This window comes from Pocillopora verrucosa, chromosome 11 (genome assembly GCF_036669915.1).
Source record: "Pocillopora verrucosa isolate sample1 chromosome 11, ASM3666991v2, whole genome shotgun sequence".
NCBI lineage: Eukaryota > Metazoa > Cnidaria > Anthozoa > Scleractinia > Pocilloporidae > Pocillopora > Pocillopora verrucosa.
In genome coordinates, this window is record NC_089322.1 from 10651259 (window position 1) to 10721974 (window position 70716).

Below are 70716 nucleotides of genomic sequence, written 5' to 3' on the forward strand. Positions count from 1 at the left end.
CATAGCAAACAAATAGCAGTTTAAGTAATGTTGAAAAATACTAAGAAAGTGAATGCGCATATAAGTCATTTTTCAGATAGACATGTTTTCAGATATAAAGATAGATGGACATGATTCGACTGAAAACAAATGAATGCAGATATCTCACTACGAATTACAAAAAAAACAACAAAATCAATCGACAAAAAATATTCTGAATGAAAAAGCAACTGACGAACTTACAATTTGTGGCGTAGGCTGGTCTTGCAGTAAAAGTTTTAAATAAAAGTAACACGGTACTAACAGAAACTAACAAAACAAAACGGTATCCAGTCACCTCGCCACCAAGCAGACTCGCCACCAGCGAACTCGCCACCAAGAAACGATCTCGCCACCAACGTACTCGCCACCAAGCGAAGTCTTCTCGCCACCAACCACCAATAAAGAGATTAGTCGAGGACAGTAGGATGTTCGGCTGATAAGTCTGTACTCAAACTTTATAAACGTATGTTGTCGAAAGCACGTTCAAAACCGATAAGTTTGTTCGCTTGTCTGTACTCAAACTTTATAAACGTATGTTGTCGAAAGCACGTTCGAAACCGATAAGTTTGTTCGCTTGTCTGTACTCAAACTTTATAAACGTATGTTGTCGATAGCACGTTCAAAACTGAAGGTGTTGTGCAACAACATTTCTCCTCGCTTACGTGCAAAAGACAAACATAGTAGGATGTTCGGCTGATAAGTCTGTACTCAAACTTTATAAACGTATGTTGTCGAAAGCACGTTCGAAACCGATAAGTTTGTTCGCTTGTCTGTACTCAAACTTTATAAACGTATGTTGTCGAAAGCACGTTCGAAACCGATAAGTTTGTTCGCTTGTCTGTACTCAAACTTTATAAACGTATGTTGTCGATAGCACGTTCAAAACTGAAGGTGTTGTGCAACAACATTTCTCCTCGCTTACGTGCAAAAGACAAACACGATACGCTTCGATGTCAATGAGTTAGGAACGGAACACATCTAACACGTCGCTGAAGGTCATAATTTAAATACAGACAAGCGCACAAACGTATCGGCCGATTTGAATTGTGCTCGTTCGAACATCCTACTCTCCTCGACTACTTTATTGTAGTTTATCTCTTTATTGGTGGTTGGTGGCGAGAAGACTTCGCTTGGTGGCGAGTACGTTGGTGGCGAGATCGTTCCTTGGTGGCGAGTTCGCTGGTGGCGAGTCTGCTTGGTGGCGAGGTGACCGGTAACCAACAAAACGACTGACTCAGTTGAAATCAAACAACGATATATTGATGATATATTGATGTGAGTGGTCAAAGAAGTAATCAGTTTAATAAACCATTCCAGTCGTAACAAACTTGTTGAAAATTGGCGAATATTTACAGACAAAAATTCACACCTAAAGATTCGAGTTGTTACTCACTAAAAAAAGACGGGTCTATAACTGGTCTAGCCAGTCAATTCTGTGTCAAGGTAGGCTTCTTATTATAGAAAATGTGTGCTGCATTTTACCATGTTCTTACATAGGAAGTGCAAATTACACACTCTAGCACTCTTAAAATGAAATGGTTGTTCTCATGACAAGTCCAGCGAGTCAGTGAGCTTGAGACACCTGTGCTGTTTTCAAATCGATAGAACTGTCTTTAGTCCACTATTTACGCAGTTCTTATCTCCTATACAGTTACATAGAATAACTTGATTTTTCAGAGGTACTAAACGTTTTACAATAAGTTTTTGTTCCTGTCGATTTACGACTTTCACAGAAATAGTCTCAAAAGTAAAAATCGAATGGCAAAGACAAATCCTTCCAAAAATCAAAAAGTCAAATTTCTTTTTCAGTTGACTATCTTTCTTATTCTAATAAAAGTGAGTGTTTCTCCGGTTGCACATGAACCGAAAATTTTTCCATTATAAGCTGAGGCATAATTATGTCGGTAGTCATTGCTTGTCAAACGTAAGAGGTACGCCCTGCCAAAACGACATCCCCTTTGGCAATAACTCTCTTCTCCCAATCGTAAAGTGTCGGCCATAGGTAACAATAAATCCGTTTATCTCCTTGGGTGCTGGTCCACCGTTGAGACGCATTTGGTCTAGCTAACGACGGAAAAGCTTGGCTTTCACTATGATTTTGTGGGTTAAAGGTCGAAGAATTGTAATCGATTTTGAGCGGAGGGACTTGGGTAACAGCCCGCCACGAAAATCGTGTGCAGTACTCAATGTACCCTTTTAGTTCCTTTTTGAGCCTTTTATCAAAGCTTGGAAGGATTTCCTCTTTCTTTTTATTTTCTTTCCATTTTACCTTCAGTTCTCTCCTTACGGCCTGTGCGGATTGAAATAATACGTATTACATGTGTCATTGTTAAGTTGCATTATTCAATAATTATAGATAAAGAAGCAAACGGTTTGGTAAACTCCATGAATGGAAGGATACGACCGAAATGTATAACATGCTGTATCTATAAGCAATATAGTCTAATACTTCGAACCCAGCTTGAAAAATTAACCAAAAAAAGCAAAGATCAAAAACACACGCAAAAAAGTAAAAACAAAGACAACAACATTTCAAACGTAGTTTGTTAATGAAAGTTATCTCGCCTTCACAAGCTTTTCCAAATTAAGGTTCTCCCTTCCAGCTGCCTCTTTAACGAGGACCATGACTTCACTGGTGTAATCTTGTGGAATGTCTTTCGGTCTTTTCGCAGGTACGACATCGGGAAGCTTAGGAATAGAAAGAGATATACTTAATCTCATGACAGCAAAAGTATACGACTCAGTTTCACAGTTGTCGGTTTGAATTTCAACTGAACTGTGTGTACAATTGGGCATCTATAATTTTTTTTTCAATTACTTTCTAAATTTCTGAAGACCTTCCTTCGAATTATCGGCCTGGTCATCTTAACAAACTCCATGCCACGGGCGTCTTCCGCGCCTTTTTTATTTTGAAATAAATAACAACAACACAAACAAAAAACAAACAAAAACCAAAGCAACGAAGCCAAAACAAAAGTAAACGTATTCGCACGCCCTTTCATTACTGTAGTATGAAACTGATAATTATGGATTGTAAAAGTACGTATAAAATATTTATCTTCCTTTCATAGAAAACAACTCAAATAAGGAAGAGCTAGTTAAAATGATAAATAAACATTACAGCACTAAAGATCACAAACCTTATATTTACCATCCCCTAGACCAACACAAGGTGCATCAGTAACTAAAGTGTCCAAAAGCGATGAGTAATAGGATAAAAAGCCAATTCTCGCCTCCTCTGCACATTCGTAAGATAACTGAAAGAAAGAAACTTATACATGAATTGTATGGAGACAGAGAAAGAGATCTTGTAGATCTGGAAAATTTCAGTTTGTAGGCGCGTTATAAAAGTGCGGATGTATTGCATATAAATCAAAAAATAATAGAGACCAATAATATATGAATAAATAAGAATAATAAATAAGAAATGGTAAAAATATAAAGGAATAAATGAAAAAAATATCTGTTTGACTGTTCATCCCTAAGACCCTCACTATAATGTACACAATATTACTATTCGTACGTTGACCCGCGCACAAGATAACAGGTAACGAATTTATCTTCACGGGCTATGCGCAATATAAATTTTCTGCCATGGCATCTGATCCCGCACGGTATGAATAAAATAAATTATATTTCAACACCACGACATTTTACAGAACAAACAAATCACCTCAAATATATAACATGCAAGCCTGTACGCCTTTAATTGATCTTCTTCGGACAGCTGTTGAGATCGGCTTTTCTTTATTTTTTTTTCAATCAAATCCACTGCGTCAACGCGTCTTCCATCCCTAAAGTCGTTCCTGTATTCTGCCTCAAGCTCAGACTGCCTGTTTGAGCTCAACGTGTTTTCAGTTCTTCTTTGGTCCATGTTGACTTTTTTCTCTGCCACAGTAGCAAGCCTTATTGAAAATAAGAGTTACCGGTTAAATTGAGTCAATCGATTGTCGTACCTTCGATTATATATCAGCTAGTAACATTTCCTTGAAAAAAAATTCAAAAGAAGTATCTGTATCAAACATAGCAAGAGGGAGACAAATCACAAATATAATGCGATGTGCAACAGAAGAAGTAGGGAGAGAGTACGAAGTAGCATTTTGGTATTAAGGTAATGGCGGCATTCAATCAGTTTCTTTCAAGAAAAGCTACTCTAGGAATGATATTCAAGGAAACCCACTAACAAAGAGACAAGGACATGTTCACTCCCTGATTAGAAATAAATTGTCCTTTAATTCAATTTGAACTAGCTTTCGTTTTAGTGGATAATTGTGCTTGTTTGGGGAATGTCCAGGAAGATATTCATGAACAGGTAGAAACAAGTTTGGTTTAAGGGTGTGGGTAAGGATTAAAGCAGGTGTTACTCTCCACAATTGTGTTACCTTTGTCTCAGTCTTTGAACTTCCGCTGATAATTCCCTATTTTCATTACTATGACTTTGATGGAGGCTATCGATAATGAAGAGAAGTCAAAATCATTCGTAAATGATAATCTACCTCATTTAGGTGTTGCTTAATATGCTAACAGCTTTCAAGAATTTCCGTCAGTGTCGACCATTAATTATATTCAGTTTGTCACGCCTGAGGAACAGAAGAGTCCTGTCAATGCGAGCGTGACGGAAAGATTATAACCATTCCTCCTTTCCTAACCGGTAAATGATCACAACAGTTAAGAACTACCAGAATACTTTATACCTGTGACGGATTAATTGATTAATTTATGTATTTATTCATTTATTTCCTTGCGGAGTAGGCATTAGACAGGGCAGATATTTCTGTGACGATAATAACGACTGTAACATTTCATTGTGCATACACAAATGCGTCTACATTGTGAGCAATGAGATCATTACATAAGCAAACAATTTTAGCCGGTTTTATTTAAAGAATTTTATAATATCTTGCAATCTACATGGCCTCAAATGAACAGAACTTCTCAAATTGTTTACCTTTGCAATTGTTGCCTGAGATCTTTATTTTCATGCTCTAACCTCTCGAGTCGCAAAGGGAGTTGTCGTGATGCTTCAATTAGTTTTTCTGTAGACCATTCCTCATCATTTGAAGGTGATGCCGATGGATGCGTTTTGGATTCATATCCACTTGGTTGAACGGAGTTAGGTAACGTTTTTCTACGCTTAAAGGTCGCCATTACTGAATCAAGTAGCAATCGCCCCAACGTGTATCGACTGTATCTCCCGGATGTCTGTTTTCTTAGAAAGAAGCCGGAAGTGGCTAATTTATTTTGACAAAACTAAAATATTTCATGCGCCAGTGAGGGATAAGTTCACTTCGCTAAGTTAAGTCTCCGTCTTGCGCAACTAACGCGTAGATACGGTAGTTAAAAACGGATCTGGAATTGAATCTTTTTCAAAATCGATTTGTTACATTAACACTCCGTAATGTAGCTTTACTTTGGCGTAAATATGCACAATCGGGGGCAAGGAAAAACACGCAGACAAACACACGCAGACCGCTATTTTCTGCCTCAATCTTAGTTTTTGTATCATCAAAAAGACATGAAATATCCGCAATTTTAGACCTATTCGGCGAGTAGGTCTAAAATTGTCGATAAGAATTGATGTTTCTTTTCACGAAGCCCATGTAGGGTCACGCAATTCCAGTACGAAAGTGCTTTACTAAAGCTTGAATAGTAGTAAAATGCAAATGATCGAATTCTGATCTAGTCTACAAAGTCAAAGAGAATCAACTCTGTTAGAATATTATCGTGACTTGTTAAAAAAGGAACCCTTTTTGAGTGAGTAACAGTATACTTGGTGTATAACTTCCAATTTTTATTCTTGGAACTAACGTAACCTGCGTTATTTATAACTCACACGAAACATAAACAATTCTGGGAAATTTCCCTCCGTCACCCTAATCTCTTGACCACTGAAGACATTTGCATTTAACAGTTGCTGCACGTTTTCATCCTCTCGTTGCTCAGCTTATTCTGTTAGGAGATATGGCATCGGCATCAGGCAACGGTAAGAGTGGATTTGTACTATACTCAATTGTAAACACGAACAACGGGCAGCAAGTTGAGAATCGGCGAAGCGACGTCTCCAGATACACAGAGCCGAGTTCATTTTGAACCGACCGTTTTATAATGAAATGAAAGAACAAGCGATATCGATTTATATCTCACTCTGAAACTGATTTTTCTGAGGACAGGTTACAGGGGAAACAGTTATTCCCGGTTTTCCGATTTCTTTGTATCGAACGTTTAAAATCCGCGTAACGCTATTTTACATTCCGTGCGGCTGGTAATAAATCAATTATTCATTTTTGATCTGTATGATCACCCTACACTTAAATGATTGAGATTCTCAACTTAATCAAAGAAAGAAAAGATGTTCCAGTATTCCAATCAATCCAATTCACTTACGGGTGATTGGACCTCAGGAAATACAACAAGTAAACTCTTACGTGATCTAAGAGGGTGTACGATTCTGTTAGTTTCATGTATGCAAGCCTTCAAACAACCTTTCGATTTAAGAAGCTCGTGCACTAACTTTAAGATCGATTCGCTTACTACACTTTATAGCAACTCAGCTTTAAATTTGTCATATAAATGTTCCAGGAACAGCGAATGTCTCCTGACCGAGGGAAATTTTAATGAAGTGTGTCGCGTCACGGTAACTCCCCCAAATGTGCCGGTTTCTGAAACGTGCGGTTTCCTTTTCAAATCTAGGTACTCGTCATGAGAATTCTTACCTTGCAACCGTAGGGATAGACTTTGGTACAACCTACAGTGGGTTTGCCTTCTCATTCAACAAAGGCGAAGGTGGAGAAGCGATTTTTATGAACAGAGACTGGGTCAATGAACAGGGCCATCGAACCAGCAAGACACCAACATGTCTGCTTCTTAAACCAGACTTGTCATTTGACTCGTTTGGTTACTCAGCGATGGAGAGATACTCCGGTTTAAAAAGTGCATACGAAGAAAAAGAATACTTCTTTTTTCAACATTTTAAGATGGAGCTGCACAACGAAGAGGTAAGTAAAGGCCAGCTCCTTTACGCGTTTTAATATAACAGGGTCTTACAAATGCTATCCAAGTGTCGCATATCTTGCATTTTTCCCTTTGTTTATTTAGTTTGTGGTTTGAGTAAGTATCATTTGATCGCGTAGTATCACGTATCATGTGTATCATGCGTATCATGTATATCTTCAAATTGAAACATTTTTGAGAAAGATCGTAGATGCAATATATATTTATATATATAAATTCGCCGATGAGTAAGCATTCACGGAACAGGCTTATAGGAATGAAAGTGTAGTCTCTCTGTTCTTTTCTCCTATCGCAACATATGTATATATATATATGTGTGTGTGTGTGTGTGTATATATGTGTGTGTGTATATATATATATATGTGTGTATATATATAGTATATAGTATATATATATATATATAGTATATATATATATATATATATATATATATTTATATATATAATTGCAGACAGTACTGTTTCGGCCTACTGGGCCTCACCAGTGCAGTGCTGATGTTACAAAGGAGGTGTAGGCATTAATTTACCCCGAATGATTCCACAATTGTGGTATCATCCAAGCCATGCCAGAGGATTCGAACTAGATTAATTAGGCAGAATGCATATAGATTTATATATACATACATACATATATATATATATATATATATATATATATATATATATACTTATTTATAGGAAGTCTGTGTTTTGATTTTTCCGTAGTACAGTGCTCGATACATACAAGTAGAGTGCGATATGTATTGAGATCGGCAAAAACAAAGAGACTACACTTTCATCCTTACAAGCCTGTTTCGTAATTAACTCACTCTTCAGGGGATTTCAGTGGCAAGAATATTCGTGAACATCGTTAATATACTATAAAATTTGCATAAGTTGATGTGGCGGTAAATTTAGATGTTTAGTTCAGCTGTTACGCAGCAAAGCTTTGTTTCTGTGACGACATGACGACACAAGTTCGTTACGTTTGTTGCTTGCGCTATTGTAGGGTCAGCTTGATGAAAGGATACGCCATGAAATAAAGTGGCCAATGTTATTGTCTTTAAGAGTCCAGATATGTTTGCTGAGTTCGGTAGAGTTTCTGCGTTTTGCGTGTCGGAATGATGCAGTGTGGTTTCTGTATATTGAAGTCGTTTTCTGTAGGTCCGATGTACGTTTCAGTAGTGCTATTGTCCTTACGTATGACGGTGGCCTGGTAGATAACTGATGATTGGAGGCAGTTAACCTCCACTTCTTTTACTATTCATTGGGTGTTCATCTGCAGAGCTGATTGAGGTGATAAAAATGAACTTGCTGCTTGTTAAGTGACTAAGATAAAGCAATTTTGATTTAGATGATACAGAAATACCTCTTCATTTTGAGTCACTATTAAATTATATTCAATTTCTTTTACGACAAACAGAACATTGACCTGCAAGCTACTATCCCTGATGCCAGATATAAACGCGTGAAGGCAAAGACAGTGTTTGCTTACGCCATACGGTTTCTGCGAGATGAGGCGATTAATTTCATTCGCCAGGAAACTAAAGATCAGAGTTTCAAGGTTGAGGATGTTTTGTGGGTTCTGACCGTGCCAGCCATATGGAGTCCAAAAGCAAAACAGTTCATGAGAGAAGCAGCGTATGAGGTAACATTTTGACTCATGGGAATGGTTTTAACTACATCAGTGCCGTTAATGCTGCTGTGGAAGTTTGTAAATATGTATAACTGATCTTCTAACTAAGACTGACTTCTGTTTGCTCGTTTCGTTTTGCTTTCTTTTTTGTTTTTGTTTTTTTTATCGTTTTCTTTTTCTTACTTGATTTGATTGATTGTTGGAATGTTTACAAAAGAAGAGAAATTTAAAAACCAAAACACAAAGAGACAAAACTAAACGAAACGAAATGCATTATCATTTCCCTCACGTTAAGTTGCCATCTTCCATTTCTAAATATGAAGGCATTATGTTTTCTCAGGCTGGTCTCGTCTGTCGTGATCATCCGGAGCAGTTAGTTATTGCTTTAGAACCTGAAGCGGCGGCGATATTCTGCACTGAGAGAAAAATGGACGCGATACTATCAGAGAAACTTGATGTATCGATGGATGGACTATTGTCCCAACTGAATGCACAGTATATGGTTGTTGACATCGGAGGTAATGTTACCGAGAATCATGAGCTAAATATTCTACTAAAAAGTTGATGAAATCATTAAATCTGGTTAAATCATTTTTGTTGTTCTTTATGCTGCAACATTGAATTTTCTTCAGGATCTTAAACTAAACATTTCCTTAGCTCCTGCTTTGCCCATTTTCTTAGCTAAAACCTGTTTTAAATTAAACTAAGAACACTAATAGACTAAAGAAAGAGAAAACGATAAACAAACAAAGAACAACAGGAACAATGTCAGAAACAATAGTTGACGCAGTAATCACAGAAACTGCAATGGCGATAAAACGTTAATAAATTTTTTAAATAATGGAGTGAACATATTCATTCATTTCTTAGCATTGTCAATCATTATACAGTCACTTTTTCCTCGACTGTATTTTATCATATGATTCGCGATTGATATCTTTTTATTTTCTCTTTTTTTGTAACAACTGCACTCCCAGGAGGTACTCTCGACGTCACCGTTCATGAAAAGCAAGATGACGGTACAATTAAGGAAATCCATAAAGTGACAGGTGGGCCCTATGGCGGAAACAAGGTGAATCACCAGTTCGAGGGTCTTCTGGATGAGCTATTTGGTGCCGAAAAACTGTTTGAGTACCGTAAACTATTTCCTATCGACTGGCTTCACTTGAAAAACGATTTCGAAGAAAAAAAACGCGGACTGCGTTCCCAACAAAAGAAAGAGACCCGAATTCGTCTGCCGTATAGCTTTGTTTCGACCATTAATGAATTTCTGCCTCATTCTCTAGCCCGTTATGACGAGGGTGAAATTCAATTGCAGAGGAACGAATACCTCTGCCTCGGCCCGAGTGTGATGACGAAACAGTTTGAACCTGTTTTGGAAGCGATGAAAGATCATTTGGATGTCTTGCTGAGCCAACCTAAGCTTTCAAAAGTGAGGGTAATGCTACTTGTTGGAGGATTTGCAGAATCTCCCATTCTTCAGCAGAAAATAGTGGAAAAGTTTAACAGCAGATGCCGTGTAATTGTACCACGTGACGCGGCCAAAGCAGTGGTTCAGGGTGCCGTGATGTTTGGTCAGCTTCCCGATAGAATTTCCCAAAGGGTTATGTCTACAACATACGGCTGTGCCTGCTGCCGAGATTTCATCCGAGGTGTACATCCAAACGAAAAGAAATTAATGGCAGATGGCGTAGAAAAATGCCGTGACTTATTCGCTTGTTTCGTTAAGGAAGATGAAGTGGTGACCCTTGGTCAAAGAATCCGGCAAGTCTTTCATCCAGTATATGCTAACCAAACAGAGGTACCCTTTGAATTTTACACCTCAAACAACGTCGACGCACAGTTTGTTACCGAACCAGGCTTGACTAAGATTGGAAACCTGGTTGTTCATTCTCCTGTTACCAGTAGTGGTCGTGACAGAGAAATCGAGGTCAGCTTATACTTCGGTGGTACCGAAATAACGGCTACAGCTTTAGATGTTTCAAGTGGGAAAGTAAAACAAACTACTCTTGACTTTTTCCCTAAGTCTGAAAAGATTGAAAAGTAACATGTCCTGTTATGGCTTATATCTTTGAAGGACTACTTGTTAAAAGTTAATCAGCGACACACATTCTGTCTGAGCGTATAATATTTAAAATTGAAGTAGCCACTGTAATTATTAACCAAATATAAATATGACAAAAGCAATACTCAAAAAAGTATGAAAAAAGAAAAAAAAAATCAAATTACATGCATAAAAAGGAATCAGAACAATAAAAAAATGTAGTCATAACGACTGAAACAAACAACAAACAAAAAGCAAGGTGGTTAAAAGGCCTTTAGCTGGCCCCAAAACTGTAACATATATAGGAGTAGAAGTACTGTTTGTCTTATTATTGAAATTCCCACTTTTATAAACCTTCATTTAGACTTGAAATACACATAATTAACTTGTTTGGGCTTCAATAGTTCATGGTGTTTTTACAAATACTCATACCCAAACTAAATAATTGATATAAGGGCTTGGTCACAATATATGTGAGTTTTAAAGGATGAGAATCTGGAAAAGCAAGGATCCCTCTTTAACTAGAACTGAAATTGATGGGCACCCTCCCCTTTAAATTCATGTTTTTACTTTGACCTCCCTCCCCCCCCCCCTCCTCTTAACTGTTTAGGGAAACATGAATGAAGATTACCTTTTTCGTATTTTGATGCGTGAAGTTTTAATTAATTGGCGTCCACGTTACGCATAAGGCGAGAATATAAGTGCCTTAGCTTTATAGGTGAAATAATCAAAATAGGAGAGTTATGCAGAACATATCCTACCTTTATCCTCCTCTGGATATTTTGCTTAAATAACATAGTCACTACCGATATCAGTCTCATTTACTCTCGTGTCCACTAAGCTTGTGGAAAGATGATAACCTCTGCATTTTTTAAATGAAGAAAGGAAAGCCTGCCGTCTCACAGCGGATAGTTCTTTTGTGCATGAGCAAATTGCTTATTTTCAAAGCTCTGTCTGAAGATTAAAATTTAATGGCAGACCCAGGACTGTTGTTCGCTACCATTTCTCACTCATTACTTTCTTGTAAATGAAGGCGATTTCTGGTAAAAATTTTAGTTTGGAAATAACTTCGCAATCATATACTGGATTTTCCGCGAATCTCTCCTCAATTAATGTTACTTCCTGTCTCCCATTTGAAATTAATGAAGATTGCACTTCCTTGACATATATCACATGACAATCAGTTAAACTTCCGGTAATTCCCAGAAGACGGGGTTTTAGGTTACTGTGCGGTGGGCAAACAAGATCGATACCACGCATTATGGAGCGACATCGGCCGTTCTACTGGTATAATAATGTATCGTCAGACACAGCCACCACACCGGAGTTAGTCCAACTTCACGAAGATTCAAGGTAAGTAAGTGAATGTCGGTGGTCTGTATGCGATCTCCATCTGAAGGTAGTGTATGAGAGTACGATTAGACATTTTGGTTTGCAATAAGGACCTCTGGAGCGAGAATTTCTTTTTTTCAGAAGTAGAGGTACCTATTTCAAGCTACCTCTTTTTGACACATGAATAAAGTTTTTCATTCATTCATTCATTCATTCATTCATTCATTCATTCATTGATAAATCCATTTATCACGTCTATTTTAAAGTTGATGTTGAGACACTGAAGTATTACTTTCAACGACAACAAAGCGAACAGATTCCGAGGCCTCGATATCGTCCTTTGTGATGACATGCAATTCTGTGATGTCACGCACTTTTGTTGAATCGATAATGAGTAAATGAATAACTTATGCATGTTAAAAGAATAATGGAATATTAGAGTGAGCTATGTACAGTCAACTTAACGAGGGAGTGAATGAACAAAAAACATAATACATCATGGGAATGTAATACATCGGTGGGAATGTAATTGACATGTGCTGTGTGTTTTTGAAAACCATGCTAAGACTTGAGACAAAATTCCTATGGTTTCCTTCACAAGTTTTTTTATTGTTGTTGTAAAAGACATGTGACAATATTGCTAGGAAAGGGTAAAAGGATTCACACTCTTTCTATTGTATGGCAACTTAAACATGAACCTGAAATTTCCATGTAAGGACAGCATCAAAATTGCTACATTTTCACCATAATTTTCATACACTGATTTGCTGTTTGATACTGGTAATCATTGATAGGAATAGAGAGTATGGAAAAGAATAAATCTGAGGTAGAAATAGGAGACAGTGAGACTACTGCAATTTTCAATTTCTTTTGTACACTTTATTGTTTTTGAAGATTTCTTTTGGGGCTAACTTCAGATTGTCCTTTTTTTCCAACACATATGTGGAAGAATTGTATTAATTGTGATGTTAAGGGCCTATCAATCAACCAATTAATTGATTGATTAGAATGAAATTAACAGTTAGAGAACATATACATATTCCAACACTTGTTTTACATCCAGCGGGTAATAATATATGAGTATAAATCATTACTCGGTCGGAATAATAATTTATAATGTGACATTTCTCATCTTTCAACTTAAAGAGAACTGAATAATTCAAGAATTCAGGCAAAAGGGGATGTTAATAACAAACAGTTTTCTGTGGAATCCATCTTATATTATACTTTTGAGATCATAGGCATCTTCACTTCACAAACTCCCCTCCAATTTATCCAGTTTTAAGTAGAGATTTGCTATTAAAATTGTCTTAAAACATTCAAACTTCAATAGACACTATGAGGAAAACCAGTCTGAGAGTAAAGTGTGCAGGCAGAAGTTACCACAGTGGTTTGATTGAGGTTTTAGTCCTACTTTCACTTGTGAACTTGTTGGCCATGAAGAAAAAGACCCCCAGAGAAAACTCAAACTTGCAGCTGTATCTCAAAATATTTTGTCTAAATGCTTCATAATCACAAATTGGCATTCTTTTAGAATCCAGACTGTTTACATACTTTTAGTGACAATCTGTTTCCAATGGTGTACTGGTACAAATGTGTTAAATCATATTCCCACCATTGAAAAGAGGGATGACTGAACCCCTGCTATGGGTTCAAATTAATTTATAAATTAAAAATTGTTGGCTGACATCTACAGAACTTGTAGATCTTGGCAAGCAATGGTCAATATTTAAATTTAAGCCTTGTGAGGTTATGGCACCTCAAGCTCAATTGGGCAAGGCCAAAAAATATCATGTAATTAATGATGTGGGAATATGGTACTTTTTGCAGATTTTCTCTTTTTTTTTTCATCAAAGTGATGGAGTGAGCTTAGCTAGGCCAAATGCTTTCGCAAAAATGGCAGACCCTGTGAAAACCATGACAGACATTTTTTTACAAATGACACCAAACTCAACTAAAATCTTAAATAAGTGACGAATACACAGCAACCCCAAAGGATAGCTGCTGCCCAAAAAATGCATGCTCACAAAAGCTCTCTCCACCCTATGATACTCCCTTTATATTGCACATATTTGAGGTTTGCACCTTATGTATGTCACAGCATTTCATTGCTTTACCTTTTTCAGAACACAAAATTTAGAGAAAGAGATACAACAGTTAAAGGAGAGGTAGGTGTCTTCATGGTTGGTTCTCATTTGCTCTGAAAACCTTTTGGCCCATTTTTTTTTTTATTTGTTTGGTTAGCACTTAGCATTAACTAAAGCTGAAATTTACGCCTTGGCTTTCCATTTATTTAATTTATTTGTTCACCTGTGATTAGTGGCAAAAATCTAAATCTGCTTGCTCTTTCATTTTTTTATTTCTTTCTATCTATAACTCTCAAAGTTTACCTTGCCCCTCATCCTCAATGTTGCCTATTGTTGAAAACAAAAGGTCACTAATTACCTAAATTGATAAAAGAAAGAGGGGACTCTCAAGTAAGTACCAAGTGACATAAATAGAGTAACAAGTAAGTTTCAAGGAACATGTTGGAGATGAACTACAAGAATTTTTTTTATTATGTTGACCATAGGGTTGCCAACTATTACTTAGGGGAGGGCATGCCAACTAATTTTGTCACTTATTGTTTGAGGTGTTCTTGAAACGTTAAGACACCAGTAAAACTCAGACAATATTTAAGTTCCCTTTCGGCCTAAATTTAGCTAATTGTATGTAGATTTTGTGCAATTGTATATTGTTGGATCAATATGGTGGAGTAATAACAGACATTCCCATTCTCATTATTATGAAGTGATAAATAGCAAAAAAGGGAATGATATAATTTTTCTAAAACTTTATCAAACTCTCACTGAACAAGTTACGTTTTCTGAGCATTTAGTACGTCTTTATTTCCGAGTGGCTCATAGTATTCTAACTGTGTTCTAGGTTCAAGCAGTGTATAGGTGTGTTATATGAGAAGAAAAAACCAGCTGATGAAAAACCCTTTGAACTTGTATTACAGCACTTTTTTTTGTTGTTTTCTTTTCTAGACAAGGCGTGTTGGAAAAACGACTAGCTTTGAAAGAAGAAGATTGCCAAAGGTGAGCGAGACTTTGCAAATAAAGCAGATGCTGATAGTTCTCGGAGATTTCCCTGTCTCAGTCATTTAGCAGTTCTTTTTGATCTTTCCTTGCTTGCTGAAAGATTATTCTTCCTTATCAACATTGCATTCATTCATCCCTCTTTTTTGTTCCTTTACGCATTGTTCTAATTCGTCTATCTCATTGCTGTCCGTTTTGCCCCAATTTTTTAAAGTAATTTTACCTACTTCAGAATTAAAGGAAGAATCAATTAGAACATTTTACAATACTGAGGTACTATTTATGGGGCGCACTTACGGTGATAATTAATGACAGAAATACAGATTTTCACTATTGTCCCCGATGCCATACATCTGTTACAGAACAAGCCATTTTTTCTCTTGAATCTTGTGGATCTATAAAATATTATTAGTAGTAATACTCTAATCTCTATGACGAGTGATTTACATTTTAATTATTTGTTGTTTTTTTTATAGACTGAAATCTGAAAAGGAAAAGATGGAAAGTAAATTCAAAAAAGATAAAAAAACGATAACGAATGTGTTAAATGATAATCTCCAAAGGTAAGGCCTGGATTTACACTAAACGCAGTGTGCAAGTAAGGAAATTGTGCCACGATGACGATGACGGTGTTCTCTGAAGAAAATGCCTGAGGTCTAGGAAAACACGAATTAGCAAGGCACGACTGGATTAGCAAAACCAACTCGATCGGAATTAGTTTCAACACTCAATTAAAAATTGCTCCGGTGACTGTGATGGGTGATTGTTATTGCAATTTATGCTACTTCTTCTTGTTTACCAATCACTGTTGTTCTCAATGGACATAGATGAGCTTGTCAACTGTTGACTTGAAAGTTCTGCACCATGCCTTGTTATGATGACATTGCTTTAGTACTTTTGATTCCCAACGTGCTTTAGAGAAGAAAACAAAAATAAGATCAATAGTTACTTATAAGCTTTCGAGACGCTGCGGATTTTACATGACGGATGATGCCTATATGAGTTATTTATTGTACGGAAAATAACGTACCGAAGCCTATTTTTTATATTGATTATTTATAATAGTCACAATACAGAAAAGCAGCAGATGGAAAAAAGATTTACAAGAGAGCTTACGGCAAGAGAGAACACATGTATGCGTCTAGTTTACACATCTCCTCACCTTAATGTCATTTCTCCCTTAAGAAAGAAAGAAACTCTGTAGCTTTTCCCAGTAACTAACAAGGTACAGAGGCTTTTGAACTTCGAAGACTTTCAAGAGCCTGCTCAGACACACGCTCTACAGTTTCCTATACACGTAAATTTGCATCTGTGACAGGCAAACAGAAACATCAAATGTATATTAAAATCATACATGCATGACATTAACGCTTCTAGCCACAGAACCACTTCTTTTAGTTAAATCAAAGTCGTTATGAGATTGTGTACTTTTTTCTGTGAGGTTGAAACAAGAAGAGGAGTCCACAAAGAAATGGAAAGACAAGGCTGAATATTGCTCGGAGAGGTAAAATTGATGTAGTGCTTGATTCTAAATTCATTTAAGTACCTCCAATCCTACTTACCTCACAGAAATGTACATAGTTGATTATACAAAGTTTTGATTATATTACAACTCGTTATTTCAGTAAGTTACTGCAAGAGAGTTTAATGGACTGTTATTATTACCTACCAACTGACCGACGGGATGACTGATTGTGTAATTGCTTGACTGACTAAAGGGCTAACTAACTTACAACGTAGCCGCACAGTAATGGTGAGTTTGTACCGAAGCATATCAGGTCTCATTGTACTACATTGGCAAATGGAGAAATATGAATTTCCAAATCTTGCATCCGTAAATTTTGCATCCTTAACAGGCAAACGGAAGCATCGAGTATATATTAGAATCAAACATGCATGGCACTAAGGCTTCCGGCCACAGAACTAGCTTTTTTTTAGTTAAATCAAGGTCGTTATGAGATTGTGTACTTTTTTCTGTGAGGCTGAAACAAGAAGAGGAGTCCACAAAGAAATGGAAAGACAAGGCTGAATATTGCTCGGAGAGGTAAAATTGATGTAGTGCTTGGTTCTAAATTCATTTAAGTACCTCCAATCCTACTTACCTCACAGAAATGTACATAGTTGATTTTATAAAGTTTTGATTTTATTATAACTCGTTAATTCAGTAAGTTACTGCAAGAAAGTTTAATGAACTGTTATTATTACCTACCAACTGACCGACGGGATGACTGATTGCGTGATTGCTTGACTGACTTAAGGGCTGACTAACTTACTACGTAGCTGCACAGTAATGGTGAGTTTGTAGCGAAGCGTATCAGATCTCATTGTACTGCATTGGGTGACGGAGAAATATGAATTTTTAAATCTTCATATGTAATTTTGCATCTGTGACTGACAAACGGAAGCATCAAGTGTACAGCTATTTCAATTTACGTTGTCGGATCAAAGCTTCAAGGGTACGGGACAAGACCGAAAGGCGGTATGGGTAGATTAGAATTAATTTTAGGCTTTCGGGGTTGTCGGCGCGAGATGGACATGGACATCGGAGATCTTCGCTGTATGGACGAGGCATTGTTAATTTTGCTGATAATTATTCATTAAGATCCCATATTCCCCTTCAGTCTTGTCTTGTAGGCTTGAGGCTTTGATCCGACAACGTAAATTGAAATAGCTGTGTATTATAATATAACATGCATGGCACTAAGGCTTCCGGCCACAGAACCAACCTTTTTTTTTCGCTAAATCAAGGTCGTTATGAGATTGTGTACTTTTTTTCTGTGAGGTTGAAACAAGAAGAGGAGTCCACAAAGAAATGGAAAGACAAGGCTGAATATTGCTCGGCGAGGTAAAATTGATGTAGTGCTTGATTCTAAATTCATTTAAGTACCTCCAATCCTACTTACCTCACCTACTTACCTCACAGAAATGTACATAGTTGATTATACAAAGTTTTGATTATATTACAACACGTTATTTCAGTAAGTTACTGCAAGAGAGTTTAATGAACTGTTATTATTACCTACCAACTGACCGAAGGGATGACTGATTGCGTGATTGCTTGACTGACTAAAGGGCTGACTAACTTACTACTTAGCCGCACAGTAATGGTGAGTTTGTAGCAAAGCGTATCAGATATCATTGTACTGCATTGGGTGACGGAGAAATATGAATTTTCAAATCAGCGACAAACGATTAGTTTTCGGCCACTCGCGCTATTCAAGTACCGTTCACTAGAAATTTGGTCCTGAAGTTTCTTCTTTAAAACAAGGATTGCGTCAAATTTAACAAAGAAAGCCAATGATACTCTTACGTTCATATCCCCCGTGAGAAACCCACAATGTTCAGGGCGCTACCTTATTCAAGATACTGTAGGTGCCTTTTTAGGTTTTTCTGAAATTGTTACATATTTCTTCTTAAATAAAGCACTGTGACCAAGCTGAACATGTTCAAAAGGCATCCTTTGCACTTAGCCTCAAAACTTTCTTAGTGCTTGACCAACATTTTCTTAATTAATTTTAAAAGAATACTTAAGGAAATATTATTTAAACGAATGAATGTTTATAAAGAGGAATATGAAACACTTTATCCTTCTCGTTGCGGCTCAGTCTCGAGAAACGTTTTCTATTCAAAGGGCACGCTATTCTTGATAGTGTCAACACCATACAAGCAAACATGGAAAAACATTTCTTCTCGTCTGGAGTTTTTTATTAGTATAATGGGAGTTTTCGATACCGTTGATTACGAAACACTACCCAGGGGTGCATCCACCTTTTTTATTTGTTTTAGGCATTTTCACTGGTCTGAAAGCGTGCTAACCTAGTGCTTTAACGTTACAAGATTTGTTCTTGGTGCTTCTTTGTTATTTAAGATCTCGAAAGTATGTTTGTCGTAGCGAAAGTCCACTTCTTGTCTCAAACTTTACAAGAGTCATATAGTTATTATAGAAGTCAAGTTGAATGTAAGGAGATATTAATGTCCCAATATTTTCACTTGTGAACGTTTATCTAATTTACATAATTTATGGACTAACTTAACATATCACAAATCATAAAAAAGAGTTAAATTAACAGAAAGTGATAAACAATAGTATGTCCGAAGGAGATGGTAATAATCCTTAATTAGTGCCTAAGTAACATTTCTTATGTATGTATAATTACACGTACATGTATACATGTATATGGCGGTAAGTAATAATTCGTTCTTTGTACTTCTTGTCCCTGTTCTTTATCTCTGTCACTATTATATATTAGGAATGTCATAATCTATGACTGGCCCACCGAGATTTATTCGCCTATTTGCGGTCAGTCAGTTGTAACAACGTGCAATATGTAATATTTAAAACAAATAATAACATTTATGTATTGTAACGTATAACTCTTTTAGCTTTGAGCAAACTCGTGACAGCTTTAACATGTACCTCAAGAAGCAGGTTGCAGAAGAACAGGAATTAATTAACAGGTTAGTATCCTGAGTTGTTTATGTTGCTGTTGCTTCAAGTGAGTTTGATGTTTATTTGTTACTTCAATTTTTTGGTAGAACAACGTATTTGGCGTTGCCACGAAGCAATAAGTCATTTCACTGAAACAATCAGCATTAGCAGGGTCCTTTCTTATTGTTATTTTCTATGGGATGGTAAGAGTCTTTCCCAAATGCACGTACATTCTCACTGTGTTGACATTTTGATTACACTTTTTGATCATGTTTATCTGTTCAAAGATTCATTTGATTTGACAATGTATCCATGTTAATATTCACTTAAAGTTTGTCGAAAAGAGACGAGGAGTTACGGGTTCTCCGGGAACAATTAAGAGACAAGACAGTGAGGTACTTCACCTACAATGGTATTGTTTTCAGCAAATAGAGAAACATAAATATACCGCAGTTTGCTAATTATTATTATTTTTTTGTTGTAAATAATTTTTGAACTTGTGGTTACTTTATACTTCTCCAAATTAAAGAGCACTCCACTATCATCAAATCCTTGTCATTCTGTTTGAAGTCTTACTTTTACGGGATAGGAAATTTGCGGTCCAAATTTTAGAACCAATCGCAGGTCACAATTTCACTTGCCCTTACTGCTTATAGATTGGCCATAAGTTTTGAAAAGCGACTGAAGCAAGATCAACGACGAGTCGAAAATACTGTGGAATCAAATACACCCAGTGATATAGAAAAAGACTTCGGCGACTTTTTCGATGGAGAGAGGCTTGACGCTTGTGACGACATCGAGTTCGTGTTGGGCCCATCCGGAGAAATCGAAGATAATGTTTATTATCCAAGATTGGCTTGCTTGATATTTGAGGTAATCATAGTACATGTAGCAGTAAATAATTTAAGATCAAACTTAACTTAATAACAACAATTTTAACTGATCCGCTGAGATTATAACCAGTAGTGACATGAGGTAAACATCATGAACTAGTGTTAAAATGACTAAAAGAGCGGTCGTCATCGCCCATTCTTGTTGTCGTTCCGTTTAAGGCTGTCATCTCTAGTGAATTGACACTTATTTAGCAATTTTAGAGAAATTTCGCCGGCTCTCAGACTCGTGTACGCTGCTTCAAATAGCTAGATCAGGATGTCTTTATTATTATCAACTTGACTCTTGTCTATAAGAATGTTAGAGACAATTGATGCATACCCAACGCTCCTGCATGTTGGATTAGGCTGTGAACTAGTCCGGCAAGTTCCGTGGTTCACAAAAAAATAGGCACTCCATGGATTACGACCATCTGTGATGAAGATAACAACAGCATTCCACCAATTTGCGAAGGCATGCCCTTCTAATATCCATAATACATTGCGCACTCACAAAGTAAAGCCAAGAATTTCAAGACGTCCAATTAAAATGTTCTGATTGTAGGTTGTGCCATGATTTTGCTTATTTTTGGAAACATCATGATTTCTTTTGTAGACTGCTTACGAACAGGTGAAAGAGGCAAGGGATGCCGCTTGTGATTTGTTCCAAAACGTTACCAGCCAACTAATTGGGGAAGCTCCAAGAATGTGCCAGGAATTATGCCACGCAAGAAAGGTTAGGATGTACATAAATAAAAGGCCTTCATTATCTCCTGTATACTCTTGTATCATTCACGAGGCGTTTTGAAAGGGTGTGCATGTATGTGTACACTATTATCATTGAATTGCATTACGATTTAGACACACTTAATAGCCCTTCCTCTTCACTGTCTTAGCCGTATTAATGTTGTTATTTTTTATGATTATCTTCCTGATAATGATTATTGATTTTAAGATTTTTTTAAGGTTTTGTTTTACACTTCTTTTCCTCCCAGTTGATAACTTAACCTCTTGATGTGCACAAATGATGGAAAAGCTCCTTTAAAGAAAATTAATTTCTACTATGCTTAATCAATACAAGGAATTAGAAGGTCGATGATCAAAAAAAAATTAATTAAAAAATAAATGAATAACAAAGAAGAAGTTGTCCTATGCATTGACCCTCTGTTCCCTAAATATGGACTTAGGCCGTATTTTAATTCAATTGCTTCCTCATGTTTCTCAATTAAAGGAGAATGGTGCTTCTGCTCAGTTACCAGAAACATTTGATCTTTTAACGGGGAGGATGGATGAAGGAATATCAACGGATGTACTTGATGGAATGATGCTTTCCTTGAAAGAAACGTCACACTTGGGTAACCTCGACTGCTTCCAAAAGGTATGTGATAAATAAAGAATGAAACATGGGCACGCGTAGATATGGAATTTCTCCTCGAGTGTCAAACTCTATAGCTCACGAGTGAACGCAGCGAACAGGTGAGATATCGATATCTACAAGCAACCATCTTTTATTTTTTTTGTTATATAAACACAAAAGGCCTTTACTAACAAGAAGAGTCGACTTAATTAATGAATGAGAAAAGTTGTAAGGTGCATCGGTGATAAGGCTTGAGATGAAAGAATGCGTTGAAAAAGTACAAAACAAACATTGGGCGTAACTTCCACCTCACAAAATTCTCAGTTATTGACTTTTTCCTTACCGATAGAAGAAATTTTTTCAGATACACGGCCAAAATCGGAAGATGCGTAAGAGTAGCCTCTTGAGTGCTCTCCAAACTTCCCAAGTGCTTTATATCTCGATGAACGCACAGCTGACGTATGAACCAATTGTTTTATAACATTTTCAACACGATGGTTTGCTGATTTGATTTGTTTGCTAATGTCATGAGCGTGTACAGTAAGAGTATGATGCACACTCGTGCAATTGAATTTGATGAGACAAATTTACTAGCTATGTTATAAAATTCATTTGATTAATATCCACATTCATTATTTTAGTTTAGTTTTGAAAGTCTTCATAGTGATTATTTTTACACCCTATTTGATGTTTGGACTTCTCAAAACACCCTTAGGATGTCAGGAAGATTGTGTGGGAACGTTGGACAAATTGCATGTCCGAAAGGGAGGGATCATTCTTACCCAGGCCTTCAGAGGATGTGTTGACACGACTCGGTGACTACATAAAGGCATGTATCAGGCTAACATGGAGAATGGTTACACAAGTTCCACCAATGCTGCTTGAGTATGGGGCTGTGCAATTTGACAAAGATTTGCATAAATTGGCGAGATTCCAGCATCGTGAAGAATACAGTCGTGGCGCAGATCATCTTTCTGGGCAAGTTATTGCCTGTTACTTGTGGCCTGCGCTTTTGGAAGCGGGTGATCGAATTATTTTTCCAGGAGAGGTTATGTGTGAGCCTGAATCGGATGGTTATGTGGTGATTTCCCCATCTTTGATACCCTGATCCAGATAAATAACATCCTCCAAAGAATCTTTCAGAAGGAGGTCACAAGTTACGACATAAACATTATGGATATTACATATCTGCAAAATTAAAACATTTCAAAAGGAGGCATATAATTTAATCGTTTGTCTATCATTCCAAGACTGTATGATATCTTTACACCTCGCCGGTTGAAGAGTACAGCAGCCTTCTACCCCCCCAAAATTAGCAATATAGATTTGAGACCAGCATCTTCGTCTTTTTCTTGTTCACAAGTAAGGTCTAGCCATCGAAATGGCTTAACTTCGGCAGCTTGGAGAAATCTTTCAAGTAGACTGATGAAATGTAAACAGGGAGTCATTTTAAAACCTTTCGGTTTCGGTTTTCTCGGGAAAATTCCCTTTTTGTTTAATATCTTCGTGGCTCTTAAATTTTATTGCCTGCAAAGCAAATTTCAATTTAGAAATTTTCTGGCAAAAAATGCCAACCTAATTCCTTCATCGGGATTATGCAAGAAATGTGTTACACAATAAACTTTCGCATTTGGGTTTCCGTCGCATACTCTCTCTTTCTCGTTATCCGATACTTATGAAATTAAAAAGGAATGTGTTTTCTGTGTAAACAGATTATTTTAATTCCAGGCCGTTGATCGTCACTTGATTCTGGGAATTTCCCTTCCTGTTTGGGTTTCTCAGAAAGCACCCTCCAAGTCGTTCTTTGACACATTGAATGGCGAGATATCATATCCCTAAACTTCTGTTGAGGAAAAGACAAGGCAAACCTAAGGGAATGGCTTCAGAAGGTAATGATGTTAATACTGCTAGAATTTTCAAACAGTCAGTTTTTTAAATCACTGAATCATACATTTGTTTATCAGTTCACGCGAAAGCTACTATGTCCACCACAATCCTTAACAATTATTGTTATCAGATCATGAAAGCTCTTGCACTCAGGAGTGGTAACAAAATGGTGCACTCAGTCAGACTTATTACATTTTCCATCACAAAAGTTACTCTAATTTTGTTCAGGATATGCTTCTAAATCAAAATTATGCCGTAATAAACGCGTGAAGTGATGAAATTTTCGAGAGGTCATACGTTACGTTAATAGAGGTCTGTACTTTCCCTTGCGTCTACAAGGCTTTTATTAGTCACAAGATATAATGAATACTAAATATCCAGAGCATTAAAATATTAAAGTCATTGAATGTAGACTCGTTCATCGATCATTCCAACACTAAATGTTGAAATTATTCCCTAGAAAAAACCAACAATAAGAAGAAGAAAGATTGAGGGGCAGCGTCATTGTCTGTTTGTTGTTGATATGTTAATTAGATTTATGCATTAAGGTGGCGTGACTTGCGATGATTGCAAATGTAAACGGGAAGTCATTTAGTAACCTTTTGGTTTCCGCTTATTCCGAGAAATTTCCCTTGTTATTGAATGTCTTGTAAAGCAATCGGTCGAAAGCTCAATCGGTCGAAAGCTCAATATATTTCTCGACTATGATTGTGTTTTCCGAGAAACTCAACAGGAAGAGAAATTTATTTCGTGAGCAAGAGAATGGGGCACTTTATTTCGTAATTTGATTTTCGTGAGATACTTCTCGAACTTTGCCTGATAGTCGTGAAATTAGAGAGGAATTCAATAAGATTTTATTTTCTGTGTAATCAGGATATTCTAATCTCATGACCCTTGATCGTGGGTTAATTCGGGGAATTTCCCTTTCTGGTAATTTAGTGTTAACAACTGGGTTGAAAACGTAAATTTGGATGTTTCGAGCGTTAGCCCTTCGTCAGAGCGATTGAATGTTTAGATGTCTCGGAAAACACGGTCTAAGTCAGTCTTCGACGCTTTGAATGGCGAGACATGCTATCATAGAACTCCTGTTTAAAAAAAAGACAAGCAAAATACAAAAGTATGGCTTCAGAAGGTAATTCATACCGCTAGAATTTTCATAAAATTAATTCCAGAGAGATCAAATCTTTGAATCATACATTCGTTTATCAGCTCATGCAAAAGCTACGCTGTCCACCACGATCCTTAATAATGATTGTTTTCAGGTGATCACAGCTCTTACACTCAGGAATGGTCACAAAAATGAGCATTCAGTCACACCTTTTTAGTTTACCTTCACAGGAGTTGGTAATTTTGCTTAGAATATGCTCCCAAATCAAAACCGTGAGATCCAACAAGCTTCAGAAAACATTTTACATGTTTTCGTTGTTGACATCTGCAAGGTAATCAATAAGATTCTGAAAAAAAAAAAATGGTTTCTTTTGGCATGAAAACCCATCTGTAGTGACGTTTCTTGTGAAAGCATTGCCAACCAAGTCTGTGTCCGCATAAATTTTGGTTTAGCAAGATAGCTGATTTATTTTCCAAAACTTACATCTAATACATTAAGGGGGTAAGGTTCTAAAGGATCAGCGATGTAGATAGTGTAATGTTTGTAGATATATCGTCTTGTCCCACGCTCGTGGCAAGACGACAAACATCTTTCTTTATTGCTTTACCGAGCTCAAAACTTACCATCTCTCTTATCAACTTTTGGCTATGCTATGCAGTAGATGACTATGGCGGATGTGCAGTAAAGTGATCAGTGATCCTAATGGATCTCTTGCGCCTCGATATTTTCTCTACGTTATGAAAGAAAGGACAAGTTTTGCATCGTGAGCGAGCGCATTTGAAAGTTCCAGGTTGGTCATTGGTTTGAAATGAACTTCTGACCAAAAAGTTGCCTATGTTTTTGTCACGTTTGAATAAATTAGTAGACATTACCAAAAGATAGTACCAGTCTCTCAATCGTTTTGGAATAATGTAAAGTTTTTAAATTTGATGATAGATTTAACTGCGTGGTTGTGTGGGTGAAATGTGAGAGTGAATGTGGAATGTGGTCCGTATTTTCCTTCTCAGCCGTTTGTAGTGCTGACTGTCGATCAATTGTTGGGCACGGTGCTGGCCCGCGGAACGACAGAAACAGGATAGCCACGTTTCGATAAACTTTAAATCACTCCAAAACGATTCAGAGACTGTTACCATCTTTTCGCAACCTCCACTAATTTCATTCAAACGTGACAGAGCGCTTCAGGTCTGGAGACAAAATAGGACGAACTCGAGAAACATGCCACGTCTTATATCGTTTGGTCCCTTGATGTTTAGTAGAACGTTATATTGACACTCTGTTCCCTTCCCTTATGACTATGATTTTATGATTTTAGGTTAATTTGGTAGTGCATCAACTAAATGAATTACTCATTTGGTTTGTTTCATTTTGCATTCTATTACGTTTTTAAAGACTAAAACAAGTACTTATTGAAAAGGAAAAGAAAAGAAAAAATGTCCAAACTCGCGACTTCTCAAGAAAATACATTTGCCATCAAAAAAGCGGAACCTTTCTAGTTTTGCGAGGGCCGTGCAAGATTTACAGCTTGTCTCCTTTTCACTTCTTCTCTTTGTACCTAATGCAATTGCTGGCAAATTCGGCATTGAAACATTATTCAAGTGTTATTATTTTTTTCACAGTTCGTCAGGGGGTGGTATTCTACAAAGTCTGCGATCTGATTGGGTCCGAGAGCGGGCAGCATTCTCCCATCCGACCCGCCTCCTTTTCGAATTGAGTCGCTTTGCAAAACATGTCGTGTTTGCTTGGAAGCCTTTTAAATTAACTTTACCATTACGCGAAAAAAAAAAATGTCTCAGTCGAGTCTCTCTCTTTAATTTGAATAACCTATCTACCTACTCGCTCAAAAACTGTTCAGTTTATGGAATTACAGCTCTTAATCAATCTGGTCTCTTAGCCAAGCACTTAAGGATGGAAAAAAAAATGAAATGTTATTCACCAGCCTTAGTCGGTCCGTATTGAGAGAAAGCCTACACTCTATCTTGCGTATTATGGATATTATGTATAAAGAAATAATTTTTACTGTAATTTATCAAGTCTCAGATAAGAATCTAAAGTAAGACTAAGAATGAATTCAGCTTTGTCCTTAGACAAGCTCAAACTTCGCATATACCAAAATTCTGATGTATAATCAATTTCGCAGTTGTTTTCTAAGAAAATTGTTGGTTTTGAATTCGAAGAGACCGTCGATCATATGGCCTCAAAGAGGAAAAAGACCTGTGGAGAAATAAGAAATCGGCTATCACGTTGCTTCCTTATCTGAGAATATTTAGATCCATCAAACATCCAAGTTGATTTACCTGCCAGGTACCTAAAAGCTATAGCTGATCAAACTCACGCAGGTCTATGGTATTATTGCATTTACAGTTAAAGAAAATCCGTCCGATGATTTTAAGAATCCATACATTGCCGTGGTGGCGATAGACTTTGGCACTTCATACACTGGCTTTGCCTTTTCATTTAACAAAGGTAATGAACAAGACGCGATTTTCATGAACCGGGACTGGACGAATGAACAGGGAGGCAGAACGAGCAAGACTCCGACCTGCCTGCTCCTTAATCCAGATCTCAGTTTCAACTCGTTTGGCTATGATGCAATGGAAAACTATGCACAGCTACAAAATGAACACGAGGAGCAGAAGTACTTCTTCTTTCAGCATTTTAAAATGGCGCTCCACAACGATGAGGTATAGTAGCTGCTTTACAATTACCTAGAAATCTGTATCGAAGCTTAATCCCAATCGTCTTAGATGAAATGAAGTTCCTTTCCTTTTGGCACCTGACTATCGAATTTTAATACCCTCAATGGAGTTTTATGTAATCAGAAAACCTTTCTACACTGGAAAATCTGGTACTCAGGTGACAATAATCGGGGTCCCATGCGACAATATTTAGCGAACTCTAGAACTGCTGCAAGATATTCTGAGTACTCTCGCGTAAAATGTTTTTCCTACTGATTGTACGGTTATATTATTAGAAACTTAACAAGGACACATCCATTAAAGCTGCAAATGGAAAAGAAGTTAAGGCCCAGACTGTGTTTGCACTTTCAATCGAGTTTCTGAAAGACGAAGCAATCAAAATTCTTGCCTTGGACACCGGTGATGACCAATTTAAGGCAGACGATATTCAATGGGTACTAACTGTTCCTGCAATATGGACTCCAGCAGCTAAACAGTTCATGAGAGAAGCAGCCAATCAGGTGAGGTTGCATAAAAATACATCGTGGTCACTTTGATTCCAGCATATCAGTGCATAGCATGGATTTTTTTTTCACTCAGGCTAAATCACCCATTTTCACTTCCGTGCCTCTTTGTTCAGAAAAAGAGAGCTGCAATTTAAAGGTCTAATTACACAACTGAGGTAAAGTAGAGACGCGGAGACATTTTCCTTATCAACCCAGAACTTGGCATTGTTTAGGCTATTTCTGAATGCGCCCGAGGCACCAAAAGCAACCGATCAAAACATTTACAGGCATTAGTAAATTATTTGGCTTCATTCAAACTTTTTCTGCTCTTTTTTTCTATTTAAACATTAGTTTTGTGTGTCTGGCGTCAACCCATATCCTCGTGCTTTTTAAACCTTTTGTTGCTTACTTTTCTCCCTTTCGATACATGTGTTTGCTTAGGAGGGAAGGGGGGTCTCCATTTTTGCGAATTAAATGAAAAATTTACAAGCCACATTTTTTACTTACTTTTTTTCTCGTAGGCCGGAGTTGGAAAGCAGACTAATCCTGGCCAGTTAATTATCGCCTTAGAGCCCGAAACTGCCGCAATTTTCTGCATGGAACGAAAGAATATAGAAAGAGAATGTAACAGTGATTTCAAAGATGAAGAGCTTTCAAAACCAAAAACACGGTACATGGTCGTTGATATAGGAGGTAAAGATGTTACTCAAAGATCCCTTTGTTCTATGCTTTAAGTGAATTACCACGCAAAAAGGGTAGCATATACATTTTTAAAGGAATAAAGTGAGCACATTAAGCTCGACTGAATTGGGAATAGACAAATAGACATATTCCACTCGGAAACAATAGCCTCCTTGTTGCAGACGCAGAGAGGTTTAGGAAAGATGTACAGAAAAATAGGCAATAACCAAAGATGAATTTTGCCGCTTGATTTAGCGGAACTTTCCGATATGGGGGGAGTAAGAAGAATTAAAACTGATTGGAATTTTTTCTATAAATATTTCTAGGTGGGACATTAGATGTGGCCATACATGAGGTTATAGAGAAAGGCAGCATCAAAGAGATTGACAAAATAACGGGTGGTCCCTATGGCGGGATCAGAGTGAACCAAGAGTTCGAAAGGCTCTTGGGAGATTTGTTCGGAGAAGCAAGGCTGAATGCGTACAAAGAGAAGTTTCCTTCCGATTGGCTGGCTCTGATGAACGACTTTGAAGGGAAAAAGCAAGGATTTCGTATGTTGGGAGGAAAAATGACAAATATCCGTTACCCGGCAAGCTTTGCTTCTCTGGTTGAGCAAAACACGGTTAAGGAACGTTACGATGAGAATGATGTTAAGTTGAGGAAGAATGAATATCTTTGCATAAGCCCAAAGATCATGGAAGTAAAGTTGTTCGCACCTGTCCTATCTGACATCAGGGATCATTTGAAAAGACTGCAGGAAAGGACTAAGGCTTTAAATATTAAAACCATGCTTCTGGTCGGCGGATTCGCAGACTCTCCGATTCTTCAGAATGAGATTAAGAAGGAGTTTTCAAAGGATTACCAAGTTTTGGTCCCCCGAAATGCCGCTATAGCTGTAGTTCAAGGTGCTGTATTATTTGGCAAGAATCCAGCTAAAATAACGGAAAGGGTCATGAGCACAACTTATGGTGCCGATTGTTCCCGTGATTTTGACAAAAACATTCACCCTTCCTCTAAGTTGTTCTTCGCCGATGGTCGCCCGAAGTGCAAAAACTTATTTACCTGCTTTGTGAAGGAGGATGAGGTCGCACGGTCGGGTCATACTGTCAAGAAGATGTATACCCCCCTTCATGCAGGCGACACTCAACTTACATTTGGATTTTATGTTGCAAAAAATCCCGAATGTAAGTTTGTCACCGATGAAGGAGTAACTAAGATTGGAAGTATCACTGTCAAGTCTCCAGATACATCTAAAGGGCGAAGCAGAAATATTGAAGTCAGTATGCACTTTGGAGGAACAGAAATCGTTGCCACAGCAATAGACATTTCGAGTGGAAGCACGGCTCAAACTACTCTGGATTTTTTTCATGACTAACCGCTATCATATTATATCATATCATATTATTCTGTAAGAAGCTGGTGTCGATCTGAAAATTTATAGCAAGTGCAATGCAAAGCGTCGTAGAACAATTTGCGTAGTTCGGAATAAGAACTAATTGTAATTGCGAATTTTAAAGTTATAAGCGCTGCTTGTAGGAACGAGGATGAAAAAAGACGTGCCTGAGAAATTTGGCTTTTTTAGATATCAAATTTTCCATCGAGGGCAACGGTCTATTCACTAGCGTGAAATACAAACCTACAGGTTCTCATAGTTCCTTATGACATTCATCTTTGCATCCATCGCATGTCAAGAATTCCACTCAAAATTCCACTTTTTGTTAACAATAAACTGTAACTATTTTTTAGTTTGTAAATAGAATAAGAGAGATGGTAATTTGTGAGCCCGGTAAAGAAATAGAGTAAGATGTTTAAAAAATTTTGAGTCCCCATCAGGAAACGTACCCCAGACCTACGGATTCTGCGCTCTGATGCTCTACCACTGAACCACAGAGACACTGCGGTGAGCGAGGTCTATTACGAAGTTCAAAAGCCACGCGTTCTGCATACTGCTTAGATCAGCAATGTCGAAAGCATCTATTTACAAACATGACGGATATATATTCGGTCGTAAATTAAAAAAATCACTTGATCAATTATACATCTTTCAAATATTTTACTTAAAGCTGAAAGGAATAATATGCGGCGAAAGTTGTTACTTAAGGAGCGAAAGCCTTGTTTTAAGATTAGGATAACTTTGGCAATTGTTAAACTTTCTAGAAATATGCCTTGCTTCGATTTAATTGTTAAATTGATAACATATGTGAATGGGCTACATATTATAGGTGCAACAGAAGACCAAGCGATTTATTAGTATCCATACTTTCTAATAATAATAATACTAAGACCTCCACTTCATTGAGTTTAGTAAAGCAAAACGATTCCTTTTTCCTGTTCATATAACACGAGATTAGATGATTTGTTTTGAGCAGTTAAGCTGCAAGTTCAACTAGAACACCGCAGAGGTACTTGTTAAACGCATTTAACATTGAGAATGATTGTTCAAAGTTTTTGTTGTTTACTTGCCTCTGTTTTTGGGAATCTTTAGGTATCTCATGGTGATAAAGTGTACAATATGTATTGTGTGAGTTGAAACTATTATGTTACAATAAAATTTTTATGTATTATGATAATAGGAGTTACAAGTTTCAGTCATTTTTTATACAACAGATTACGAACGTTAATTGATTCTCTTAAATCTCCAATTACCCAGGGTTTATTTAAATTGTTTAAAATTTTTATTATATTCAAAGGTACATGGGTTTTGTTAACCTCACTAAAAATGTGAAGGAATTTCGACAAAATTTCATTTGTATCACTGCGATTGTAGACGGGCTGCCACTTTGCGTTCCTTATCGCAGTTTGGAAAGCAATCTTGTCTACTTTTTATGATATCTTTATTCTCCACATATCAGGAAAGGGACTACAATTTGGATCAATTTCTGCCGCAATACTTCCATTTGAACTCAAAGACACAAAATTCGAATGCTATGGATCTAAGTATGCCTGCCCATTTGTAGCAACATTCGATCCTTTTATTTTTTTATTTGATTTAGACTTTTTTCTTTTAAATTTAAACTTTGTGTACAAAATTGATTTAAATTTAAAACAAATTCCTATTTAAACGCATTTGAAACTATTTCATACTACTCTAAATTTTTTATTGAATCTTGTTTTCCATTTAAATTTAAACTTTTGAACTGTTTTCAATCTTATTGCAATATTTCTTTAAAATGCTTAACTTTTATTTAATCCTTTTCATTCATTTACATTGAAACTTTTAAAAATTCATGTAAAGTTACGAATTTGTATTTGATTTAAGGAGGCTCGAAAGGGTTTTTCGTTGTTGCAGTGTTTGTGAAACGATGGAAGATTAGAAAGAAGGATATTTAATGGGGTGAGCAAACTATATGTCTCCTTGCAACTCTATTGCTGGGCTATACTTTGATGGTACTTGTGACGTCATATCAGCTACCATGGCAACGCACAAGGTCCACAAAAACGTCCACTAAATTTTCGTTTTTGTAAACTATCTGAAAAATTAATTCGGTGACCTACCATTATTTTTATTTCTTTGTTGGAAAGTTCCCTAAATTCTTTAACTTTTCAGACAGTATGGAAAATATTTATCTAGTAGAATTAAATTGCGATTTATGGCTTAAAGAAAATTCTACTGGATAATTTTTTCCCGAAAGTTTTATATTTGAAGAGCCATCGTGAATGGTGCGTGCATGCAAAAAATCAAGATAGGTCACCGAACAAAATTTCGAGCTAAAAACAAATGTATTTCGCAGATTTTATTTCCGATTCGCGCAATTTCACGCAACATTTAACTTCCGGTGTGCTGATTTTGATTCATTCAGCTGACGCGTACATCTTAGTTATGGCGTGTGTAGATTGCGCGCGCGCGTGCATCTAAAAACCCTTTCCAGCCTCCTTAAATTGCGAAATTATATTTAAACTTCCTGGGGTGAGCTCGACCATGGTCACGTGACTAGTTTACATTTCATCATCAGCGGCCATTACATTTGGCGGGATATCTGAACGACTTCGATAAGCTTCGATTCCTTGGACTTTCTTGATTTTGCCGTCGGTTTGCTGGAGAGGAAATAAGCTCGATCAATGTGAACAAACAACTCTAATTGGGTGACGGGCTAGAGAAATTTTTGAAATATATGTTGGAGAGATCAAAGGAAATAAATGGAGGCATTCACCACAAAAGTGAAGGTGACGACCGTGAGAACTTGCTTTATGAACTGCTGTTGCGCGTCGATTTACTTGGCAAGACTGTCCAGTTCTTGCATGAAATTGGAAATATATCGTCTCTTGACTATCAGGATATGATAAAATGGAAGGATCTGGAAAATGTTTATTCTGATGTAGAAAAGGAGTTCGTATGTCTCTGTAATGATTGTTATTGTGCATTCACTCAATCTGTATTGACTTGTGAGCTACCTTCACCTACTGCTGACACAAAACGTTCTGGAAGGCCTGCTTATCATATTTCAAAAGAGGTCTTAGTAGAATTGCTTGGCTTTAATTTTTCTTGATGCAAAATATCGGATATGTTTGGTGTGTCCAAGTGGACTGTCATGCGCCGCGTTCTAGAATATAGACTTTCTGATTTGCAGGAATTTTCCAACATCTCAGATGACAGAATTGACAATATAATTAAAGACTTCATTTCACGCCATGGTTCTACCGCTGGTGAGCCGTTCATGTCGGGCTACTTTCATTCTCTTCGTCTGCATGTGCAGAGAAACCGAATTAGAGCGGCAATAAACAGAGTGGACCCTCGGAATATCGCTCTAAGGTGGGGTGCACTGGTGTCGAGAAGGAAGTATTACGTACCCTGGCCAAATTCTCTTTGGCATGTAGATGGACATCATGCTCTCATAAGACGGAGGTTCGTGATCCATGGCTGTTGTGATGGTAAATCTAGAAAAACAGTGTTTTTAAAGTGCAGTACAAATAATTTAGCAGATAAAGATAGTCTTGGGCCTTTTCAAGGATACTATCAAGGACAATCGAGGCTTGTGGCCATCGCGTATTCGCGTCGATCATGGTGTGGGGAACGTCCTGATTTGTGAAGAAATGGTTACCCACTGGGGGAAGGGACGGCATAGTTTTATTGCTGGCTCGTCCACAAGTAATCAGCGGATAGAAAGACTCTGAAGAGATGTCTTTAGATGTGTTTGTCATTTCTTTTATTTCACGTTCTATGCCGTAGAACAGTCAGGAATTCTGGATTTCGAGAACCCCATCCACATATTTTCATTACGTTTAGTCTTTTCTTCAAGAATCAATACTGCTCTGACTGAGTTTGCAAACATGTTCAATAATCATAGGCTTTCTACCGTGCATGGATGGACCCCAAATCAGATATGGCTGAATCCTCAATGAAAACAATCCATTAAGTTCCAGTGGTGGTGATGATGAATCCGAGTTTGATGAATTTTATGGTGAAGACCCTGATGCCCCACACCCTCATTCAAATGATGATGATGGAGTTGTAGTTGCACCTGTTGAAGTGGCTCACAGCATGGAAATCACTGATTTTGTATTTTCTCAGGTTAATGTAAACAGACCATCAAGTCAAGCTGGACTTGACATTTACAGGGAAGTTCTAACTCTAGTTGTCCAAAAACTTAATGAATTTCCATGATTTGTAGGGTGCGGCTTATCTACGGATGCGGCTTATACATGGACGTTTACGGTAGATTGAAAGTAATATTAAAAGAAAGATGAACGTGTCATTTCAGTGATTCATCAAGTGTAAATGTTGGATTAATTTTAAAACTAATAAAAAGTATGAACTGCCAATTGGTGGGTTCGTCCTAAGTAGTTTTTATACCAAAAGGCAGTAATCAATCCTTTGAATTGGCATCCTTCCTCTCCCTCTTGACTCAAAAAAACTCATTGATGGCTTAAAAGAAGAGATGGTCGCATGTGGCTGCATAATAGTATTTGGAAATACCCACGCAATTAAATAATTTCAGTAATACATTGTAATTTTGCTGGCATGACTCGACCATTTTTCTTTTTATTAGAGCAATACGAACGCAAACATGAACTTTAACTGCACAGTTGTTGAAATAACTTTGTTTACATACTTTTGTAATACACGAGGAATCAAAACCATGCCACACTTTTTGAAGGCTACCATCTCGGCCGGAATACTACGCCAGGCGTCCAGGACCCAAAAACCTACAATGGGAAGCGATGCTGCTCTAGCGATTCCAGCAGGAGTGAAGCTCTTCTGGCCTTCAATCATCCAGTTGTTCCATCCATAGAGAACCGTGTAGCGGTTGAAGAATGCTGGTTAAACCGCCCGGGATTACAGCAATGTCGGTTTTTGTTTAGCGTACCGCTCGCTTTACTGAGTCGACAAGATGAGCTTGGAAGGAGTCCCAAACAAGGAGACTTTTCTTTCTCAGAAGACTGCCGGGTCGTGACTGCCACACTTTTTCTACCCACAGCTTCATTCCAGCTTCGTCCATCTCCCCCTTCGAATGACAGTGTACGAGGACTCCGGGTGGAAAGTTCTCTTTTGGAAACTTCTTCCGTTTAAAGATCATCATAGGATTAAGCTTAGCTCCGTCTGCCAGGCACGCAAGTACGACAGTGAACCACGATTTCTCGTGACCAGTTGTGTTGACCAACACAGTTTTCTCGCCTTTCGCATTCACGGTTCTGGCTGATGGCATCTCAAACCAGACAGGCGTTTCGTCCATGTTCCCAATGTGGGCAACTTCGTAACTTTGCTTCCTTCTACTCTTGATGACGAAGTGTGGAAATTTGTGATCTTCTGATCAAGATCTTCTGGAAACTTTTTGGCAATCTTCGTCTTCTGTCGAAGAGCAAGATTCTTCCGTTGAAGGAACTTCGTACACCAGCGGTTGGAGGCCAGGAACCCGGTTATCTGAATTCCAGCGGTAATTAAAATAATTACACGAGATCTTGCAGATGTATGGCACTTGATGATGTATGGATTTTCTCATGAAGCAGCAGTCAATTATTTTAAATGCAAATTGCCAATTAATCCAATGTATTCATATCACAGACTTGCTCTCTAACCTCAAAGGACTCTCGGATTCCATGATCATAAAAGGTTTTATTGTGATGCAAAATGTCTCATGTTCACAGATGTGCCAAATTCATCAAACATTCATCAGCTGTTCCTTGGTACACAACTTCCACATGTGTAACAATAATTACATAATTATCTACACTTAAAGTACTTTGTTAGTTATAAACATAAGTTACTTCCCTAATCTACACTACTGGTCGCGTTTGTTAGAAAACCTTGGAACAGTCAAGCTCAGTTGCCTCAAACACTGTCAGAGACTCTCTATTCACATTATTTTTAGTAGAAATTTTATGCCTTAGACAAACAAATTCAACACCTAATTAATCTTTCTTTTTTCATGATTGTTGTTGCTGTTTTTTTTTAGTTTTTCGCTCTGCTTTCTTGGCTGGTTACTGTAATTTGTTTTGCTGCTTTTATTCTTACAAAACATTTTTGTAAGAGTTCCAATACTTGTGGATCATCCGCACACTTCGCAAATGTTTGGCATGCAGGCAAGACAGAGGTAGTCACTGTTCCCTTTGAGAAAAAAAAAAAAGACCTTTTAAATTACTTCTTCAATTTACTCTATTTGAAACTTTGATCTGAAAATATTTTTAAAACAAGACTTGTTAGTAGTGAGAAATACAAACAGAGTTTCCTTTCACAATTTAATTTCTTAAATGTCCCAATCACTGAATCTCCCAAAAAAATATTACTTCTTTTTATTTTTGGTGCGAAATACAAGTCCTTCTTTGTATACAAATGAAAAGTGCAAGTCGCACTTCAATAATAACAGCTCTAAAGTTTACTTGTTGTTCTTCTCTGTCTGTCAGCTATCAACAAAATTGTTTTACACTTCGGACAGTGCATAACCATTTGTGGACCAGAGTTCCAAGGCACCTCTGTAATCGCATATAATTGCTTCTGTCTCCTGTGCAAATGTTTCTCCTTTATGAGAGGCACTCTCCCCTGTTGGCACCACTGCTTTAAGTTCAGTGGAAACGACAGACTGAGGAATCGAGATAGCGGTTTTGGAACGTGTTTCTGAGCGCTTGTTACGGTCAAGCTTTGTTGATTTAGGTACTGATACACTGTGATCATCTATGCATCTCTTATACTTCCTAATGTGGTATCCTTCTTTCATAGAAATGAGGGTAAAAGACGATTTGTAATCGCATTCAAAATTGCGATTGGCTTGTGTTATTTCTCACCTTTGCCATGAACACAACTCAAGTGAGTTTTGAGTTTTTGGTTTCTTCGACAAATTTCGGCCACAAATCGTGCATTTTTGTACGATCGATTCTTTTCGATTATTTGTACATAGAGTGAGCTCACACCATTATTTATATCACCATCAGAATATGGATCCAATGGATCCATCGTCCAGAGGAAGAGAACCGGTCGGAGAAGTCAAAGTAAAGTTGCGCTTCTCTTGCAAGCCAGCGGATTCACTTTACTAGCCAATGGCAAGTCCTAAAAGATCAACGTGATCACTCCCGTGACCGGAAACAAAGACGACTCCATTTGGCGCTCATCTTCGAATGTACTTTTCATCGGTTGATCGCTCGTGATTTAAGTTATTTCTTTTCTCAACTGTTTTGCCTAATATAACATTTCTAAAGAATGGTTTTATTGTGGTTCAATGGGAAAACGAGAACAGCGTGAGTGTTGTAAATGAAAAGAAAGTCGTTGGCGCCGTGGAGAAGGGACAACAGTTGAGATATTGACTGGTACAAACAAGGGTCGAGTGGCCGATTTTGAAAGTTTGTGGTGAGTAAAAATTGCGATATTCGTTACGTGATCAAATCTTATCAAAGAGTAGATATAACGGCTTGAATTAAGCTTACATAACGCTCGGCGGAACTGAAACTAGAATAATTCTGAGAATTGAATCGGTCACTTGCATGCCGCAGTTTCTTAAGCTTATGCTTTCCAATGAAATCTATCAGTAAGGTTTCAAGATAACTTTAGTCACATTCAAGATTCATAATACAAACTGTGACTAAACAAACCTTATTACATAAAGAAGGTAAAAACAAAATGGTAAACTTGGTAAAAACAAAATACTGTATTCAGCCCTTTTTCATGGGAGAGATGCACAAAAATGATACAAAATCATTCAATATAACAGAGATTTCCCGATCCCAGTGCACTTTGTTAAATTGAGATTCCAATGAATGTCCTTTTCCTTCCAGCTATCTAAGGCCTTGTCTGAGCTTTTAATACATATTTATATATATGTATATATTTTTTTTCAAATTCAGATGTCATGGAATCCAGATACAAAATGATCAAGTTTCTTGTAGACAACCGCATACGAGGCTAACAGCTGTGAGCCCAGGAAAAAAAGACAAACAGCAGCTGAGTATGCAGTTTATGATAGCTTCATTCTAATTTATTGTTACAGTTACAACAAGATTTTAATTAAAAAATCAATTATATTCAAAGCTCATAATTTCATCAGATCAGTAATCTTTAGATAGCATCTACATCTCAGTTTGATCAGTTAAAACAGATCATGAGATTTGTTAAATCATATTAAATAATGATTGCATGAAAAACTAAAGGTCTCTTAAGGATCTCAAAACTAAACTAGATAGTATGCATCGTTTCGGGTTTTGTATAGGTTCTCCAATGAAGTTAATTCGCATCAAAAGTATTAGACATAATCTTCTCCTATCACAGAAATTAGACAGAAATAAAAAGCTGACGGCTCGAAATGGGAAAAAAAACTGATGCTTTGGTTGTTTTTTGTCCACTAATTGAGATACCTCAAAGATCGAGCTATCGAAATTATCTGCGAGAGAACTGAAGACGAAAACTATAATGAAAAGGATATTCGGTGGGTCATAACAGTGCCTGTTGTTTGGAGACCTGCTGCTAAGCAGTTCATGAGAGAAGCTGCATGTAAGGTAAATGCAGATAAGGTTCAAGTGTTTGTTTTTCCTCCTTAAGATGACTTTAGAGGTGAAAATGAAACAAGAAAAGGAAAATACAGGATGAGCTAGAATATAGGTCACTCTGATGTTGTCAGCTACTAAACATGAATGCGTTATCACAAATATAAGAAGTTTTGTTTTTTCTCCTTGGAAGTGATCGCAAAAAGCGAGAAATTTAAGTTTAACATTAATTAGTGTTGTCTTAACAAAACTTTTTTGTCTTTAATGACTGTCTTATTTGCTTCTACTTTGGAAGGCGGAGATGGTATTGAATACGGCCCCTGAACAGCTTCTTATTGCCTTGGAACCAGAACCAGCCTTTATACACTGCAGAGAAATGAAGATGAGAGAATTCGCCAATGAGAAAGGGGATGCCGCTGTAACTGACGTCTTTGCTGAACCTGGGGCAAAATACCTTGCCATTGATATCGGAGGCAAGATTGAACTTTTTTGGAAAATGGACCGTTTTGACGATGTCACACCACAAAATATCAAAACCTTTTCCTATTTTTAATTTGGAAACAGTAGTGCCTTCTCTAAATCATTTAAAAGCCTCCATTTATTTGTAAAGACGCGGGGTCTTTTTAACAATATGTGGTAAATTTCAATGGTAATTGAACTGAGTAGAGTGGGGGACATCGTAGTAACTCATTTGATACTAACCAAAAAGAAAATGGGCTAATAGCTTGTGTTGAACCTTCTTTCGCCAACGGAGTCAAATGAAAACGATGCTAAAATTTTTAAGTATATTTGAAAAATTTGTCGGCTAAAAGCGGATCAGTTTATGGTCAATAATCTGAATTCGCAGGTAGGCGACAATGTTAAAGGCACTAGGTCTTTATTATCATAAAAAGAGTGAAGTAAACAGCCATGGACAACTGATTTAGCTTTAGTGGGCTTCATCAGCCTCAAGCATTATCAGCACAAATATAATGTGATCTATCGAGCTCGTAATTCGTTTTATGTTGGACTCGTGCAATATGAATGCAGGGACTTTACTGGTGTTACAGTTGTTACTCTTTAGTAAAGGCGGGACTTTCGACGTCACAGCTCATGATATCTGAACAAATGGGAACATTAACGAAATCCATCAGGTGACCGGAGAACTTTATGGTGGGACTAAAGTTGACGAGGAATTCGTGTCCCTACTTGAGAGGTTTTTCGGAATTTATCAAGTGAAAAACTTCCGTGAAAACCACCCAGCAGAATGGCTTGAGATGCTGAATGAATTTGAGATGAAGAAACGAGGGCGACAACCAGAATTCGCCTTCCTCGAACCTTTGCAGCACTGGTTTCAGAGTAAGGTGGGCCTGATCTGGCAAGACGATTTGCAAGTTCCTGTAGAACTGACGATGCCCAATTAGGAAGAAATTAATACTTCTTTAGATAACCTGCGGTCATGAAAAATTGTATTAACTGGTTCTGAATGGAATAGTGAAACACCTGAACAACCTTCTTAAGCATCGTGTGCTCCGTGGGCTGCGATTTTTCTTCCCTGTTGGAGGTTTCGTCGAGTAGGCAATACTTCAGGATGCAATGACGTAAACAGCTGAACGGGTTGGAGTTTCGGATTATCCGAACCAAACGCACTGAGATGTGTTTCGACGTCCGAAGTCTTTCAGCACGAGGGGTCGTGGTCAAAGTACTTAATTACAAGCTATCCTAAAGTTCATCAATCTAAAGCGTACTTTTGCAAGCAAAGAGATAAGTGTCGTGGCTGAGAGCAATTGACTTCTCATGTGAAACATGACATGTAAAAAGAGTGTCATCTTTGATATTTTTTTCTCTGTTCACAGATGCAGAATTTTAGTTGCAAGTAACGCTAGCACTGCAACTGTTCAAGGTACTGTGATGTTTGGTCAAAGACCTGACATCCAGAATCATGTCTACGACTTATGGCTTCAAGACTGACCGCCCGTTTGATCCCAGTCTTCACCCAATTGACAAACAGCACTTCGTTGACAGCGTAGCGTACTGTAAAGATTGCTTTATGGTTCTTGTTAAAGAGAATGACATTGTGAGAACAGGTGAAAAGAAAATCTTCCCTGATTACAGCCCATTGGAAGCAAGTCAAACAGCAGTTGGGTTTAGATTTTTCATCTAGACCAATCCTGACGCCAATTAGTCAAAAGACGCTTCAGTTGGCAACTCTATAAGAGAGGCTATCGTCGAATCACCTGACGTAATGAAAGGAACCAACCTAATGACTGACTTGGCCATAGAGTTTGGCGGAACTGAGATTACAGCTACTGCGATAGACAGAAGCAGTGGGAACACTACCTCGGTATATCTCGACTTCCAGTGCAATAAGAATTAAAAACCACCAAAAATCGCCTGAGAAGATGTAGTCCCCGAGTGAATAAAGCAAAAACCTGACAACGTTTAAGAGACACCAGATTTGTTATCAATGGATCAAGTAGATCTGATTTACTCTTGAAAAAAGTTGTAAACCTTAAGAGGGAGTCTACCTTCCGCCCAGTTCTTTCTCCAAGTGTAAACCGTGCCGTTAGGTATTCTTTTACCTTCTCTGAAAATCTAACGCTGCCCCTTGGTTTGCTTACGGCCCATCCTGTTCGTAGAGACAAGTGGGGCGAGGTATCAACGGGAGAAGTGAGTGGTGTACCGGAATCTAACGAGCAGCTCGAACACTCGATACCAGCGGTATCTATCGACGAGAACTTAGGGGCCCAGTCCCTTTTGATTGCATCATTCTGGCTTAACCTGCTAACTGTATGCTTTCCAACGTCCAGGTGCAGCTCTAGCTGCGAAAAGGTTTCGAACACTTCAACACCTCCAAACACAGAGCATTCAAACAATGGCGTTGTACTCTCTGTTTCCTTGCTGCCCTTTGAACGACGCTTGACTACACGCATTTCAGGAAGATCATAAAACCCTTGAGATTCTATGTTTTGAAGGGACGTTTGACTTTTGTGCTTGATATAAATTACGTCATATGGAATGTACTTCCCTTTACCGATGACATAACATTTCCAAACTCTCAGACCATAATCTCCATATTCGAAGTTGTGGAAGCTACTATAATGCTCAATCTTATTTATACAGAGAGTGTTCTTTGATTCGCCAATGAAGTCCTCTATTCGTGCTTACTGCAACGAAGGGCATGATGTTCTAACTGCCGTGGACATGAGAGATGCATTGACGCAACACCCAGTGAAGGGAACAACAGCTGCAGTGAGCATAGTCGACGAATCAAAGAACACTCTCTGTATAAATGAGATTGAGCATTTTAGTAGCTTCCACAACTTCGAATATGAAGATACCGGTCTGAGAGTTTGGAAATGTATGGCATCGGTAAAGGGAAGTACATTCCATATGCGGTAAATGTCAGAATTCAGTATTTTGGAATTTGATTAACATTTGAGCCAAAGCTCGCACGATATCTAAATTCTGACATTTGGCGCACCTCAATATATGTGTAGATATTATCTTAATTTAAACCTTGCCCCACATTTCAGGACAATACCTGCTTGGTAAGCTAGAATTTACATAAAAATCTTACTTACAGAAACCTGTTCGAACGAGTTCTGCAAAGATAGTGTAAATTTCCCTTGACATGTCGAGATGAACTGCATTTCTAGTATTTAGCTGCTTTTACTGGTACTGGCAAGTGCGACGTGGTCGCCAGTTTTTACCCATGTTTCCTCTATGCTTTTCGCAGATCCAAAGTTCCTCAAGTTGATCAGGGGAAAGGTCGTGTGGCAACCCTGACCTGTTAATGATAAGCTCATTGTACCGTTCCGGGTAGCGTGTATGGTGTCCATCGTGAATAACTCCCCGTCGCAACTAAACCTGACATTTTGAGGCATCTGTGAACTTCATTACATAATTGAAACACCAGATTGCTATAAATTTTATAATTCTTAGGCCGGGTAGAGTGTCAAGATATCCACTGAATTGCAAATTCTTGATTTCGTAGAAAGGAGTGAGACTACAAACTCGAGCAAAACTGCATTTAAGTTCAGTTTTGACGCGTTCTCGTAACAAACTGAAATAAATATTAAATAATGGTATGTTGCATTTGTTATTTGTACTTCCTCTTAGACCCTTCGAGCACCTAGTGCTTGCAGGCATTAGCTACACCAGTCAGTTAAAAATTGCAATTGGTATTACCACTGCATGCGATTTTTCGCTCTTGTCAAGTACATTTGAATCTTGATCTGCAATCTTCGCTCAATTTGATACTCGCTTATTTTTATGAAATAGAACGATTTCCATTCTCACTTTCGTTTAGTCGATAGTTTGCAAGACTAGAATTATAGTTTCGCGTTTTTGACCCATAGGAAATACTAACAGACCTTACTGGTATCTATCTGCGGTTGAATCGTTCAGAAAGTAATTCGTTTGTCAGCTCTTCATAGAATTTCACAAGGGCTGATATTCTTGTTATGATCTACAGATATACTTGAATCACAGTAATTTTGTCATTATTATCAAGTATTAAATACTTCAGTATTTTTGAGTGTAGATGAACTTTTATCAGTTTTCTCAGAAAAAGCAAAATAGATGGCACTTGTCTTTATGAACACCAAAGGAACCAGTGATTAGTACAAAATTTTACACCACTTTTCTTTTTGGCGTGTTTGACTAAAAACACCACACGCGCCTTGAGTCACACGAGGTGTTTCCGTAGATAACAAATCGCAAAGCTTCTCCACACAGGTTCCATAAATATTTCCGTTTCGAGCTTCTTTAACTTCCTTCTCCGATATACTTCCGATGGTAAAACAGGCGTTTTAATCAAAGTCAGAAATGTTGGCGATCCCTTCGCTGCAAGCTCTTCTCCTAATCGGCATTGTTCAACCATTCTTTACTGACAATTGTTTTCAAACTGATCCATGCGATAAAGATCCTTCGCAAAATCACGAGAAATACGTTTATTTTCCTCTGAAGGCCCAGTCAGGTGATACTACTGCGCACTAGCCCGTTTCAGCTTTATAAATGTGCTCATCAGTAAGTCGTGTTTTCAATTATTCCATCGGAAGCAACTTGCTTCAGGAATTGCGACTCAATTTCATCAACATACCACGTAATGTGTCCACGGTAGGTTTCAATCGTCACGTCCGCCCCAAGTTACTACTCAAGTCTCTTCTTCCCAAGACATCATGAAAATTCCAACTTGGAACTCCTGTATATCCGTTGCCATCCAAAGCAGCTAACTTCCAAAGTCGTACATCAAATACTACCATTAGGTTCTATGTAACCGAAGTCACGCGTAATTGTGTTCATCGTTTATTTAAAAAAAAACCTACACGCTACGGTACTAAACATGAGTAGGAAAATACATATTTGGGATAGAAAAATAACAAATAAACTCGCAATAAAGAAAAATATTTACCTTAACAAAGTATAGCTTTAAGGTGGCACAGAGCTGTTAAGAGCAATTTGATATACTTGCTGACTTGTACTTAACTACATTGATGGTTAAGGGGTATCGATGTCCGACAGAGACCAAATAATGTTGCGATCATCCTTTCCACTCCACAGTGTAGTCCCTCTTACATTGTAACCTTTGTTTTTGTCTTAGTTCCCAATGGGTCAAGAGCGAACGTGGTGGCCCAGCTAATGGACCTGCAGCTGTCACCCTATCGAAATACAGTTCCAATTTGTGGAAAGGTTGTAAAATCATGTAAAGGGGCTTCCTAATACACATCTGTATTTTGCACTAATTCACCATGACGGAAAATAGGAGTTTGATCTTGAAATAAGTGGATAATTTTCCGACTAATTTTAAAAATCAAGGGCTAGCGACAACAAGTTAAAACTTGTTGTCGCTAGCCCTTGATTTTCATCCTGAAGAGAACTTAAACAATAAATAACGGCGTCTTAAGAGCTAAACAGTCGCTTTGGTAACCTATTATGACAAAGATACCTATACACACTAAAACTATAGCCTAGGGGCGCTCGCCAATAGTCTAAATTGACCAGCCAAACCGACATATTTATTAGGATAATGCTGTTAAAAAAAATCACTAAACCACTCCAGCCATGATGAACTTGTTGAAAATTGGCGAATATTTACAGAAAAATAACAAAAAAATAAAATTCATACACAGCTTATATTCCTGGAGTTTTCAAATCGGTAGAAGTGTGTTTAGTCCACTACTTACGTTGTTCTTATTTTCGATACAGTCACATAGAATAACTTGAATTTTATTCAATAAGTTTTGTTCCTATTGATCTACAAGTTTTACAGAAATAGTCTCTAAAGTAAAATCGAAATGGCAAAGAGAAATCCTTCCAAAAATCAACAAATCAAATTTCCCTGTTAAATTTACTATCTTTCTTATTCTAAAAAGAGTGAATGTTACTCCAGTTGAACTTGTAATGAGACATTTCTTCCATTCTAAGCTAAGGCACAATTATGCCGGTAGACATAGCTTGTCACACATAGGAGCCAACGAAGCTACGCCCTGTCAAAACGACATCCCCTTTGGCAATAACTCTCTTTTCCCAATCGTAAAGTGTCGGCCATAAGTAACAATAAATCTGTTTTTCTTCTTGGGTGCTGGCCCACCGTTGAGAAGCATTTATCTTAGCTGACGTGCGAAAAGCTTGGCTTTCATTATGATACAATGGGTTAAAAGCCGAAGAATTGTAATCGATTTTGAGCGGAGGGACTTGGGTAACAACCCGCCACGAAAATCGTGTGCAGTACTCAATGTACCCTTTTAGTTCCTTTTTGAGGCTTTTATCATAGCTTGGAAGGATTTCCTCTTTCTTTTTATGTTCCTTCCATTTTTCCTTCAATTCTCTCTTTACAGCCTGTACGGATTGAAATAATACGTATTACACGTGTCATTGTTAAGTTGCATTATTCAAATAATCACAGATAAAAAAGTAAACGGTTTGGTAACCTCCATGAATGGAAGGATGCGACCGAAATGTATATCATGCTGTATCTATAAGCAATATAGTCTAATACTTCGAACCCAGCTTGAAAACTTAACCAAAAAAGCAATGATCAAAAACACACACAAAATAAATAAAAACAAAGACAACATTTCAAACGTAGATTGCCAATAAAGGTTATCTCGCCTTAACAAGCCCTTCCAAATTAAGGTTCTCCCCTCCAGCTGCCACTTTAACGAGGATCATGACCTCACTTATGCAATCTTGTGGAATATCTTTCAATCTTTTCGCAGGTAGGACATCGGGAAGCTTAGGAATAAAAACAAATATACTTAATCTCATGTCATTACAAATGCAACTCTCAGTTTCAAAGTTGTCAGTTTGACTTTTCAAACTGTGTGTACAATTAGACATCCTTATTTTTTTTTTAAAGTCATTTCTAAATGTTTGAAGACGTCTGTCTTACGAATCATGATCCGCCTGTTCATCATAACAAACTCCATGCCACGGACGTCTTCTGAGCCGTCCTTTTTTTTTAAATAAAGAACAACGACACAAACAAACAAATAAACAAACAAACCAAACTAAACCAACGAAGCCAAAACAAAAGTAAACTTATTCGCACGCCTTCTCATTACTTTAGTATGAATTGGTAATTATGGATTGGAAACGTATGAACAAAAAACAACTCAAATAAAGAAGAGCTAGTAAAAATGATGAACATTACAGCACTAAAAATCACGAACCTTATATTTACCATCCCCTAAACCAACACAAGGTGCATCAGTAACCAAAGTGTCCAAAAGCGATGAGTAATAGGATAAAAAGCCAGTTCTCGCCTTTACTGCACATTCGTAAGATAACTGAAAGAAAGAAACTTGTACATGAATTGTAAGGAGACAGATAAAGAGATCTTGTAGATCTGGAAAATTTCAGTTGGTAAGCGCGTTATAAGAATGCACATGTATTGCATATAAATTAAAAAATAGAGAATAAATAGAAAACCAAGGAGGAGAAGAAAAAGTAATGAAGAAATATAAAGAAATAGAAGAAAAAAATATCTGATGAGTATTCATCCCTTAGGTTGAAACGTACGCAATATTACTGTTCTTACATTGGTCCGCGTACAAGATAACAGGCAGCGAATTTATCTTCAAAGGCTATGTGCAATATAAATTTTTTGTCATGGAATCTGATATCGTACAGTATGAATAAAATAAATTATATTTCAACTCCACGACATTTTACAGAACAAACAAATCACCTCAAATATATAACATGCAAGCCTGTACGCCTTTAATTGATCTTCTTCGGACAGCTGTTGAGATCGGCTTTTCTTCATTTTTTTTTCAATCGATTCCACTGCGTCAACGCGTCTTCCATCCCTAAAGTCGTTCCTGTATTCTGCCTCAAGCTCAGACTGCCTGTTTAAGCTCAACGTGTTTTCAGTTCTTCTTTCGTCAATGTTGACTTTTCTCTCCGCCAAAGCAGCATGCCTTGTGAAAATAAGAGTTGCCGGTTAAATTGAGTCAATCAACTGTCGTACCTTCGAAATAACATTTTGTTATTAAGGTCATATCAGTTTCTTTCAAGAAAAGCTACTCTAGGAATAAGATTCAGGGAACCCCCTAAAAAAGAAACAAGGAAATGTTTACTCTCTGATTAAAAAACAAATTGCCCTTTAATTCAGTTTGAACTAGCTTTCGTTTTAGTGGATGATTGTGCCTTTTTGGGGAAAGTTTTGAGGCTAAGTGCGGAGGAAGCCTTTTGAGCATGTTAAGCTTGGTCACACTTTCCTAGCAAAAATATGAGACAATTTCTGAAAAACCTATTAGGGCACCTATCTTGAGTAGATAGCACCCTGAATATTGGGTGTGACCAAATTTTTTAAATTAATTTTTAAAGAATATTTGAGAAAATGTTATTGCAAATTACGCTACATCTTCTTGTTTACCAACCACAGTTGTCCGGTGATGGAATGTTACTTAAAATAGTCAACGTAAAAGAATTTCCATTAACCTTCATGATACTTTCAGCTCGAAATATTGTTATTGCAAGCTGCACATGTTCTGAAAGACACAACTATTAATTCTATCGAAGCCTGGACTTTTTGAGGTATCTTTCGATAGGAGCTTTAGACCTCACTCGAAGTTCAACATTGCCATAATCTTAAGTCTGGTTCTTCACTTGCCGGGCGATGTACTTTACTCCTAACCCATACCTTTTGGCTCATTCGGTATCATTTTCATTATCGTTATTGCCTATTATAATAAATATTCTATTTTCATTATCATTATCAGTATTGTTATATTCAATATTCCTTTTTTCTCTCAGTTAAAAAACACACAAAGGTATATAGTTATATTTCTCTACTTGCTGTGCAAGTTCCTGTTTCTGTTCCCCAATATTTGCAAGGAGTTCATCATTTCATTCCATTAGTAAGGGTCTGCCAAACATGTTTGTATTCGCATGTGCGTATCCAAGTAATTTACTTTTTATCTACACATGTAACTGATTAATTTAAATGTGCTAATAATGCTCAAAAAATACAACTATGCCAAGTGAGGCGTAATACGTTGTAAAGAACAATACGTGATACTTTGTTTTCATTTCGCCCGTAAGCTCTTTTACACCTTCCATTTTGCGGGCCTCGGGTTTTCAACTCAGCGATCGCCACCTTTTTCTAATAATTTTTGAGGATGGATGAAAGAAGTTTGAGATTTGATTTAGTGGAGATCAACATGTGCACATGAGACAACAAAACCTTGAAAGTTGGTCTTAAGATGTTGATGTCTTACTCACCGCCAGAAATCAAGGACATTTCGAGCCCGCTAACAATTATCAGCGGTATATCGTATTACACTCCGGAACAATAGAATATCAAGAGAATTCAATATGGCGGCGATCACGGCTCGATCTGCAAAGAAGCGTGTTTCGTACCATGACTTACACAATTTGAGCACCGCAGATCTTCTATTTGATGAAAAGAAAAAGAAAAGAAGACCTGCAAGTAAATATTTTGGATTTTTCGAGACAGAGCGATGACTTGATGTCAGAATTTTGATTTGCTTTTATTCAAGTTTCGCACCAAGACTACTAAATTTGCATTTAACCCCTTGCATATTTTTATTCCGAAAAGGACCTAAGAACTAATTTATTTCAGTGCAAGAACATAAACAAATATGGCCGATGATTCACAGATCAGCGTTGCTCGCGTTTAACCATTTCAGTCATAGTTTTCAACATGGCGTCTCGTGCCTTACTCAACATGGAAAATAAGGGATATTCTGGCGCGTTGGGAAGTTTTTTGATGAGAGAAAATGACAATTTTACAGGATATTTTGACGCTTCGAACTCAGTAGCAGTCAATTCGATCGAAAGCAGTTGACTTCATTGATGCACTTTCCTGTAATAGGCGAGTGTTTGGGATGGAGAACGACGGATTTTGAAGAACTATATGGCGACTTAGATCAATGAACAATGACAAAAGAACTGGTTCGGGAAGTAAGTGGTTTTTATTTATCGAGACACTGTGAGGGTTGATGGATAGCAGAATCAGTACTGAATATGTCTCGATCGAGAGCAGACGGGATCATGAGCTCGTGATTGTTATATTTTAGAAATTATACAAATTTCCATACAGTTTCTTATATTATTTGGACGCCATTATGGACGAAATGCGCAAGCGCGACCGCCATCTTGTCCAATATTTCTGCCAATGTTCTATGAATCACGAAGTTTAATTTGGAGACGATCGCGAGATATCTATTATGATAAAAGGACATAATTTAGAATTTGATCATATTTTACTTCAACTTCAAAGTAAAACAGCGTTAAGTTTGACTTGGCCCCCAAGCTTCAAATCATTTCAAATAACATCGTCTTTTTTCTCTTTGTGGTCACATAGGACACAAGACTTTAAAAAATGTTCCAGCTTCAGGATTGCGTTTGTCTTACTACAGCCTTCGGCGAACTCGTGTTTGGGATGTTTATGTGGATTTTCCAAGATATGGCTCAAAACCATTTTGGCTTTTTTAGCTCTCCAAGTCTGTTGTACATGGTAAGTAGGCATGTGTTAAAACAACGGCTAAAGTCTCGCCTCAATCATCTCGGATTTTGGCTTATTTTTTTTTGCTGAGTTCTGGTGGAAATTTTTCTAATTGCCCATTTTGTTCTCACTTTATTTTAGGGATCTGCATGGCTGTTTTCAGACCGCTGATGTGCTGATGTATGCGAACGACACAGCGAGTTTTCATGGCAGCTCTAATTCTGCGCAAGTAATTACTGTCTTGAATTCTCGTCTGGCAAGCTGGTCATCTAACAATGAGCTGTATGTTCATCCAAAGAACATTTGGAACTGCAAAGAAACTCAATTGAAGTGATCCTGACCCTAGCAACAACGATGTTCTACTTGGTGATAAAGAGCTGGAGCAGAAATCTCCATACAAATATCTTGGAGTGTACTTGAACGAACATTTGCCTTTTAAAGAACATTCTTCAAAGCTATTTCACAAAGTATCCAGCCAGTAAGGCTTATTATCTAGGATTAGAGATAGCCTTTCTATTCAGACTACCGAGAGGATATTTAAATCAATGATACCATGATTTTATATGGAATAATTTAGCACCAACAGATGGGTTGGAAAACCCTCTATTCACGATACATGATACATAGATTAACGTTTGTTTTCAGAAATTTTTAAGAACTGCTATAGTATCTCTAGTCATTCTCAGGCTACCCGTAGAAATGGCACATTGGGCAGAATGCCTATTGTTCTCGCGACATTTACTTGCAGTGGCGAAAATGTTATAGATCTGTAATATAAGCGGCGAAGCGTAAACAGAGAGGCTCTCATTGATCGAAGATCATGCACGCTTTCCTCCGAAGGGAGTACTGCCTAGGCTCATTAACTTGTCAAGGCGGAGCTAAGAAACAAAGGCTTCGAAACTTATCGTTTCATCTATTGTTTCTGATATCACACTTAAAGCGCGTGTATTTCAAGCTGGCTATACGTTGTATTTTTAAAGTCATTGACGTTTAATTTTTTCAAAAGCCATAACACTTTCATCTCTCTCTACAACCTAAACAACATACATTTCGCTTCCTATCAAGCCTACAACAGTTTGATAAACAGCGGGTGTTTCTATTATTTATCGCTTAGGATTCGATTGTCGCATCGAAAAATTACTTATATCATAAATGAAGGACGAAATAAAGTCTATGAATCGCTTTAACGCAAGTTTTTCCGAATCGACGAAAGGAAAAAACCTACTAAGTAGAGCGCTATTTTAGGATTACAGTTTCCTTCGAGCTTTTTATGATAATTCTATCCCTGGACTGGAACTGATCATCAGCATACTTTTTTTGATGCCTAAACACTTGTTCCCAAGCCGAACATTATTTAGCGGTTTTTATTCCCATTCCACGCAATAGCTATCTCATCTAACTGCATCCGATTGTTGGACGATCGGGGGTTCAGTGAGCTCTAAAGAGAGTTCCCGGTCGCATTCAAATTGCCGAGCGATCGGGGAGATTCAGTGAGCTCTGAAAAGAGCTCCCGATCGCATACAGATTGCTGGTCAACGTGCGCCATCATGACTTAACTTAAATGAAGGTTTGACAGCTGATACACATAGCAGTTTTAAAATTTGCGGCAGCTGTGAATAGTTTTACAAGCAAATGAGTTTCAACAATGGGTATGTTTAGTTTGACAGGTGTATTGTTATTCATGGCTAGGCTAAAGACAATGGCTCGCTCACCTTAGTCATCATATGTACATATTTAGATTTTCTTATAATTATCTTAAAATACGATTGATATTTTAGTTTTATTTATTTTATTCACTTCAGTATTGTTTTGTATAATTTACCAGGGCACCCATTGATATCAGCAATTGCTGACGGGTTTACCTTGGCTGAAGATGAAATTATCATTATTATTAGTATTTTATTTTTAATTTTTATAATTATATATAATTTTTTATAATTAATAAGTGCTAACTAGAGGTAAAACTTCGGTATAAATTATTTATCACACGGTCCCCAAATTCCTCATCACTGTCAGTTTATTGTTTATTTAGCTTTCGGTCTAACTAGTTCATTTACCTCAAAAAAAATGCGTGGGCTTTGTTTCATGAGTTTTCTTTATGTTCGTGTGTTGTTCGAAACAAATGGGGTTAGCTTGACTCAGTCTGGTTCATTTCAGTAGAATGCTTCTGTCTTGTGAAATGACTTCCGAGTCGAAGTGCACTATAAAGCTCGCAGATTAATATAATCAAACTTTCTCTGGGATATTGACTACACTATTTCTGTCGTAATTAAAAACGAATATCAGATTGGAACCAGTTTGACTTGCATTTCACCTTGCTAGAAATGTCTCGATCCTTCAATTTTTATTTCTTCACTAATTGAGATTGATGATAAGAATAAACTCTCATGTTCTCTGCTTTTCAGGTTTTTTGATACTATTGACAGAACGGATAGCTGTGACATATCTGGTCTCTCTTGTCTTTGTACACACCTCTCCACCTATGGTGCAATACTCGATCATCTATTGAGGCTTTGGGGTAGTTTGACCAAAATTAAGTCTTCAAATTTTGATGAAATTTGTCGCATCGCTGACCGTAACTGATGATTTATCCTTCACTAATGATTGAAAATGAGTTTCTTTAATCTAATGAAATCCATTATCATTCCTCTTTTTCTAACAGGCTATCTTCTGACGTAACGACCATATCTCTAAAACTAACGTTATCTTACTTTTCTTTACCCGACATTGACCTTTTTTGTTTTGGTAATCGGCCCCGCCAGTTGTGATTCATGTCAAAAAAAGAGACTTTTGAAACTAAACATAAACTTCTGAAAACTTTTATCCTTCGCTTGAATTGAAAGTACATTGCACTTACAGTTGAAGCTCCACAAAAAGCTCACAGGAAAGTGAGTACTTCAAATGATCAACGCTAACTTGAGATAATAATGACAAGTACTATCCAATGCGTCTATGCTCTTCGAACAGCCTCTTGAATCCTTCATTAATAACGTCATTTACATCGATCGCTCAAACAATCATAAAACAAGACTCGAAGTTGTTTGCATACTCTTTTGCTTTTTGAAAATCACCTCCTTCCGCACACCTCACAACAATTTTAAGACTTTGACGCTTAAATCTAAGTTACAGAGGGAAAAAAAACAAGAAAGGTTCTGTCAAATACTCCATCTATTGTTGTTTTCCGACGTATCTTAAGCTTCTCTTCTAGTCTTTAGGGGAAACCGACGCGGGCGCATACCAGCGGTTACTCGCGTCAAACAAAAAAAATGTATAAAACATGCTCAGACAAAATACCTCTCTACTGACAGGTTGGTTTTTAACACCCAATCATGTGGGACTTATACTCAAGTAAAGAAAAAAATCCTCGCAGGTGAGCTACAATCATTGAAATCGGAGAAAAAGAAGCCTCGTTGGGTGCTGCTAACAAGAAAACTGTATGTGAGAGTATTGCAAATGTTTGAACTGTTCTTTGTTCCCGTGAAGGAATCTGATCAAATCAAAGTCAGACAAGAGATCAAAGATCACAGATCACCATATTAATTTTAAGGCCACATTAAGTTTCCGAAGGTCAACAAGTTCTACCAGATATATAGTAATTGCAAGCCTATTAACTAATAAGATTATAAGCACCAAACAGATGTACATAAACATGTCTGATTTCGGAAAGTACGTCAAGTCTAGAAAGTGACTAAAAGTGTTAAATAAATTAGGAGAGATGATTTTTAGTGGAGGGCCAATATGGAGGATTTTAGTCCACTACATTCATACTCTTTTGGCCGTTTAGATTATGACTCGTTGCCCCTGTCCTGTCTCAAATTCAATTCATAGCAGTCAGACTTAAGGAAAATACAGTGAAATATGAAAAAAGTTTAAATCATATAATTTAAGAATTTACCTTCCCTCTAGCTCTTTAATTTTCTCCTTTGCCTCTTCTTCCTTCTTCTTCGATTCTTCTTTGAGTTTCAGATTCCTATGAAAAGAAAGAGCTTATGATTAAAAAACCAATTGAAACCGCACTCTTCACATGGACTCATAAAAATGGGTCTTATGTGGCACCATTTGAAAAATAGTAATAAAACTAAACTAGTGAGCAGCACTCTGCAAACAGTTGTTGTAAAACTTGACTTAATTTCCGACGCGATTTGTCAAATTGTCATAGACTTTTCCAGGGAGTTCTACAAGTAAACACTAAACACCTGTATTTATAAGGCATTGCATTTTAGTAAGTTGTTCTTAAAGGTCCTTAAACAAGTGTGAGAGCAATTTTTATGAAGTGCTCATGCCTTTCTAGCCGATGATTGGCCAAAGCTGAGGACCTGAATATCTTTTATGGGGAAACAAAAGCCTTTACAAAAGCCTAGAAATGCTACAAAGAATGTCACGACACCTTCAATTACGCTCTGCTCACGTGAAACGGCGGTCATGTGACCCCAGAGATACACAGTAGGCAGGGGCAAGAATTCCAGCAACAAATCAATGTTTGTTTTAAGTGCACTGTCATTTTGCATGGACATTGGACAGTCTCTTTCTTGTATTAAGATTCGTGGGGTGAGCATGGAATCTACAAAACTAGGTGAGTTACATTTTGTATATTAACTTATATATGAGTATATTTCGTGATTTTCTCCTCCTTTTCCTTAAGAAGGGTGTCATTTCTGAGAGAAGAGATTCAAAAGCAAAACAACTCACTCTGGTCTCGTGTGTTTTTGTAAATTTTATCGATAGATATGGAAACCCTCTCAGATGAGCAGAAGCTAAAATGTACTCACCATCGTCTCGATTTAGTTGCCTACCAAAATTTAACCTTTCTGTTCTGCCAGAATTAATTCTAAGCGTACAAAATGCACACTGGCGAGATTTCTCTTCAACTCAATTACATATTTACACCCGGAAACAATCGAAACTCATCTTTCGAAGTTTTAGCTGAACACAGACTCTTGAATAAAATAGATGACTCTGATTATTTGCCCATGGAGCAATAGATATTTTAAAGTGATCAATATTCAACAGTATTCACTTTGCTTTGTAACTGCTTTTACCAGTGGCAAGAAAAATGCTAGGAATAATTGTTTAACATCTAATTTGACATTCAAGCCTGGATTTATGACCTGCAAGATTCTTGTTGTAGTCCTCATACATTTTCTGGATATAGCCACTTCCCTTCAACAAACTTTAAGATCAGTCAAGAAATGATTGAAATCCTGTTTTTAGGCGTGAAATCTGATGTAAGATCCGCTTTAAATAGACTCAACACAAATTGACCTTAAATGTGTCAAGTTTTTGCGGTGGACGACTACAGCTTCGTCGAAGAGAATTGTCATCAAGACTCAATTTTTGTTTATTCCAAACCGATTCTACTGATTGAATCAGGCGGTTGATATAGACTTACTTTTCTTTCATTGTCTGTATTTCGCGTAACAATTTATCGACCTCCTTCTGATGTTCATTTGTCAGGCCTTCAGTTCTAGCAACAAAGAATTAAAGATCTCATTTTAGGAAATAAAAAAAAAATCACCCACTGATAACAGGTTAACCAAAGAAGACATAAAAAGATTAATCAACTTCATCTATACAGTACTTATCTGCTGCCTAAGAATTACCATTATCATTTGTAGGTAAATTATTTTACCGAAAAATTATCAATGACTCTTAAACTATTCCTTCATCACGGAAAATCCTCCCATGTACTGTAAGTATTTAGTGCTAAATTATAAGCTCGTCTCTTTTGGAAAAGGCTTCAGAGTCACCCTTAGCTTATAAAATGCTCAAAATCCCGCCAACAAGGTTTAGCTTTTACTTTCACTTTCCCTTTTCTTCTCTCTTTATTTCTATAATCCGCCTTTCATTCTTCTCCTGTTCACCTCCGAGTCTCTCGATTCTGGCGTTTTCAGCGTGCTTCCGCGGTATTTCAACTGAACGATCGTCACTTTGTCTTATAATTTTTGAAGAGGGCTGAAAGAATATATCAAGTTTAACCATTTATAACTCTGTGGATACTCATGGCGTTTGATGGCTCTTCGGATGAGGATACTTTTGTGGACAAAGTGCGAACAAAACGCGAAAAAAAAAGACCGAAAATTTTGAACTGTTCTTTGTTCCCGTGGAGGAATATGATGAAAATCAAAGTCAGATAAGAGATCACAGATCGACATAATATTTACCCATAATCACAACTATTTTAAGGCCACATTATGTTTCCGAAGATCAACAAGTTCTACAAGATATATAGTAACTGCAAGTCTATTGACTAATAAGGTTATTAGCACCAAACAGACGTACATAAATATGTCTGATTTCGGAAAGTACGTTAAGTCTGGAACGTGACTAAAAGTGTTAAATAAATTCGGAGAGATGATGTTTGGTGGCCAATATGGAGGATTTAAGTCTATTACGTTCATACTCTTTTGGTTGTTAAGATTAGACTCGTTTCTCCTGTTTTGTCTCAAATTCAATTTATAGCAGTGAGAAATGTAAAAAAAAATTAAACCACATGATTTCAGAATTTACCTCTCCTCTCGCTCTTTAATTTTGTCTTTTGCCATTTCTTCCTTCTTCTTCAATTCTTCTTTGAGTTTCAGATTCCTAAGAAAAGAAAGAGCTTATTCATATAGCATACAATTCACGATTAAAAATGGGTCGTATGTGACACCATTTAAAGAAATGATAACAAAACTAAATCAGTGAGCAGCACTCTGCGAATGGTTGTTGTAAAACTTGCCTAAATTTCCGACGCAATTTATTGAATTGTCAGACCTCTCCGGGGAGTATACACCTGTATTTATATGCCATTGCATTTTAGTAAGTTATTCTTAAAGGTCCTGAAACAAGCGTGAGAGCGATTTTTATGAAACTGTTTGGCTAACACACAACGCTCATACCTTTCTTCGCGAATTAACACCCAGAGAAGGTTAATAGAAACGAAAGGTTCACAATGATTGGTCAAATCTGAGCATCTGAATGTTTTTTATTGGGAAAACAAAAACGTGTACAAAAGCCTAAAAATGCTACAAAGTAAGAATGTCACGCCACCTTCAATTACGCTTTGCTCACGTGGAACGGCGGTCATGTGACCTCAGAGAAACACATTAGAACGATTGCTGCAGGGGCAAGAGTTCCAGCCATAAATCAATGTTTGTCTAAAGTGCACAGTGATTTTGCGTGGACATTGAACAGAGTATCTCTCTTGTATTAACATTCATGGGGTGAGCACGGCATCTTCAAACAAGTTGAGTTACATTTTGTCTATTAACTTACATTTGAGTATATTTCGCGATTTCCTCCTCCTTTTCCTTAAGAAGAGTGTCAATTCTGCGAAAAGAGATTCAAAACCAGAACAACTCACTCTGATCTCGTGTGGTTTTGTACCCACCATTGTTCACCATATAATTTTTGAAGAGGTCTGAAAGAATATACCAAGTTTAACCATTTGTAACTCTGTGGATACTTGTGGCGTTTGCTGACTCTTCGGATGAGGATACTTTTGTGGACAAAGTGCGAACAAAACGCAAAAAAAAAGGCCGAAAACTTGAAGTTTGAGATTTGGTTTCCTGAAGATCAAGATGTGCGCATGAGACAACAAACCTTTACAGTAAGTCTTAAGATGTTGATGTCTTACTTCTATGAATCACGACATTATTTTGGAGACGATCGTGAGAAATTTGTTACCATGAAAGAAGATAATTTTGAATTTGATCTTATCTTACTTCAACTTTGAAATAAAATTGCGTTAAGTTCGAGGTGTCCCCCAAGCTTCTTTTCTTTCTCTTTGTAGTCACATAGGACACAACGCTTCAGGATTGAGTTGCTCTTACTACAATCTTTGGCGAATTCGTTTTCAAGAGGTTTAGGTTGATTTTCCAAGTAATGGCTCACAACCGTCTTTGATCTTTTTAGCTCTCCAGGTCTGTTGTACATGGTATGTAGGCATGCGTCTTAACGACGGTTATAGTCATGCCCCCATCATCTCCGGTTTTATATTATTTTTTTGTTGTGTTCTGGTGGGAGTTTTTCTAATTGCCTATTTGGGCTTGAAGTGCTAACTAGAGGAATAATTTCGGTAAAACTTGTTCATCAAATGGTCCCCCAATCCCTCACTACTGTCAGTTCATTGTTTTGGTGGAGAGCCAATATGAAGGATTTAGCGACGTTCATACTCTTTTGGCCGTTAAGATTAGCCTCGCTGCTCCCGTGCTGTCTCAAATTCAATTTATACTAGTGAGATGGTATGAAAATACAGTGAAATTTAAACAAATTTTAAATGATATAATTTGGGAATTTACCTTTCCTCTTGCTTTGTAATTTTGTCCTTTGCCTCTTTTTCCTTTTGCTTCAATTCTTCTTTGAGTTTCAGATTGCTAAGAAAAGAAAGAGCTTCTTCATGCACCGTACAATTATGATTAAAAACCAACTAAATAGCATTCTTCACATTGTGTTTTGTTAAGTAAATCCTAAAGCATCAAAATTGTTTTTGCCAACATTTATTTCTGGAAAGCAATTATTCGGCATTCTGACATTAGTATCAGCTAAAGCACCTCAACTTAACAATTTTTGCCGCGTCAAATTTATTTGTGAGATGCAATTTGGGGGTAACTTAAATACATTTATAATCTATGGAAAATATAACTGTATTAATAACTGAAATTTTAATTTAAAGCCAGGAAATCTGTTGGCAACAGTTGTGTTGCCCTTTGCCATTTTGCTGTTATGGATTTGTTTTGATAAAATTTCACGTTAAATCATATTTTAAAGAAAAATGTCTCTAAATCAGATTGGAGATTTTCATTTCAAGTCAAGAATTCTGAATTTGTTTGAGGTTGCAAGAGTGGCACTTTCGCTTGGGAAATATACCAATGCATTGAAAATGTCGAAAGATATTTGATTTACGTAAATTATTCAGTGACGACTTAGTAATATCATAGGCATATCAACACTCAGATTGAAAATCTTTACAAATTTCATTCTTTCAAGATTTTCCCCGTTCTTTAAACCACTTTGATGTACCTTTAATTGTGATCTAGTACCTTTAGCATATCTTTGCTCTTCTTTTGAAGCTCAGAACTTCTTATCTCAGTGGAGACGAAGAGTACAACAAACTTTTTTCGTCTATTTATGGAGCACCACAAGTAAGTGGCAGTTAAATGAGTCTAAGGAGTGCTGGTTTCGAGGAACACTAACCATAGCAATTTAGAGGGCGATTTTATAGGTCTTAAACGTAGCTATTTTACTCATTAGGATATTAATTTAGGTGTTCTCACTCCTCTTCCACCAGTTTTAACTGTTCTTTGTTTGCCTCTATTGTATCCTCTTTTTCCTTCAATTCTCTCTCCACGTACCTAATAACAAAGTGTAGCGTGAGGGAGCAGATAGGGAAATAAAAAAATTTCAGTCGTTTAACCATCGCCAAAGAAAAGGTCTGACACTTACTTCTGGTGGTATAATAGAGACATTTAGCACCAGGCTTTTTGCATTAACGGCAAACCTGAAACGGCAGTTCCAGGTTAGGCGTTTGGTGTGTGACGTTTATGGCTTCTACCACTTAAGCTACAAAACTTCGAAAAAAACATGAAATTGAATTTTCAGACAACAGCAGTGTTTGATTTTCAAATGGCAACAAGAAGTCCTATTTTCATTCATTCGCTAAAAAATATATCTAAACTTGCTCTAAAAAGACTGGTTTACATAACATTCGCGCGTTGAGAACTCCGAACGTGACCACAGGGCCTGATCACGTGACCTCCACCGGTTTGCCGTTCGAGGTTTCCGCCGAAAACCCTGGTGCTAAATGTCACTAATACCTCCTGATCAACGTGTGGCAGTTTGTAGAGTTGAATTGTGGTATGCTTTTCAAAATAGAGGGCTTTTTTGTCACGCACTCTATATTTCAACACGAAAACGAGGCCGAGATTTAAATTGACCTTTTAGCTCCTGATGGATAAGCGAGTGTGACTAATAATTAAAGGAGACTTCACAGTCAAGTAAGTAGATGTGAAATATATGACAAGATGATGATAAGGTATGTCACGTGACTGCTTTCAGTTCATCCCACTTCAGTTCCAAATGCTCGCGTTACGGTTTGAATTTAACTTTTAAAAAAATGGTCATCGAATCACGACGTAAGACTAACAGAGTCCTGAACAATTTGAATAAAATATAACAGAAGCACAGGCGGGCAGAAGTGGTATTTTTGAGTGTATCCTTGAAGGATTTCTTTTGCTATCCACCTCCCAACACCACGGGAATTGCACTGGAAAGTATACTAACGGTTGCAGGAGTAAATGAGTCAAAATCATCCTTTTTGCAATACTATATCCTGTTTTATTACATTCAAAGTAAAATAATGATACACATGAAAAATTACGCGCTTCTGATAAGCTGAAAACGAATGCATTCTTCATGTAACACGAGTGTAAAGTTATAACACGAAGGCAAAAAATTTCGTCGGCCTTGATTTTCTGTATTGATTTTTTCATGTTAATTATTAATAAGTAATGACACAATTTTGGGTGCAGTTTGATGCAACTGAGCGTTTGTAAATTTTTCAAGACAGCAATTTGGACTCGCCCCACGAGCTCGTGCAATTTTGTTGTCTTTGAAAAATTTACTCGTACTTGTTTACACCTAATTTCACTCGAAGTCATTTTACTACCTCTTCGTATGTATATTTACTATTATCAGTCTACTATAGTTAATATTATTTTGGTTTTATATGGATTACTTTAAAATACCACCTTTGCACTCCTCTTATTGCTTAACATTTTTTTAAATTAGTTCACGATTCTGTATGGAGTAATCTTAGGTCGTGATTCGATAGCAGCGATAACGCGTTCGCTAAATAAAATTCAAACTGTAACATGAACATTCGCAAGAGGATTTCGATGGAGTTTAACCGTCAGTAGTCAAAGAGAAAATGCAAATCAATATTAACGGTCAAACGGTTTAAAGAATTTGTATACTTCAGTCGCTTGCTAACAACAGCTCAAGATCTGGAAGAATCTTTTGGATGGTTAACTGGTCTTCAGAATACCAAAAATGCTCAGTTTATCCTCATTTTCACCGATTTTCGCTTGAGATTTCATTTAATACTATAATATTAAAAAATGGCTGACTATATTGATGACTTGTCTTTTACCCACCACTACGCATTGTTTCTGTCCATCGACAAGATCACAACTGAGATCACGCTTAGATCGCGTCGAGTGTCCTGAGAGCTTTCGATACCTCTTATAACAAAAATCACCACTGACAGTTTTAGCCAGATTATTAATGATTCCCTCAAAATCCACGACATTTTTATCTTCGATCTATGTTTGAAATAGTGAAAGTAAGCAAAAGACTAACGTTCGAATTGAATGGATGAGAATCCTAGAAGTGTGCGAGATGCAAACGTAACAATCCAGTGAAAGAGAATCTTAGAAGTACTCGAGATACTTAAGTAACTCACGAATGAAGGAGTTTCTTGCAGTGCGCGAGACTCTAAGGTAACAGTCAAATCAAAGAGAATCGTAAAAGCGCGCGATATACCCACATAACAAAGTTTCATATCTACAAGTAACCATGCAACAAAATTCTCAGTTATTGAATTGGTTCTTACTGACAGAAGAAATCTTTCAGGTGCACCGCCAAAATCGGCTTGTAGCAAATCTTTTAGTTGTTGATTTTCGTCCTCAGCCGCGCGAAATGCCATCAGCAAAGCCACTGAATACGTAACTTTCGGATTTTCTCTTCGTATTTTGGTTTCCTTCCCCTTCTAGAAAAGTTTAATGTCATTTTCTATAAGCAATACGGATATTTCACTGTTTTAGCAGCCATAATCCGAGAAAATTCCAACAAACAATCAAGGATTGAGCGGAATGGTGAAGGCTTTGCCCTTCTTTCATCAACCTGACCGGGTGGCGCCTAAGACGAGTGACGTGTCGGCAGCTGATTTGCGATATCAATCTCACGTGAAAAATATGGTAATTCTTTTTCGCTGAGCTGGAAATCCTTATATAACACCGTAGTTTATATGATAATCTAAAGTAACAATTTAATGAGAGAATCATAAATGTGCGCGAGATACTAACGTAACAATCGAATGAGAGAGAATCCTAAAAGTGTATGAGATACTAACGTAACAATCTAATGAAAAAGAATCCTAAAAGTGTGCGATATACTAACGTAACAATCTAATGAAAAAGAATCCTAAAAGTGCGCGAGATACTAACGTAACAATCTAACATAAGAGAATCCTAAAAGTGAGCGATATACTAACGTAATAATCGAATGAAAGAGAATCCTAAAAATACACAAGATACTAACGTAACAATCTGATAAACCGTTAACAAAACTATCCTGTCTCATTGACACCCTTTTGCCATTTAGGATGGTATCGTCAGTAGTATCGAAACATACCTTTCATATTTAACAATGCCGTTTTTAATGCAGATTGTAATTCCTCTCGTTTTCAATCTATTTTTATGTTTGTGTCTTATCAACATTTTGCCAAAGATACATCTCTCTTTATATTGTATCGCCTCGTTTTCAATTCTGATTCAACAAGCTTAAAAAGACATTGAAATTCCAGATGCAAATAAGATCAATTTACTGAGGTAATGGTAATAAGTTAGCTACCTTCTTGATACTTCTACTAGAATAAGACAAAAATGCTGACATTGGCAATCACGTGACGTTTCTCATCATCATCTTGTCACATATTTCACATATCTATTTACTTTGCTGTGAAATTTCCATCATTTTTTAGTCGCATTTGCTCGTCCATTGGGAGCAAAACGGTCAATTTAGATCTCAGCTTCGTTTCCTGTTCAATTCAATTCTACGAACTGCCACACGTTGATCAGGAGATCTTTCTCTACCAGAATCAAGTGTCAGAATTTTCTGTGGCGATGGTTGAACGAAACTACTTTCTTTCGGTATCTGCTTCCTGACTATTAAGCAAAATTATATATTTATACATATATATTTGTATGCGGAAGGATATACATGCTAGAAAACCTGCAATGTGATTTGCAGTCCTAACAGTTTTCTAAGAATCACTATAAAAATATACGAAATGCGAAATCGAGTAAACCTGTCTCTGCTGAACACCATTGAGCTGTGTACGCTTTTCATGGCCTCAAGTGCTGCAGTCATCTCTCTTACAGTTTGGTCCAGGGTTGCTAAACTGTAAAGAACGCTACCACTTATTCAAAATTGATATTTGATGATTAAAAATAAGATAAATTAACATATTGAACGTTATTATCATGGCAATGATAATGATGATGATAATAATATAGTATTCGCCCATTATTATTACTATCATCTACATCAATGGCAATATGTAAGGTTAAAACTCGAGCCAAGAGGCCCACACTACCGGAACTTATCGCTTTTTCCGTCGACTGAATCTATCAGTCAGGAATGATGTTCATAATGCCATTCATTTATTGTAACGTGATCTCGGTTCACAACCTGTGAAAAAACAGTTAGCTTATCTTATTGAGGAAAAAATGTGGACGGGAAAAACCAAGTAACTACTAGTTTCAAAACTTTGTCTTTTCTAGGCCTTAATTGTTTCTGCTAGGTCCATCGCGGCTTCCCTTTGTGAATTCCAATTTGAAAGGATCCTCGGGACTAAAACCACACTCTCCCAAGAATTGGGGAGGAGCGTTAATCGAATTAGTCAATTACACCAATTACAAACCCTACTAATGTCCATAATAATGTTCAGCTCGGAACTTTATCGTGACAATTACGCATGATATTTTCGTGAAGTTATTGTTGCGTTACAGGATCGCGATCGACCTTTTTGAATTAATTACCAACACGGTTGAATCTCTAATCTCGAATTATCGTTACGATGTCGCAAATACATCAGATAAAAGGTTAACATTTGCCTACCGTTTATCTTATCGAATTCGCCCGTGAAATCGTCCTTAACAGATGGTTAACCCCAAATGTATTTTTTTTCCGGAGACAGCAGATCGATTAAATCGTTGATGCCAGACCGAATCACGTTTGAAGAGCACTGACAAAGCACTGACTATAAATATCAAGATTCCAACGACAGGTACATGTGAGGTTTGTTATGAATACGAATGCGCGTCAAGTTTTGTGTGATTCATTGAATTATCACTTAATTAACCGCAAACGACTCTTGCCCGGATTATGTTATGTCGGTACGTCAGATCTAGTAAATTATTGAAATGATCTTTAGGGAATGTATTGCGTTGTGGTGTATATTCTTTTCGATTTTTCAGCATGCAAAGCGCAATTGAACTTTTCGATATAATTTTGAAAAAGGTTCATTAAAAGGGTCCTTTAGGAAAATTCTAGATATTTGCTCATGGTCAGTGGCTCTTGAGTATCTTTAGTTTCTCCCTAAACACTTATGACTGACCCTACCCCCGTCATATGGAAGCTCGCACATGACAGTGTACAAGTGAAAAGCCCGACTTACCTTTGAGTATTCGCGTTTATTTCTGCTTGAAAACATTCCAGTTGCTTTTTCGTGTCTGATCGTGCTAATCCGTCTGACTCATCTCTTCTGCTTAACAAGAAAAAATCTGCTGATGAAGTTGTCTCGTTAACACCAGACACTTAGCTATGTATTAGATTTAAATATGTGACATTAAACTTGGAGATATGTGAAAATTTAAGGCAAGATATCTGCACGGTATATTCTAATTTTCGATTCATTCGTCAATGTTGTGTTACGTACCCGTGTTCGGTCGCTTCGGGCTGATTTGTAGCCCTTGTTTCCTTCTCAAACCACTGCTCAATCTTTTCCGGTAAATTGGAGAAGACATCGCGGTTAGCTTTTAACGCAGCGATGAACGACTTCCTTGAACGAGCTCGAGCGTCGTCGATCGTCGTTTGTGATTCAGTTGGGGATTGTGTATCTGTCATTGTCACAATACAGCGAATAAAGAGCAATGATTTAAAATATCGAGTTCTTGCACATGTAGAGGGTTGATAACCTAAATCGATAGACCATTTTTCACGGTTGAGAGATCCGATGCTGAAATACCATGACTCTTAATTCGCACTTTGCCTCGTTCTCGTGCCTCAGTGGAGGATGTTACAAGATTTCTGAGAAAAACCGGTAGTGTCATGTACTTATTGCTATTTATTTGTTCATTTATTTTTATTTTAAAATTTTGACAAACGATTTTTAAGCTGAGCATAACATACAACTTGTCAAAAGCTTAAAACAGACGAAAATCCAATCGAATATACGCCATAATTCATATACCACAGTCCTCCAAATTGATTTCAACAGCGTCTGATCTCGCTTATTGAAAGAAATCGTCATCTTTGAGGCCATTCTAATTATGACGTAATCGATCCAAGAAAGGGACAAAATCCCATGTACAACATAATAATGACCTAGTTTCCTAGAAGGCGATTATTTCACTGCTGTGTGGTTTCCACTTCAAATCTTCATGTTCGATGAACAAGAGCTCTCTTCAAGATGCAAAGAACTTCGGAAGGTGAGTTGACGATGAATAACCAATATTATTGCGACCGACCACGACATAAGTTCATGAAATCGAAAACAGAATTGAAAGTCGCTCAAGTAAACATCCTTAGTATAAATAAAGGCGAAAACAAGACCTCATTGATTCGTTTCATTTATGACTAAATATAAAAATGGAGTTCGATTTTCTTCAAACTCACTTGGCATTCTCCGAAAACGATGATATTAAGAAGTCGACGACTTCTCGGCATTCGCGGAATTCTTCTGCAAATTTTAGCTTTGCGATGATGACATATCTCAAGCGTTTGAAGCTTTCTTCGATTCGGATGACTTCAAATCATCTGCTGAATAGAATTCTGCTTATCTATTAATTGCAAATAGATATACTGAAACCACGTTTCATTATTTTGCATTCCTTTCAGTCAAAGTTTTATGTCATCTTCTGCCTCTCTCATCTATTTGACGTGTCTTTCTGGAACATGTGCTTATTTAATTATTTAGTTGTTGACTATAATTATCGTTCAACAGATGATCAAGAGGGAGGTGAACTTTTCCTTTCCTCTCCTGTTACATTCATCGCTGTGGTAGCAATTGACTTTGGCACAACGTTTAGTGGGTTTGCATTTGCGTTCAATAACAAAGAGGGAGGAAAAAGTATCCACATGAGTAAAGAACGGGGAACTGACCAAGGTTACTCCACTATGAAGACACCTACGTGTTTGTTACTCAATCTAGACCAGAGTTTCAATTCGTTCGGCTATGAAGCCAAAGATAAATTTGCTGATTTGGAGGAAGAGGAAGCTCGACAATATTTTTACTTTGAAAGCTTTAAAATGATTCTTCATAACAATGAGGTGAGAGAAAAACTCATTTTGTTTTTTCAAACATACGAAACTTCCTTATTTAGGAGAAATATTGGTAAGGATTTTATATTAAAAAACATTAGTCGATTCTGGTATGGAAGAAAGCAGCTGTGTTATTCTGATAAAAGTTGAGATCATTTTTTGCTGAGAGTGGTAGCAACGATGCCTCAGTCGAGGACATCATCGCCCGACCAGAAACACAGTATGTGGTAATTGACATTGGAGGTAAATTCAATTTTCCTACTAGCAAATTTTTCTACTTGAAACTTTTGACTTGAGCAAAGACATCGACCTTGTCCGGTTAAAAGCTTTATTTTATTTTTGTTAGTTTTTTAAGTTTGTCTATTTGCCATGATGATCAGCAGAGTAAACAGAAAGTATAAATCTAGAGACAGAAATAGTCATCACATGTAAGTGACACCTCATTTTTTAAGTGATCAATTTTCCATCATTTTCATAAAATGTTTCCTGTTATTATAAATGTGAAGAATGCTGTTTTAAAATCTTTTGACTCTTTTATTCATGTATGCGGAACTCTTGATGTGACTGTTCGTGAACTTGTGGAAAACGGTGCAATCCGAGAGCTTTACAAAGCCACAAGAGGTCCATTTGGAAGACAGAATGTCAACAGACAGTTCAGGATCCTTCTTGAACAAATTTTCACCAAATCCTTCCTCGATAATTATGCCCATCACGATCCGGTGGATTGGCTCTGTCTCATAAACGATTTGAGGTAAAGAAACGCGGAAAACGTACCTGTGAAGGGGGTACGACAACGATCCGGTTGCCTGCTAGTTTCTTAAGTAAATTTCTCAGCCAGAGAGGTTGCCATATTAACACAGCCATTCAGCAGCATTACAGTCTTGATGAAATAAAAGTCCTTCGTACCTCTGCCTTGAACCAAAAGTCATGAGGCAGCTGTTCAACCCAGTCTTGGATGACATCATTTCCCACCTATCCAACCTTCTCGCCAAACCAGAGTTATCTGAGGTCAAGTTTGCATTTCTCGTAGGCGGTTTTTTCTGACTCAGCTGTTTTGCAGGAAAGAATCAAGGGGCATTTTGGCCAAGCTTGTCGCATTTTAATACCGCACTGCGCATCCCTTGCAGTTGTTCAAGGTGCTGAAGCTTTCCACATAACAAACTTTAAGTCGATATTTAATAAAGCCTCAAAGCCTCTAACAATAAGACCTATTCTACTAGTTTCTTCATTCTGTAGAGACGCTCATTATCTATTATATTCATTTTGTACTTCGCTTATCACCCATGGTAAAAATACTTTTAGTTTAATATCCTTGTAACACTAAAGTGATTATGGTTTTGGAATAGAGAATGTCGCATGAACTAAAAATTAGTTTACATTGATTTCAATTCCTGGCTCGCCTTCTTCCTTCTTTACTCGAGAATTTCAGTTGCTTCTGTACGTGTACTTGTATTTCGTGTTCATTTTGCAGCTAACCTTTGCCGTTGGAGCACTTACATCATTCCCTCACCATGATGATTTTCGAACCGCTAGCCCAAAGTTTCCAGTCTGCCAGATTTTATGCCAGTGCACCGCTCATAATCGAAACACGAACAGTTACAGTATTAGCATCGATCAAAAGTAACGCAATGTACTAGCTGGGCGGGCTGTGTAGATTATTTAAATGATATCTGACTATCGCAGATAACTGATCTTGCTGGTCAGATATTCAAGTATAAAGGGGTAAGTTTCTAAAGAAACTGTGGTGCCGCGTCGGTGGGAGAGTATAGTAGGTAATTTAGTGTTAACAACTGAGTTGAAAACGTAAATTAGCCACCCTAAAGGGTAAAAAAGCTGACGTTTCGAGCGTTAGCCCTTTGTCAGAGCGATTATTCGTCAATCCAATCGCTCTGACGAAGGGCTAACGTTCGAAATGTCAGCTTTTTTACCCTTTACGGTGGCTAATTTACGTTTTCAACTCAGTTGTTAACACTAAATTACCAGATATTCAAGTATGTTTCATGAAATTCCACAGGATATATTGATGGAAAAGTATTCTTGAGAAGAATAGCAATAACGGTTAAGAGGAGGAGTAAGTTGTGAAGTAAAAACTTTCTGTTTTCCAGGAGTAAAACTGAACTTAAACAAAACCGGGAAGAAAAAAATCATTGACTTATCACTATCGATGAAATTCCCTTCTTATCAACACTTTCATGCAGGTTGTTGTGGCTGATGTGAATTAAATAATATTCATGATCCTATAATACTCATCACAAAAGATTATATTGAGTCGGGAGAATAGAATATATCAGTGATTTTCTCTTAGCTCGATGTTATTCCAAGAATTCGCGGAAGCTAACGTGCGTGCGCTACGATTGGCCCATTCAGCAGGCCGTATTTTATTGTATGGCCCGATGAATTCAAAAATTTTATTTGATCGCCAAATTGTCTCTTTAAGAAAAATTTAGAACAGATTTAAGGAAAAGTACGCAAACGAGGGAAAAGAGCAAAACCCAGAAGCAGATATCCCAAACTTTCGAGTTCGATACTTAGAATTCTAGAAGGAAGACAAGCGGAAAATAGAGAAGAAAACTCGAGTCGAAACCAGATGATTCCATCGCCGCCGAAAGGTCGTCAAGTACGAGTGGAAAAATTTTTAAAGGGTTTTTCGAACAGCAAACTGATGGAAATTTTAGCGCAATAAAGATACCTCCTGCTGCTCTCGACAAGCTCCTTGGCAATTTCTTAAAAGAAGTCGGCAAGCAAAATGGTGGCGAGTATGAACCACAAAGTATTTCAAGCTTTCAAAAAGCATACCCGAGTTATCTTCGTCTTGCTCGTCTCCCTCTATTTGTCGTTTGTCTTCCTCCAAAAACTCTACAAAGTAGGGTTCAGCTCCCGAACAATGCCACATCCTTCTTTCTTCGTCGAAAAAAATTCGCTCGGTTTCAATCTCTCTTTAATCCTGTTCAGTCTGTATCGAGTGCACCAGGCAGCTTTTATCAAAACGCCGGAAAACACCAAAAATTGGATACTAGTCGCTTAAAAGATCCCTGTACTGTTTTCTATCGCATTGATTAAATTCATTTATCCATTTGACGTTGATATTGAACAAGGGTAGCCGGTAGTTTGCACTTTTTAAGCACTTTTTACGAAGAAACGCGTTGTGCTCTGCAATATCACAGTTCCTTGTAGAAAACATATGTATACTCGACCTGTTCTTTTTATGTAATTTTGCATTATTTTGAATTATGAGTGTTAAACGAATATTTTATTTTCATTCAGTTTTTTATTGGAAGCCAATAAAATGTTCTCTTGCGTAGGATTCCTCTTCTATTTGAACCGAGAGACATGATAAATATATTAATAACCTCGTTTTTCCTGATTCGTACTGTAAGTTACTGAACCTCGTTTTGAAAAAACTCGGTCCGTAACTTCCAGTACGGCCCTCGAACTCGGTTAGTAAGAGGTAAAGAAGCTAATTCCTTTATACTTCCAGGCGTTCATATCTGGCAGTTGTTGTCACTGATTTCGGGATAACCTACAGTGGATTTGCTTTTTTATTCATTAAAGCGAAGGAAAGGACGCCATCTTCATGAACAGAGACTGGGCAAATGAACAAGGTGCTCAAACGAGCAAAACCCCAACATGCCTGCTACTCAAAACAGATCTTTCATTTTACTCATTTGGTTATGAAGCGATGGAAAAGTATGGCAATATTCAAGGTGAAAAAGAAGAGAAAGATTTTCTCTTCTTTAAGCATTTTAAAATGACTCTTAACGATGAGGGAGTAAGAATGCGCCTCACTGATCAGTTTCAAAGATAAATTATTAAAGAAATAGGCGGCACTTTATAATGGTTTTGGGCGTAATTATCCACGCACGAAAAGAAAAGTTTGCAAATCACGAGTCGGATGCCAGTATATTTCTATTGCTTCTATGAAAATGATAGACTTTCAACTTTCAACTTTCTATGGGTTTGCCGTTGCAATAAACGGTTTTTCACAAACCAGGGCGCCTGTAGTATCTGAGTGATACTTTTCACCTTCAAGAACAGAAAGTGAGCACACAGAAAGAGCCTTGTCTTAATTAACATCGATCCAGAATTACCCCAGCCGTCCGGCCCGAAAGTTGTTGCCTGAAAGAGTATTGTAAATCTTTTCATGTTTTTTTAAATTAAATATCGAACATATCGTGCTACCTCATTGATTCCCATAAAGACTTTTAAAATGCTTATTGAATGCCAGCGTAAGAAGCATCCGTCATCTTTAACCGTATCATATGCGTTAATCTTCGTCATCCTTAAATATTTTGGTTTATCTAAAGTTCCTTAGAATCTCTTCTTTGTTAAGGTGATTGCAAAAAGGTATGACGACATATTTTCCTGAGAACGCTGGGTTCATTCTCTCCTAGAGTCTTGACAGTACGACTCTAATAAAAGCAGCGAACGGACAACCTGTTAAGGCCAAGACACTGGTTGCAAGGTGCATTACGTTTCTTAAAGACAAAACGATCAAAGTAATTTTTCAGCGAAGAGGAGATCATTTCAGTCCAAACGATTTCCCGTGGGTTCTAATTGTTCCGGCAATATGGACTCCAATCGCAAAGCAGTTTATGAGAGAAGCAGCTTATCAGGTAATGTTAGAAGACCATATCTTATCCAGTTCGAAATTAAAGCCTTAAACTCTTGAAATCTGGGCGTGCTACATAATTTTCCTGTTTTCAGTCACAAGTTCTTCTCATCGAGAAATAATTCCTCCGTTTTATATTATTTATAGCCCACAGCATAACATGAAGTCTATTTAGGTGTGCCAATCTTATGGAAAACGTGATCATAACATTTAATAGTGCATGCCTATTGTTATCGATTTTACAACATCTTTCAGGTTTGTTTTTTTAGGTATGCTAACTAAATTAAAAAGTCTTTCTTTTTCAAAGGCTTGTGTGAATATTATGTTA

General features: G+C 37.3%; 5 protein-coding genes, 1 long non-coding RNA gene and 3 pseudogenes across 10 annotated transcripts; 6 read left to right on the plus strand and 3 right to left on the minus strand.

Moving 5' to 3' along the window:
• Positions 1-1259: 1259 nt before the first annotated feature.
• Positions 1260-6874, minus strand: LOC136284481 (uncharacterized). Its single transcript, XM_066174829.1, has 7 exons — positions 6735-6874; positions 4970-5230; positions 4404-4469; positions 3695-3926; positions 3162-3278; positions 2587-2709; positions 1260-2311 (listed from the first exon to the last, which is right to left on the minus strand). Exons 2-7 carry the CDS (start codon positions 5167-5169, stop codon positions 1940-1942), a joined length of 1110 nt encoding a protein of 369 aa, XP_066030926.1. The 5' UTR covers positions 5170-5230; positions 6735-6874; the 3' UTR covers positions 1260-1939.
• Positions 5878-11198, plus strand: LOC136284480 (heat shock 70 kDa protein 12A-like). The gene is made up of 5 exons (XM_066174828.1): positions 5878-6004; positions 6712-7016; positions 8434-8658; positions 8987-9164; positions 9624-11198. The coding sequence occupies exons 1-5, from the start codon at positions 5983-5985 to the stop codon at positions 10691-10693; spliced, it is 1800 nt and encodes a 599-aa protein (XP_066030925.1). The 5' UTR covers positions 5878-5982; the 3' UTR covers positions 10694-11198.
• A 715-nt stretch (positions 11199-11913) lies between these two features.
• Positions 11914-23479, plus strand: LOC131768632 (myosin-10-like). Of its 2 annotated transcripts, XM_066174277.1 has the most exons (13): positions 11914-12043; positions 14149-14190; positions 15052-15102; positions 15579-15665; positions 16544-16606; positions 17084-17146; positions 17885-17947; positions 19486-19560; positions 19864-19926; positions 20188-20404; positions 21017-21136; positions 21632-21778; positions 22473-23479. In XM_066174277.1, exons 1-13 carry the CDS (start codon positions 11952-11954, stop codon positions 22863-22865), a joined length of 1476 nt encoding a protein of 491 aa, XP_066030374.1. In that variant the 5' UTR covers positions 11914-11951; the 3' UTR covers positions 22866-23479. The 2 variants fall into 2 exon arrangements, with proteins under 2 accessions (XP_066030374.1, XP_066030375.1); XM_066174278.1 differs by lacking the exon at positions 17084-17146.
• Positions 14434-17763, minus strand: LOC131768633 (uncharacterized). 2 transcript variants are annotated; one of them, XR_009339002.2, is made up of 3 exons: positions 16772-16943; positions 16265-16411; positions 14434-16014 (listed from the first exon to the last, which is right to left on the minus strand). It is a non-coding gene; the product is annotated as an uncharacterized lncRNA (long non-coding RNA). The 2 variants fall into 2 exon arrangements; XR_009339001.2 differs by lacking the exon at positions 16772-16943 and adding an exon at positions 17312-17763 and having other exon boundaries at positions 14435-16014.
• Positions 23480-23531: 52 nt separating the features above from the next.
• On the plus strand, positions 23532-31117 carry LOC131768631 (heat shock 70 kDa protein 12A). Of its 2 annotated transcripts, none has more exons than XM_059084353.2 (5): positions 23532-23646; positions 27114-27433; positions 27724-27948; positions 28455-28626; positions 28941-31117. In XM_059084353.2, the coding sequence occupies exons 1-5, from the start codon at positions 23574-23576 to the stop codon at positions 29987-29989; spliced, it is 1839 nt and encodes a 612-aa protein (XP_058940336.2). In that variant the 5' UTR covers positions 23532-23573; the 3' UTR covers positions 29990-31117. The 2 variants fall into 2 exon arrangements, with proteins under 2 accessions (XP_058940336.2, XP_058940337.2); XM_059084354.2 differs by lacking the exon at positions 23532-23646 and adding an exon at positions 24621-24776.
• A 5864-nt stretch (positions 31118-36981) lies between these two features.
• LOC136284151 (heat shock 70 kDa protein 12A-like) lies at positions 36982-42296 on the plus strand (annotated as a pseudogene).
• Positions 42297-44358: 2062 nt separating this feature from the next.
• On the minus strand, positions 44359-64502 carry LOC131768684 (uncharacterized protein PF3D7_1120000-like). 2 transcript variants are annotated; one of them, XM_066174291.1, is made up of 13 exons: positions 64176-64502; positions 63915-64001; positions 62544-62636; positions 58732-58809; positions 57757-57831; positions 56732-56785; positions 55985-56059; positions 54867-54941; positions 53373-53447; positions 46694-46925; positions 46176-46292; positions 45616-45738; positions 44359-45342 (listed from the first exon to the last, which is right to left on the minus strand). In XM_066174291.1, exons 1-13 carry the CDS (start codon positions 64361-64363, stop codon positions 44962-44964), a joined length of 1653 nt encoding a protein of 550 aa, XP_066030388.1. In that variant the 5' UTR covers positions 64364-64502; the 3' UTR covers positions 44359-44961. The 2 variants fall into 2 exon arrangements, with proteins under 2 accessions (XP_066030388.1, XP_066030389.1); XM_066174292.1 differs by lacking the exons at positions 55985-56059; positions 56732-56785; positions 57757-57831; positions 62544-62636.
• A 316-nt stretch (positions 64503-64818) lies between these two features.
• Positions 64819-70716, plus strand: part of LOC136284152 (heat shock 70 kDa protein 12A-like) — a 22313-nt pseudogene continuing 16415 nt past the window's right edge.
• Positions 69250-70716, plus strand: part of LOC136284432 (heat shock 70 kDa protein 12A-like) — a 2331-nt pseudogene continuing 864 nt past the window's right edge.

Bases quoted from the DNA above. Each gene is read 5' to 3' on its own strand.
- LOC136284480 (XM_066174828.1), top strand. From the start codon at position 5,983: ATGGCATCGGCATCAGGCAACG. The intron at 7,017-8,433 runs GTAAGTAAAGGC...TACGACAAACAG, and splicing joins TGGAGCTGCACAACGAAGAG to AACATTGACCTGCAAGCTAC. The intron at 9,165-9,623 runs GTAATGTTACCG...CTGCACTCCCAG, and splicing joins TATGGTTGTTGACATCGGAG to GAGGTACTCTCGACGTCACC.
- LOC136284481 (XM_066174829.1), bottom strand. From the start codon at position 5,169: ATGGCGACCTTTAAGCGTAGAAAAACGTTACCTAACTCCGTTCAACCA. The intron at 3,927-4,403 runs GTAACACAATTG...ATTTTCAATAAG, and splicing joins GTTCAAAGACTGAGACAAAG to GCTTGCTACTGTGGCAGAGA. The intron at 3,279-3,694 runs GTGATTTGTTTG...TCTTTCTTTCAG, and splicing joins TTGCATGTTATATATTTGAG to TTATCTTACGAATGTGCAGA.
- LOC131768631 (XM_059084353.2), top strand. From the start codon at position 23,574: ATGGCGAGATATCATATCCCTAAACTTCTGTTGAGGAAAAGACAAGGC. The intron at 23,647-27,113 runs GTAATGATGTTA...TTGCATTTACAG, and splicing joins TAAGGGAATGGCTTCAGAAG to TTAAAGAAAATCCGTCCGAT. The intron at 28,627-28,940 runs GTAAAGATGTTA...AAATATTTCTAG, and splicing joins CATGGTCGTTGATATAGGAG to GTGGGACATTAGATGTGGCC.
- LOC131768632 (XM_066174277.1), top strand. From the start codon at position 11,952: ATGGAGCGACATCGGCCGTTCTACTGGTATAATAATGTATCGTCAGAC. The intron at 19,927-20,187 runs GTACTTCACCTA...TACTGCTTATAG, and splicing joins TTAAGAGACAAGACAGTGAG to ATTGGCCATAAGTTTTGAAA. The intron at 20,405-21,016 runs GTAATCATAGTA...TTTCTTTTGTAG, and splicing joins TGGCTTGCTTGATATTTGAG to ACTGCTTACGAACAGGTGAA.
- LOC131768684 (XM_066174291.1), bottom strand. From the start codon at position 64,363: ATGACAGATACACAATCCCCAACTGAATCACAAACGACGATCGACGAC. The intron at 64,002-64,175 runs GTACGTAACACA...CTTGTTAAGCAG, and splicing joins CCCGAAGCGACCGAACACGG to AAGAGATGAGTCAGACGGAT. The intron at 45,343-45,615 runs GCGAGATAACCT...CAATCCGTACAG, and splicing joins ATTTGGAAGGGCTTGTTAAG to GCTGTAAAGAGAGAATTGAA.